The 71392-nt window shown below is 33.4% G+C and overlaps 6 protein-coding genes across 13 annotated transcripts; 1 reads left to right on the top strand and 5 right to left on the bottom strand.

Moving 5' to 3' along the window:
• Positions 1-6449: 6449 nt before the first annotated feature.
• On the bottom strand, positions 6450-7404 carry LOC114386795 (receptor-like protein EIX2). Its single transcript, XM_028346842.1, has one exon. The coding sequence runs from the start codon at positions 7127-7129 to the stop codon at positions 6662-6664; it is 468 nt and encodes a 155-aa protein (XP_028202643.1). The 5' UTR covers positions 7130-7404; the 3' UTR covers positions 6450-6661.
• An 11113-nt stretch (positions 7405-18517) lies between these two features.
• On the top strand, positions 18518-23966 carry LOC114388367. Of its 2 annotated transcripts, XM_028348804.1 has the most exons (8): positions 18518-19101; positions 19247-19444; positions 20823-21095; positions 21302-21404; positions 21978-22096; positions 22531-22707; positions 22970-23766; positions 23811-23966. In XM_028348804.1, exons 1-7 carry the CDS (start codon positions 18802-18804, stop codon positions 23720-23722), a joined length of 1923 nt encoding a protein of 640 aa, XP_028204605.1. In that variant the 5' UTR covers positions 18518-18801; the 3' UTR covers positions 23723-23766; positions 23811-23966. The 2 variants fall into 2 exon arrangements, with proteins under 2 accessions (XP_028204605.1, XP_028204604.1); XM_028348803.1 differs by having other exon boundaries at positions 22970-23966.
• Positions 23967-25375: 1409 nt separating this feature from the next.
• Positions 25376-28540, bottom strand: LOC114388498. 2 transcript variants are annotated; one of them, XM_028349009.1, is made up of 8 exons: positions 28235-28539; positions 27914-28044; positions 27661-27738; positions 27305-27349; positions 27154-27198; positions 27023-27074; positions 26358-26454; positions 25381-25792 (listed from the first exon to the last, which is right to left on the bottom strand). In XM_028349009.1, exons 1-8 carry the CDS (start codon positions 28470-28472, stop codon positions 25627-25629), a joined length of 852 nt encoding a protein of 283 aa, XP_028204810.1. In that variant the 5' UTR covers positions 28473-28539; the 3' UTR covers positions 25381-25626. The 2 variants fall into 2 exon arrangements, with proteins under 2 accessions (XP_028204811.1, XP_028204810.1); XM_028349010.1 differs by lacking the exon at positions 27661-27738 and having other exon boundaries at positions 25376-25792; positions 28235-28540.
• Positions 28541-30040: 1500 nt separating this feature from the next.
• LOC114387829 (disease resistance-like protein DSC1) lies at positions 30041-37032 on the bottom strand. The gene is made up of 7 exons (XM_028348034.1): positions 36948-37032; positions 36102-36841; positions 33842-34946; positions 33426-33731; positions 31855-33322; positions 30991-31240; positions 30041-30465 (listed from the first exon to the last, which is right to left on the bottom strand). The coding sequence occupies exons 2-5, from the start codon at positions 36758-36760 to the stop codon at positions 31901-31903; spliced, it is 3492 nt and encodes a 1163-aa protein (XP_028203835.1). The 5' UTR covers positions 36761-36841; positions 36948-37032; the 3' UTR covers positions 30041-30465; positions 30991-31240; positions 31855-31900.
• Positions 37033-38237: 1205 nt separating this feature from the next.
• LOC114387831 (disease resistance-like protein DSC1) lies at positions 38238-46025 on the bottom strand. Of its 5 annotated transcripts, XR_003661417.1 has the most exons (6): positions 44967-46025; positions 42707-43814; positions 42305-42610; positions 40802-42206; positions 39144-40057; positions 38238-39018 (listed from the first exon to the last, which is right to left on the bottom strand). XR_003661417.1 is itself a non-coding variant. In XM_028348035.1 (5 exons), the coding sequence occupies exons 1-4, from the start codon at positions 45677-45679 to the stop codon at positions 40848-40850; spliced, it is 3486 nt and encodes a 1161-aa protein (XP_028203836.1). In that variant the 5' UTR covers positions 45680-46025; the 3' UTR covers positions 38238-40057; positions 40802-40847. The 5 variants fall into 5 exon arrangements, 4 of the variants coding, with proteins under 4 accessions (XP_028203836.1, XP_028203837.1, XP_028203840.1 ...); XM_028348035.1 differs by having other exon boundaries at positions 38238-40057; XM_028348036.1 differs by lacking the exon at positions 38238-39018 and having other exon boundaries at positions 40017-40187.
• A 6106-nt stretch (positions 46026-52131) lies between these two features.
• Positions 52132-65122, bottom strand: LOC114388002 (phospholipase D zeta 1-like). Of its 2 annotated transcripts, XM_028348322.1 has the most exons (20): positions 64661-65122; positions 63935-64036; positions 63661-63785; positions 63426-63567; positions 62415-62585; positions 62111-62284; positions 61423-61665; positions 61168-61284; positions 59970-60109; positions 59691-59840; positions 58360-58516; positions 57728-58261; positions 57249-57359; positions 56816-56962; positions 56530-56727; positions 56354-56455; positions 55423-55554; positions 55277-55342; positions 52604-52665; positions 52132-52508 (listed from the first exon to the last, which is right to left on the bottom strand). In XM_028348322.1, exons 1-20 carry the CDS (start codon positions 64910-64912, stop codon positions 52262-52264), a joined length of 3372 nt encoding a protein of 1123 aa, XP_028204123.1. In that variant the 5' UTR covers positions 64913-65122; the 3' UTR covers positions 52132-52261. The 2 variants fall into 2 exon arrangements, with proteins under 2 accessions (XP_028204123.1, XP_028204124.1); XM_028348323.1 differs by lacking the exon at positions 64661-65122 and having other exon boundaries at positions 63661-63760; positions 63935-64039.
• Between the last annotated feature and the right edge of the window lie 6270 nt (positions 65123-71392).

The following is a 71392-nucleotide window of genomic DNA, read 5'->3' as shown; positions in this document are numbered from 1 at the left end:
ATCTCTGAATGTGTTGATTAACATGTTTCATATTAAATGGAACTGAATCAAACTGGCTAAACTTATATCTCTGATGTGTTGATTAACATGTTTCATATTAAATGAAACTGATTTAAACTGGCTAAACTTGGATCTCTGATGTGTTGATTAACATGTTTAATTTGCTATGCACATAGATATAGTTTACATGGTTTGGAAAATTGATTATGCTCCAAACTAATATTCAATCCTGACTGTGTGGAAACCTCAGAACTGAGAAAAAGGTACCTTATTGATCCATAAACTAATATGATTTTAATGCTAATATGACTCACATCACTAAAGCATTTCCAAATTTCTATAAATAGGACAGTGGAAAGTATGGAGTAACCGACCCAAGGACTCACATCACTAAAGCATTGAATGCTGTAACAATTTCCTGTATTGAATCTGCCACTACATTTTAAGTTATGCCAATATGGATGAGGACTTGGAAATTCCTTTTCTGGACCCATCTCCTCTTTGTTGTGCTCTCAATTGGGTAGGGAAGAAAATACAATGGATTACTTGGATGTATCACATAATCTTTTGACCGGAGTAATTCCTGATTGTTGGCAGAATTGAAGTGGATTAACTTTCCTTAACATTAACAGCAATAAGATATGTGGTGAAATTCCTCCATCAATGGGTTCGTGAAATGAACTTGTTAATATGAATTTGCAGAAGAACAACTTGTCTGGGATGTTTCACTGGACATTTCAAACTTTAAATCATTGGTGCTAATCAACCTTGGAGAAAATCATTTTGCTGGTGTTGTACCAACAAAGATGCCAGAGAGCATGCAAGGGATGATTTTAAGGTGCAATCAATTTACTGGCAATATTCCACCACAAAACAAACTTTCTGGATTTATTCCTCCTTGTCTGTTCAACATCACTTCCATGGATGGTGCAAGAAGAATGAGCCATTATCAGTTCAGTGTTGATTTGTTTTTAAAAGGTTCGGAGATGGAGCATCGGGGTACTTGGCTATTTGGAAGTCTTGATCTTTCAACAAACAACCTGTCTGGAGAAATTTCAACAGAAATTTTTGGCTTCACTCAATTTGTATCTTTGAACTTGTGTAGAAATCGTATCATGGGAATTATATCCAGCAACATTGGTGGCATGAAAAATTTGGAGATCCTTGATCTCTCCTACAATAATCTTTCAGGTGAAGTTCCTGAAGCCCATTAAGGACTCTGCTTCAGACTTTTTATTCATGGAGCTATGCAGGGAATCCCAAACTTTGTGGACCTCCCTTAATAAAGAATAGCTCTGATGAGGAAGCAAATCATGACAAGGCAAAGCAAGGTGGAGCAAACGACTCTTAAAATGAGTCTCTCTATCTTGGGATGGGAGTTGAATACGTTGTTGGTTTTTGCAGAGTTTGGTATTCTTTGCTCGTCAGTAGAGCATGGAGACACAAATATTTTCAGACCCTGGATCATACTCTAGACTGGCTTTATGTATTTGCAGCTCTCAAGTTAAATAAGTTTCGTGAATTAAGAGCAAGTTCTAGATGAAGTAAGGACTGTTTGGATGAGCTTTTTTTAGAAAGTACTACTAATAAGAGAAGAGTTTCTTGGAAAAGTGATAATGTCAGAGACTGCTTTTAAATAACTCATTTTGTGTTTGGATGTACATCTAGTTAAGTCCTTTTTCAAATGATTAAGTGTTGTTTGTCATTTGGTTGGTATTGTATGTTACATGTGTAAGTGCTTTCGTTTAATAGAATTACTAAAATGGACAAACAAAAGGTTACGTAATTTGATATTAAATAAAAATAATTAATATATATATATATATATATATATATATATATATATATATATATATATTTTGAGAGAGTTTTGATGTAATGATAAGGCTGCTACGTATTAACAAATTTAATATCTCAATTAAAGTTGGCCAAGGAGGTTATGGCAATGTCTATAAAGGCGTTTTATCTTATGAAACTTTTATGGCCATTAAAGGAGCTAAGATGGTTCCTTACAAAGAACAAAGAGTTTTCGGCTGAGATTGTGCTTTTATCAGGGTTAAATCATTGAAATCTTGTCTCACTGATTGGATATTATAATGAAGAAGGTGTGCGAGGTATCTAATTTATAGATACACTTTTGTTATCTTGCAACTAGTTTTATCTAAAAATTCAAATGTAAATGAAAAAAGAATTTATTCTGCGTGAATCTGCATTATGTTTAAACACACTGACATTGCAAAAGATAAGATTCATGTAAATGTTAAGTCAGATCCCGTAGTCCCTGAGCTAACATGCGTGATGTTTGTCTTCTTCAGTTTGTTTAAGATTTTTCTTGTGTTGTTCTTTCTGTTGATCTGGTTTGGCATGTCTCTGCCGTTAAGCTCTCATATGAAAGATGAGCTTATCACTAATAAGGGGAAATAAATTGAATGCGGTAACAAATTTATGTATTGAATCTGTTGCTGGATTATAAGTTATGTCAATATGGACTGTAATTCTTTTCTTGATTTTTTTTTTATTTTTTAATATATTCAAGAAAGGTTATCTTTGGAATCAAAATATAATCTGAGTTTATACATAGATTTTGCATATTAGCTGTTATTCTTAGATACTTTTTCTCTTGGTTCTGATGATGGTTTGAGAATCATGCCCAATGGCACCCTAAGAGACTGAATTTCTAGTATAAAATTGTTGGAGTTTTCTGTATTGAAATTATCAATGCTATCTATTACAAATATAAATAGATACCTATTTTATAGTATTGTTTGTGCATATATAATAACTATTTTCTGTTCTCCCGTCTCGGGCTTCATTTATAAATATATTTTTCAAGCTCATGCAATTTAGAATATCTTCTTGGTAAATGTTCAATAGCTTTTCAAATCAGAACTCTGACAAATTGACACACAACTGGAGAGTTTTTAATGGTTGGTATGCTTCTACTGAATTGAGGGAGGAAAAAAATTCATTTCAAATAGTTATAACTTCACCCTACACAAATACTTATAACTATCAATTTTTACTTCCATTAGTGGAGGTAGTCATGTTATTCCAAAGAAATCATGTTCATAGGGGCAGTCTTAACTCTTAATATAATTCATAACTGTCTTGTCATTTCATCCATTTGAGTAGTGAACAAGATAGAAGTTAAAAAGAGTTTGCAGGAATGAAAGGAAAGGCAATGACTCTGGCCCTCAGTTGTTGCCAAGATAATCCAGAAGAGAGACCATGAATGCTAGATGTGGTGAGGGAAGTGGAAGATATCATTGCAATGCTGTCCGAAACTGAAACTATTTTCTCAGATGTTACCTTAGACAGTTCTGGCAACATGGCATCGTCAGTACTCATCAGCATCAGGATCCATGTGACAAGGGAGGAGCAACACATGTCCTCATATATGTGCCAGGAAGTGATCTTGTCAGTGATGTCATTCCTACCATTGTTCCTTGCCGATGCTAATAATGTTTTCTTTCCAAAACAAAATTTACCACGTAATAAAATTAGTCAAAAAATACCCGACCTTGAATGGAAGGGTGGAATAGGGACCCCAAATTAAGTTGTAACTGAAATGCTATAATTCAATGGTAACTCTACTTTTGTTTTGAAAATTGATATACATATCACATGCTTTCTGTACAATTGAAGGAAACTTACAAATCTGTTTTTGAATAGTATGATACCAAGTAGATGGATGGCCTAGCCTATAAATAATGCCAAACATTAAGGAGGGAAACACCACTATTGGCTAGGGGTAATGGTTACAATCACTATTTGCAGGGATTATCAATGTGCATAAACCTCCTGATTCTTTAGCAGTGCCGATCATCTTCCAGGAGGGACTCGGTTGGATAAAGCACAAATTGTTAGTGAAGGTGGCTTGACGACGGGATAAGATTTTGGTCAATGTTTAATGTAAAGAATATCATACAGAATTGAAGAATCAGTCAAAATTATAGTACAACTGTATATTTTTTTTATGGGCAAATATTAATTGATAGTTTGTTAGATTTTGTTAACAGTAGGAATCGAAACCACGACCTTTCCCTCATTCCCTTCTTTCTTAACCACCCAACCAACCTTATATCTCCCTAGTACCACTGTATATTGCATTCTTGATTTGGCCATTTGGTAAGGAAACTAATATTAGCTTAATGATCACGTAAGAAGAGAAAAAAAAGTGTAAGGAAGAGGTAATATGATCACTGGCTTCAGAATCCAAGATCGATGAGCAATTACCAGAGTGAGAAAATGCTATTGATAGGTTATTTGAGCTGGTCAAGTTGGATGAATGGGCATGGCAGTGGGACGAACATTATGAAGTAATGCGAGAAGGCTTTGAACTTGTTCTTTACTCAAACTAGAAAAAAAAAATTGCATCATTGTCAACTGCTGGTGCAGAAAGGTTAGTGGAGACACTGTGAGCAGCCTTCTTGGATTTATAGATGTGTTAACTGTGATTTGTGTGACCAAAATGGATGCATTGCTTAGATGACCCTGGTTTTGCGGGAGCTTGTAATTGGGTTTGCATCGACCTTGAAGGGTGGAGTAATTTCTTTGGACAGCAATGGCAGCAGATTCTGGTAGCATGCCAATATTCAATTGGTGTTCTTTCTAGATAATCACGGAGAAAACATTATTTAAGGATGGCAGAGGGTCTATTAGAAGGATTTTGGATCGACAAGGAGCATAGCTTTCATTGATGACCTGAAGGAAACAAAGCACAAAATCATTATTTTAGTAATGCTAAACTGTTTTGGATGACTTGCAACATCCAGTGGAGGAGGAATCACAAGAAGGGATAGGGCTAAAATTGCACAGTTCGTCCCTTAAGATCTTCATCTTGGTGAAGTAGCTTGGCATGGATAGATCAGTCTGTCCAAGAAAGAAAAATCACTCTGCAGTTGCAGAATTTTGATATAATCACCTTGGCAAAATCTTTCTTAGAGTTTTTGTCCATACCGTTGACACATCATTGAGCCATTAGCAATACCTGGGGAAACTGAATTATTGATCCAAGAGAGAGCAAGAGTGCTGCACCGTTTCCATGCACTATGTAAGGGATCTTGATCATTTGGCTTAGGGATGGTTCCATAAAAATAAAAAATAAATAAAAAATCATCAAACCATGGTCATTACTCTAGCCCAGTTATGATAGTTTGATCCATCAAGAACAAGAGAAACAAACACTTAGAGATGACTTTTATTAGAAATTAATCAAATTATTCTTCTTTTTTTTATGGAGGAATTTAGGAGTGGATGGTGCAAAAATGAATCCAAGGCAGGGAAGCCTTTGGATTCAAAGAGCACTTTGAAGAGTAACTTACATTTTTACCTTCAAACTTCAAAGAAACAAGTGGGGCTCCAACCGACCAATGTAGACTATCTTATTCTACTCAACCGATCTTTTGGATTAAAAATTATGCTAGATAAATATATATGACTTTTAAATACTTATTATAAAAAAATATAAATTTACTGTAATGTTAATATGTAATTAAAAAAATTACATTTAAATTTTACATGATCTTTACATCATCTATATATTTTAATTAAATTTAAATTTAAATATCATTTAACATGAATTTATTTTATCAGTTTGAAATTTTTTCACCATTTTTTCAATCTAAATTATGTATAAAGTTTTTTTTAATTTTCTCTTCATTTATTTATATCTTTTCCGATTCCAATCGAACTATAATCCTTGAATTACATTGATAGACAATATTCTTTCCTGAGCTAGAACAATCTCTAATATTGTGTGTTGGTTACAATTTACAAACTCCCAATTGAATAACACTGCAAGATTTAATAAACTTTTTACTCTTTAAAGTATGTTTGCGAATGAGATTACAGAGGATAAAATAATAATGAAATTACGCAGAAACAAAATAAAGAAGTAGGTATCTCACATGTGAGCTTAATAGCAGAAACACACCAAAACAAACCAGATCAACAGAAAGAACCAACATAAGAAAAGGCTTCAACAGACTAAAGAAGACAAACAACATGCATATTAGCTCAGGGACTAAGGGATTGACTTAACAGTTAGATGAATGCTTATCTCATGCTATGGCATTTTTTAATCGTTGTGCAGATTCATGCAGAACAACTTCTTTTCTCATTTACATTTGAATTCTTAAATAAAAGTAGTTGCAAGATGATATAGAATATAGTGTATCTATAAATCAAATACCTGCTCCTCTTCTTCTTAGCGAGACAATGTCAATGATGTAACCTTGATAACACAGCTCAATCCAAGTGAAAAACTCATTTTGTCGTTGTAAGGAACCTTCTTCTGCTTGCTTAATGGCAAAAGTTTAGTTGAGATATTAAATCTATTGATTGTAAGATAGCAACCTTACCATTACAACAAAGCAGTTTCAAATAATATGTATTATTATTTTTTGTTAATATTCAAATTAATTAAGTAACCTATTATGTTTGTCCATTTTAGTAATTTTTATTAAACAAAAGCACTTATACATGCAAATACAATTTACAACCAAATGACAAACACCATTATCATTTAAATAAGAGGCAGATTTACATCCAAACATTAAATAAGTTATTTAAAAGTAGCTTTTGGCATTACCACTTTTCCAAGAAGCTTTTCTTGTAAGTATCCAATCGGTCTTTCACTTCATCCAGAACTTGCTCTTAATTAACCAACCTTATTTAACTTGAGAGCTACAAACAAATAAAGCCAGTCCAGAATATGATCCAGGATCCGAAAATATTTGTGTCTCCATGCTCTATTGAGGATCAAAGAATACCAAAATCCATTTAAGCCTACAATATATCCTACTCCAATCCCAAGATAGAGCAACTCATTTTGAGAGCCATTTGCTCCACCTTGCTTTGCCTCATCAGGATTTACATCCTTGGAGAAATGCTTTGTTAAAGGACGTCCATAAAGTCTGGGATTCCCACCATAGCTCCATGCATCCAATGTCTCAACCTGAATGCCTAATGGGATTTGTCCGATCAAATCATCGTATGACAAATTGAGGAAACTTAGGAAAGACAGATCAGAGATGGCGGCAGGAATTTCCCCTGAAAGATTATTGTAGGAGAGATCAAGGGACTCCAAATTTTTCATGCTATCAATGTTGCTTGGTATCTTCCCCATCAAATGATTTCTAGACAAGTTCAAGGACCCCAATTGAGTGAGGCCAAAAAGTTCTGGTGCGATTTCTCCGGACAGATTGTTCGTTGAACGGTCAAGATTTTTTAACAGCCAGGTGTCGTGATACTCCACCTCTTGGCCTCTCCAAATCCAAAACTAATCGAGACTGAACTGATAATGATAGCTCATTCTTCTTGAACCAACCATGGGAGCAATGTTGAAGACACAAGGAGGAATAGAACCAGAAAGTTTATTTTGTGAAAGATCTAGTAGTCTTAGAGAAGGGAGACTACAAAGTTGTGGTGGAATATTGCCTGTGGATTGATTGCATTGGTACAACTCCAAAAAAATGGTTTTCTCCGAGGTTAATGAATATTAATGATTTACCTTGTGTCTGGATCAAGAATTTCAAAATTTCAAGGAATTTAAAATGCTTAGAATTTGAATTAATTTGATTTTAATTTCCTTCATTTTTCAAATACTTTGTTTGGATAAATCAATTCAAATTTCTTCCATTTTAAATTCTTTGTTTGGATAGGGCAATTCAATTTCCTTCCTATGCAAAATTTTAATTTTATATTTTAAATAGATGAAATTTCAATATTAAACTTTATAGAAAATAAACACAATCTAATTTTAAATATTAATTAAAAAATATTTTCAATTTTTAATAATTTACAAATATAAAATATTGATAATTCTAACCAGAGTTGTTTTGTCTTATCACAATCAGTGATGTTTTAAAACCAACATCAACTAAGACTATTTTTCGATCGACATCAAATAAGATTTTTGTTGTCAAAGTATGCTGAAAATATTTGTTAGTTGACGTCAGTCGAAGTTATTTTTTGCTAACGTTGGTTGAGTCTATTTTTCAGTTGATGTTGGCTAGATTTTTTTTACCAACGTCGACTACGGTTTGTTTGGCTGACACCGACTAGGGTCTTTTTGAATGACATTGACCAAGACTATTTTTAGCCAATGTCGGTCTAAAAAATCCTGGTAGGCGTTAACAAAAAAATCTACCCAATATTGGCTAAAAAATAGCTTGGTTGATGTCGATCAATAGAACCTACCCGATGTCGACTGAAAAAAGTCAACGTTGGCCGAAAAATCCCTAGTTGAAGTTGGCTAAAAAAATAGCCTTGACCAATGTCGGACAAAAAACTCTACCCAACATCGGTTATAAAATAGTCTTGACTGATGTTGGTTAAAAAATAGCTCTGACCGATGTCGACAGAAAAAACTCTAGTGGATGTCTACTGTAAGAACCTAGTCGATGTAGACTAAAAATAGTTATGCCCAATGCGGTCAAAAATACCTAGCTGGTGTTAGCAGAAAAAACCCTAGTCAGCTTCAACCAAAAAACCTAGCTAATGTGGTTAAGAAATAGCTTTGGTTGATGTTAGCCAGAAAACCCTAGTCGATGTCAGAAAAAAAATTCTAACCGGCGTCGACTATGAAAATCTAGTTGACATCAGGCAAAACACCCTAACTAACATCGACTAAAAAATAACCTTAGCCGATATTGGCTAAAAAATAGTTTTGGCCGATGTTAGCTGGAAAAACCTAACTGACGTCGGTTGAAAAATCCTAACAGATGTTTACTCAAAAGTTAGCCATGACGATGTCAGTAGAAAAAATCTAGCCAACGTTGGCAAAAAAAATCATTGGTCAACATCAACTGAAAAAACCTGGATGACAACAGTCAAAATAATCCTTGGCTGATATTAGCAAAAATTTCCTATGACTGACGTCAGTGAAAAAATAATCCTAACCAACATCATCTAAAAAAAATCTTAGCCGATATCGGCAAAAAATAGCTTTGGTTGACATCATACAAAAAAAATTTGACCAAAAAAACCTTGGCCAACGTTAGTAAAAAATAACTTATGTCGATATCGACCATAAAAACTTTGGTCACCTGTAGCTGTGAGTGTTGAGCGAGAAAGAGTCACGAGCAAGAACATGAGTTAGAGTGAACATCTCCGAAAAAAGAATTTCAAATTTTATATTTTTTTAGAGAATTTGAAATCTCACTGTTTTAGTCAATCAAAATGATTCATAAAAATATCAAAAATTAAATCTCCTTTCAAATACTCTATCAAAATAAGTTATTTTATTGCGAATCATTTTAAATTCCTTGAAAAAATGAATTCTCCTGTTAAATCTGGAATAGGTCCAGTAATTCGTTGTTATCCTATCGTAAATATATAAGATTTTGAACATTTAAGAAACTCTTGGGTATTTGTTAACTCGTTGACAAGTGTACCAAATTGTCACAAGTAGTAAAGTTCTCGAAAGTCCGAGTGTCGAATCCACAGGGACTTTGTTTGTACTTAGATTAATGCAAACCCAATTTAAAAGCAATAGATAAATAATTTAAAATAAAGATAAGAAAATATAGGAGATAAGATAAAGATTTAAAAGAAAAAGATAAAAGATTGAAAGATCAAAATAGAAGATAAAATATTTAAATTGTGATATGATAAAGATAAGAATAACTACTTTTAAGAAAACTCAATAATATAATAAGAAACTTCAAACGATAAAATAGGGAATAAAATCTATATAATAAAATTGCTAAAACCTAACAAGTCTAATCAGCTTAGATATATGGATTCAGGATTTGTCTGTTATCAATACCAGTGAACTGATTCTGCCCCACATCTATCCATCTACTTGCCCCTGATGCCTCATGATGACAAGCCTACCTTAATTACCTATCTTCCAAATGTCCTTTGTGAAGACTCAATAACTAAGATGCATTAAGATTAAATTCCAGATGTTTGCTAAAGCATGGGCATCGGGTCAATGCGAACCCTATGATTTCTTTCTTTTATTGTTCTATTAAGCGTTACCCTCTTCCGAGTGGACTAACCCTCAAAACAAATTCATGCATTCATTCCTTACCTCTAATTAGGCTTTACCCTCTCCCGAGTGGACTAAAGACTAACAGAAAATAAAGACTGAGATGCAGAATAAATAAGAAATAAAAGCGGATAAAAGAACCTGGAAGAAAAACCCTCTAATGATAACCCGATAATTTCTTCCTTTTATTGTTCTATTAAGCGTTACCCTCTCCCGAGTGGACTAACCCTTAAAATAGATTCAAATATTCATTCCTTATTCCTAATTAGGCTTTACCCTTTCCCGAGTGGACTAACAGAAAATAAGGTTTGAAATACAGGATAAATAAGAAAGAACGGTAAATAAAAGAACCTGGAAGAAAATCCTCTTTTTATTGATAACTCTTGAAATGCTCCATACATCATTGGCTTTTTAGGCCTGCCAGACCCTAGCTAGGGGATTAGCCACTCATGGTCACGAGGACTTTACAATGAGAAGGGGGTAAAAGAAAGAAAGGGAGTAAATGAAACCCCTAGGAGAGGGGATTCTGTGGTGGTGTGTTTTGTCCCTTGGACTGACTCTCTATTTATAGCTGCTGAAGTGGGCTTTGGGCCTTCGTAGGCGCGCTTAGCGCAACACCCCGCGCTTAGCGCGTGTACTTCTTGGCCCGCTTAGCTCGTGACGCGCGCTGATCGCACGTATTGGGTCGGATAGAATCACCTAAATTGATGAAGAAAAATCATAAACTCATACATCCTAGACAAACAAGGCAGACCAGGTCCCAACCTAATCAAATTATGGTTTTATTTTATTTTTATCTTTTACTTTTCTTATCTTATCTTTTATCTTCTATTTTCTTTTATCTTTATCATATCTTAATTTAAATATTTTATCTTCTCTATCTTCTATTTTTATCTTTAAAACTTTTATCCTTTCTTTTAAATCTCTATCTTATCTACTATATTTTTCTCTTTATTTTAAATTCTTTATCTATTGCTTTTAAATTGGATTTGTTTTAATCTAAGTACAAACAAAGTCCCTGTGGATTCGACACTCGGACTTCCGAGTACTTTACTACTTGTGACAAATTTGGTACACTTGCCAACGAGTTAACATTTATCCTAGGTGCGACAATGATTTCAGACAACTTATCAATTCTACTTCGGCTGAAACTAAATCGTGAACAAAGTTAAATGGATATCTGAACTTTTTGATTTATACCTTGTCCCCCCAAGAGCCAAGATTATCTTATTTGGCAAAAGTCTTAAAAATTCGAGCAACTTTGTCAATCCCATTATAATAGATAGGATTATGAGTACCTATCCGGTCTCACAAGATACCAAAGTAACATATTGGATAGATATTAGACCAAGGTAGTCTAAGCACTTATTTGCACCCACACAACACAATGATCACATTTATTAATAATTACAAGATTAAGCCTGTGACACCCTCTACCCTTACAATTATAACTAACTAATTAAATAAATCATACAAAATTTATTTAAAAGATTATAAACACATAATAATAAAAGAAGAAAAAAAAACATGCAAAATTAATTAATAATTTTTCTTTTTAAACACATTTAATTTAAATCAATTCAAAAGGATAAAGGTCCACATCTGCTTAGTGAAAACATAATAGAATTTTTTTTATATAAATAAAAGGTAAAATTATTCCGGCTCAAAACAAAGTCGTTCACTCTAAATAAATAATAAAAAGAAATTAAAGTAGAAAAGTATAACGCAATTGTATCATTCAGTAAATCATAACATGTGAAAATCATAATATGCAAAGTAAAATCCTATGCCCCAATGTCACACTTATCAGAGCATACCCCTATCACAGACTAATTCTCTCCATCTCTAGCATGTGACTCATCATTTGAAGGCTCACCTGAAACAAAGTGGCAATCAGCCCAAACACAAACATACACCGGGAGTGAGTTATCACATTCGTATATAATAAAACATTAGAGCATGTGAAACATATAATACTTAAAGCTGAATTTATATAAATAACATTACTGCACAAAATCGCACACATTATTCACACTCATTCAAGTTTACACACTCCATAAAATAACATCAACCACAATTGTTAACTCAATGAAATTCAAACACAAGCGTTATGCAATAATTATACTAAGACTCAAGCCTATATGCAATGTGGTACCATGTCAGTGAAAAACAACACTGGGGCACTTAGGAGTACATAACAAGACACACCACACCATGGGTTTGTCAGGTCACTCTCACTAAGTAAGATCATAGGGAGACCAGTCAGGGTCACAATGTTTTGCGAGAATACTCCAACCATATGGGATCAACATAGACTTAAAGGAGCACTCAAACCCGGTGACCCCCAAGGCCTACACTCCGAAGAGTCCGTCAGGGCCTCTCCCTCCTGATTCAGGTCCAACCCCTAAAATAATTTTTGCATGCAGACATTGCTCATGAATTATACAATACCCACGACCTTACACTTGTGTTTTAAACACGTTCAACACAATTGCGCTATGATTTAACACTGGTTCCTAAATAGGGAACCTACATTTTCTCTTTAACATTGCGCATCAACGCTTTTCTCAAGATAACGCTGGTCGGATTATTGTACAATTCATAGCTTATAACACAAGTAATTTCACATCAAGTGTCAACTACACACTTATCCACAACTAGAACTCGTTCACAATTTCACATCTCATAGTGTCACAATCCACAATCACATGTTTACACGTATCTCACAAATTAACACATGTTCAACTTTACACTTATACTCAATCTCAATAACAATATTATAATCTCAAAGTAACATGTTATTCTACAATTCATCACATACTCACAATTTGAATCATCATTTCATATCCTCGATATAACAATTTATATAAAAGACTATCACAACATGATGACTAAAACCCCTCAAATAATATTACACAATTATATCAAAATCATAGGTCGAAATATACAAATATCAAGAGCACAATTTATCAAGCAATCTTCATTAGGACATCAATATTTTATTTATAATCATAAAGGAAAAATTGCAATTTAACAAACATCCCAAAATAAAACCTCAATTTAATCCTCTAAGGATCCCTACACATGTTCTCACTAATCCTCAACTGTGAATAACTCATCCCTTACCTCTAAGCGGACTCACGTGTCTTCCCACAGCGATAGCGTCATCTCTAACGGTTCCCTAAGATTCCTCCAGTTTTTCCTCTGACTGCGCCGATAGAATTCCCAAACGTCAGAGAAACGGAGAAAGGATTAAAGCCTCCATTTGAACTATCTTCATGCGATTCCTTTTTCTCCCTCCAAGAACATTATGTCACAATTCCCAACGGTAAAAGAGTGTGAAACTTAATTTCGAACAACATATCCAAATTTTACGATAATCCAACGGTTAATGAAACCGGGATCGTAGTTTTACCAAGACAGCTCTGGGTTTCTGCGGGAAAGAAAAATGCTACAATGAGAGGGGTATTTCTCTTATCTCAGACGTGATATCGAAATTCCCAACGGTGATAATGCTCGGAAATAGGTTGCGAACATGCTGTTTAAATTTCACGACGATCGGACGGTGAATGAGTCCGAGATCGTCATTTTTTTTAGACAAGTTTGGTGACCTGCGGGAAAAAGAGAGAGTTTTGGGAGAGGAAGAGAGAAGAAACGAAATTGGTAGGCAGAGGAGACTGAGAAGTCAATCGGAAAACTGACCTAACATGTCGCTATTTATAACTAGGGGTATTCACGACCTATTATTTACTTTATTTATTTATTTTTATTATTTTATAAAAAAAACTCTATTTTATTCTCCATCAAATGAATAATAAAATACCCTTCTTATTTTCTCTCAAACCATTATTTTATTATAACTATTTTTCTTTATTTATTTAATTATAAAACATCATTATTCTCTAAAATTTTATATACGAAAAAAATGGGATGTTACAAAGCCACCTAATCCTGCTTAGAGGATAGATTATCAATGCAAACAAGTTAAGGTCCAAGGCCCAAGGTCCAATAAGGTTGGTATAAAAAGGGCAGGACCCCTAAGTAAAAATCATTGTTCATTGAATGCACATCTATTATCCGTATATATTGTTTTAGGCAGAACCCTTACTCGAGTTACTCGAGTGTTGAAGTACCTTTTGCATGTATCTTTTTTCGATTACACTACTCAAACAAAGTGAAGAAGGGAGAGGAACAACAAGGATCCTTTGGCACAAGGAGTAATATTTGGTATATGGTGGCAGAAACATTTTGGCACTCATTAAGTCAATTTTTTATCAACCGACATAAAATCAACGTCATAAAAAATGATTTTTTAATAGTGACTGTGGGACTTGTAATATAGTTCCCAGTCCCAAGAATTATGACAATTACACGAACAGGAACAAACACAACAGCAATAGAACAACTTGGGAATCAACAATATGAAGAAGCGCACGTGGATGACTAGATTGACTTATCCTCAATGATAAAGAGATTACAGGCACAAGTGTCAGATATGTGCTACCACCATGCAGAAGAAGTTATGGCCCTTTCGGTAGGAGAATGCACAACTACTACAAGAGGATAGTCAATCCTGACGACTTGAAAATGAAACACCCATTGAAACAGAGGTAGAGTCGACCACGTTTGAGATGCCAAAGGCGAAGATCATCTTATCTGGCAAAAGTCTTAAAAATTGGAGCAATCCTATAATTCCTAATAACATCTTACATGAATCCACACATTGCCTTGAAAAATGAAAACATGATATTTGGAATAGAACAAACATGCAAAGAATTGAAGATGAATCAATATTGCTTGTAAAAACTAAAAATTAAGTAAAAGGACCAAATGAGGCATTGAAAACTAAAGCATTAACTAGATATCATATTATTGATCAGAAAATTTTATATGAGCAAGCAAAGGAGCAGTCTTATCTCCATCGAAGTTTGAACAAGACAACTACCTCAATCAGCTCAAACAAAATAATAAGATCAAATTTCCAGGATTTTGGGTCATAAATTAATTACTTAAGGCCACACGTGTCATCATTTCCATGATATCTTCAAAGGTTCGAAGTGAGCAAATGAACTGTTTAATCAAATTAATAACAATCCAGGTTTAGAGAATAGTAGGATAAGCACTAGTGCACTAGAATGGGACCCAAACAAGGTTAAAGTCCACAAAAATTGTACAACAGTAATCAGTTAACCCTTTGATAAAAAGTGGAAGCTACCATCCTACCTATTATCTTGAATATTATTCTTGCGTGAGATAGCTATGATAGGTAAGATGCTTCATCCTCCTCAAAACATTTCACAAACTTCTGTAGGAACATCTTCTCCTAAATTATAAACAGTGTAAATAAGCAGCCTTGTCTATCAAACCAAGCATGTAATACTGGAGAACAAATTAAAAGCCCTTGGAATGATCTTTTTATCCAAAGCTTAATTGCATATTTAATCACTAAACTATTATTATTTCACGAATGTTATCCATCAAGTTTTCAATTTTTGTATATTTTATCACCTAAATTTGTTTTTGACGAATTTTAATTTTTACACATTTTATCATCACCTTAGTAACAAAATCATGTTGTTTAGCAAAAACTGATAACTTTTTTTTAGTGTGACATACCAACATTGATAAAATGAATAAAAATTGAAAGTTTGAGTGATAAAATTCAGAAAAAATAAACTTAGGTACTAAAATTCATAAAATAATAAAAAATTTAGTAATAAAATATGCAATTAAGTCCTTTATTTAAACTAATTCCAAAAAAAAATTGTTCCTTTCAGAAGAGCCAGAGCATCCCAACCCAACTCATTGACCCATTAACCCCATCATAACATTAATTTTATTCCTGTTGCAAACATGCACGGTCACCAATAGTAGCAGTGGCAGTGTACGTAGCTTTCCTTTTATACAGGTTAGTAAGGCACTGTCTTTAGACCTATGCTCTCGTACAAAGAAGAGTATGAAAACACAAGTTAGACCTTGGCCAAAATAACGGTTGAACTAACACAAAGCTATAGTCATTTACCTATAATGGTGGGGACTTCATATTCCATTTCTCCAAGAATGATTTTACATTGGATGTAGCCACCCATCCAATCCAATTAAGGAGGTATGGTAATGCCCCCCTCTCAGCCTTCCTCAAGTTGGTTTCTCTAATTATATATTTTCCCGGGGTCAAATTAAAATGATCCTTAATTATTCAGTTAAAAATGAATTCTGATGTTAACAAATTTGCAAACAACATCATATATGTAGTCTTTCTTCATACTTCTTCATGCGGAGGAGATTGTGATGTGATATATGAACAGGTGATATATGATTTGTTCCAACGTTTGATTGCATATTATATTTGGACATGTTTAACTTTGATAAGATACAAGTTGATTTCTCACTACTGCTGATTGGATTATATTAGGACATGTTTAGAAGAGTTAAGCTTTGATATAATCTCACGTAAGTCAAACCATTAAAAATTATTTTATATATATAGTTTAAATTAATTATGAGAAACAGGACTATGCATGTGCACTAACAGGGGAATTAATTAAAAGGTTGTATACTATAAATGAATTTATTTATTAACTTTTAAAATAATTATCTTAAATTAATTTAAATAATAATTTATAATTAAATAATAGTATAAAACTATTTTATACTATAAATATATATTCATTAAACTTATTAATTATTACAAAATTCAATAATATTATCACACATAATAATCTATAATTTGATAATAACGTGAAAGAGTATTCTAATTAATTCAACTAACATTTATTTTTGAAAATCTAAAAAATTAAATTAGTGTATGTTCATATTAAATATATTGAGATACGTCATTTTAAGCACCTAATGGACGTATACACAAGTAAATATCTGTGGACAAATTATTTATGGACAGACACATCAACACAAACACAGCACTCGGGTTTTCCGTGGGACTATTTCCAACCACATAATAATGAGACACCCCCACCTTCTAATTTCTTTAATGTTATCCGAATAGCCACATGATATTATTATGAGAGACAGAAAACCATACATTAAGCAGCAAAACAAAACTGCACATATATATCTACTATGCATGCATCCAATATTTTATTTCCTAGAAAGTACCATTAATGAACAAAATGTACCCCCACTGAAAAATTATACATTAATTGATTATACATCAACTATCGATCCCACGGTAAATGTTGGGTTGGATCCAGCCACCAACCATTCTTATTGCACCGCATCTCATTGTCATAGTCTTTGTCTTACACTTACACATTCTAAAATATTAGTACTATAATCCAAGTTTTGTGAAGTTAACAAATTATTATGGATTAAAATTTATTTTAAGAGAAATAATTAAGAGTGTATTTAATATTTATATTTATTTAATAAATAATACTCATCTTACATTTATTGAAACTAACAACATTTAATAAATTATGATCTGTTACTTTATAAAAATAAAAATAAACATGTTTTACACTTACCCATTATTGGAATTAATCTATAACTGTCGAATTCATTTTTTTATTTGCAAAAATTAAAGATATATATATTTGAAGATTTACAAAAATTGATGTATTTTGTTTAACCAATTAAATTAGACCTTCTAGTAAGTGTCTAATTGGTTTATCTAATAACAACATTTTTTTATAAGTAAAACTAATTTAAAAGACAATTTTTAAATATTCTTTTGAGTTATTTTTATGGGTTTTTTGAGTTATTATATAATATAGATATTATAAAATAGTTTTATTTTGTATCTCTTTAAGTACCCCCGAGGTTTGTGTTGGAAAAATATTGAGCAATACAATAACCCATGTGTTTCAACTTCAACAAAAACCATATCATTTTGGTAAGTTAATGTTTTCAAAATTAATTTTGTAGTCAACATATCTGATTTGGAAAAAAATGTTAATATTTTTAGATTTTATGATGAATAAAATCAAGATATTAATTAGAATACATTAATTACGTAAAATAATCATAGTTATTTAATTATAGATTATTTTTATAATTAGATTATTAACTTTTATAATAATAAATTTAAAATTATATCTAGAGAATTACACTGTATTGTTCACACTTCCCTAATGTGATTTCTAATAAATTTAGTCTAAAAAAAATATGACCATAAGGAATTAGGTTGAGTCCCATGACAATGATTATATATTAAAATTAATTAAATTCATGAATTTCTTAAAAATACTCATTTTCATAATAAAAAATAATTTTATTTTCTTATTTTATACAGCAGTTTTAAAACATTATTCTAAACATAAAATCACATGTTAAATCTTTCAGATCGAATTCTTCCTAGCTTTAATTCTTTCAAAATAGACTTTGACAAAAGTCCAAAACCTAACGGTTTTAAAGTCTTTTCCAATTAAACAAAATGTCACCAAAATAGTAATACTTTATGTTTTTGTTATTCCATTTTCATCCACAACGTGTCCGCTCTCCCACTCATCATAATATGCCTCACCCTACCCAATCTACCCTTTCATTATCCCCAAATATCCCAAATAACCAAGGGCACTATAGTAATCACAGCAAAACAGTACACCAAGCTTCTTGTTTCAGATGATGTGTTTCCAAGTGGGTAACCTTCCCCACAAAGAGAAAGAACGCCCCATTCTCTGTTCCTCTCTGTTCTCTGTTACGTTTCGGATTTCACTTCTAAAGCCCCAAATTTATCATCTTTTTCCAAACCCCATTATTATTCCCCCTCCAAAACCTCGTTCCCATTTTCTTCATTCGTCGCGTTTTATTTTCGATTCTTGAGGCGCGTCGCCGATCTCCAGCGGCGCATGGCGGCGGGGACAATGGCGACTGCGGCCGGTGCGGCGGTGATGCTCTACTACGTGCTGAGCAGGCGGATGGCGCGGAAGGAGGAGGACGATGGCGAGGATCACGGCGGTGAGGTGCCGAAATTGAGCAGATCGGTTCGCCGGAGAAGGCTTTCACGGCGGCCGGCGCAGGCTCCGGCAACGCTGCTGGAGTCGATCGTGACGCTGTCGGAGACTATAAGGTTCACGTATTCCGAGACTCTCGGGAAGTGGCCCATCGGCGATTTGGCCTTCGGCATCAACTACTTCATGCGCAAGCAGGTGAATTTTCTCAAATTCTTGAATAAATTGAAAGTTTTTAGTGAATTTCAGTGTTTTTCTGTTTCTGGGTATGTGGAAAGATGCAAGCTTTGGAATGATTGTTACATTTGGAGTAATGGGTGTGTGTTGGTTTTGCACTTTGCAGGGTAATTTGGCAGTTGCAAGTGTGTATGCTGGGAGTGATTGTGTGCAGCTCAAAGGAGATGAGATAATTGTGGAGCTCTATGAGTTGTTGAGGCTTTTGACTTTGTGTATGCTTTTCTCCAAGAAGCCATTTCCCGTGTTTTTAGATTCTGCTGGGTTTTCCCTTGATGATGTGCTCATTCAGAAGCCAAAAGCTGGGGTATGCTTATTGCTTTGTCCTTATCCACACTCTCTTTCTATGCTCTTTTACCTTTTTTTTTATTTGTGTATTTTATATTTTGGGGGTGAGTGGTGGAGAGAGGTAGGACAAATCATACGCTCTCACTGAGAGTCTGACTCAGCCACCCAGATGGGTTTAGAGATTTGGCATCATTCTCACCAATGTTTAGAAGGAAATGCCAATGAATTGAATCCAAAGGTCATTGTGTTTGTCTTGATCCTCTCTGTATGAATATTTTATATACTGAAAGAAAAGCATTACCACATAAACACAAGTTTTTTTTTCAGGTCCTTGTGTGTGACATGAAGTGCTGTTACTTTTCTCACTTCATCTTTGTCCCCAGATTTGGTTATATATGGAAAAGCTTTGTGGACTCTTTGAGATAAGGGGGAGCTATGGTTTGTACTACCTGGGTGTATTAGGCATTTTGAAAGTGACTCCTATTTTCTTTTCCTATTCTAAATTTGTTAACATTAAGAGACCCCTTGTGGTTTTAGTAAGGAGAGAGATAAACACAATATTTACACCACTTATTGTGTCACATTAGGGAATCCTCTCCCCCTTGCGGTATTGTATTTGTATGTAGAACTTATGCTTTGTAGTGGAAGTGTGTATGCTCTGATATAACACAAGGGGTCTGAGTTTTAAATGAGATAAAACAAGGTGTATTTTAAGAAATTTAAATCCACAGGAGATTAAAGACAAAATGAGTATATAAAGCAAGGCTACATGTAATTTTAGAAAAATTCTGCCAGTTTTACTTCTATCTTACCCTAGCAAATAGCTTTACTGCAACTAATTTTTTTCGTCAGCTACCCTGTTTTGAACCATCAGTATCCAGAGAAGTCTGGAATGTTGGCTTACATATAGACTACTCTGTTCAAGCAATCAAAGGCTTGTTATTAATGACCAAAATATAACCCATAAGGGAGAGTTATGTTGTACAAAACTGAGATGCTATAAATTCCCTATAAGATTATAATTTGGGTTGTTCATTTTATTTTATCACCATTTGAGGATTCTATGACTTTATGAAAAATGCTCTTGAATGAAGGAATGGGAAAAATAGAAGAGTGAGGTAGGTATGATTGTTTATGTTAGTATGAGATGTTGGCAATTGGTTACTACACGTGCATTGTGCACGCACACATACACCTGTGTTGACTTTTGTTTTAATTCCGAAAGTATTTGCTACTCTATCAGGTTAGTCATTTGCAAAATAGGTTCTACTTTGTCATGGAAAAGTATGCATCTGCTACTTTTCTCTCTCTTTTTTCTATCTTTCATCGTCTGAAGTATTTCCACACGTTTTCCTATTTTTTCCTCAATTTGATTCTATGGCATGATATATTTGCAGCTTCTGAAGCCTGCATTTACAATTATACGTGATACACAATCAAAATGTTTACTTCTATTGATCCGGGGTACTCATAGCATAAAAGACACGCTGACAGCCGCAACTGGTGCTGTTGTCCCATTCCACCATTCAGTTTTAAATGACGGTGGGATAAGCAACTTGGTTTTGGGGTATGCACACTGTGGTATGGTTGCTGCAGCTCGTTGGATTGCAAAGCTCTGCACTCCTACCCTACTCAAGGCTCTTGGTGAATGTCCAGACTTCAAAGTCAAGGTATTGTTCTATTATTTCTAGTATCATAAATTCTCTTTCATTTCTTTGTTTCTTACATTATGCCTTATTGCTCTAGATTCCCTTTTTTAGAATTTATTTCTGCATTTTAAAATTGTATTTCAATTTTTATTCTATCCTGTGACTGTTGTCTACATGCTTGTATAAGTATGTTTACTAAACAGTTATCCTATTTCATCTTTCTATAGATTGTTGGGCACTCACTTGGTGGTGGTACTGCTGCACTGTTAACATATATTCTTAGAGAGCAGAATGAATTCTCTTCAAGTACATGCGTCACATTTGCCCCAGGCATGTAGTTTTGCTACTTATGAAGTTTTTATTCAATCAAGCAATTAGGTTATTTATTAGTTTTTGCATTTTTATAACTCCATCTCATTATCTTGGATTGATTGTGTGAATGTGCATGCAAATTTACTGAACTTTCTTGGTGGCAATATGAGATTTCCAATTACTTTGGCACATTATTATCGTCAAGGATGTACTATATCAATGTAGTTTGTACCTTTCTTAGTATTTGTTTGATGGCAAAAGTAATGATTTTCTGTTACAGTTTTAACACTCAATTGCAAGCATGCCTAATTGCCTATTTTTGCCTATAATGTAAAATTTAAATAGTGTCTAGTTACTTTTTCAAATAAACACTAAAGGAGAGATGAGTGAAGAATGCAACACATTTAATGATATATTTATTTGTTTTGAAATTCTTGTTTACTATGATTGTTGTCCTTGATTGTTTGATTATTTTTCTCACACAATTTGCTTTATGACATTGGATTTTCTTTAAAATTAAAATAGGGTCCTTTCCAGTCTTATCATTACAAACATTGCTAATTTTTTATATCATAATTGTTTCTTTTGCAGCTGCTTGCATGACATGGGAGTTGGCAGAATCAGGAAAACACTTTATCACTACTATCATCAATGGTTCTGACTTGGTGCCAACATTCTCAACTTCATCTATTGATGATCTCCGTTCTGAGGTGCGCTGGCTAGGACTTTAGATGGTTTTGGCAAACATTAATGTTTCATTACATAATTCGTGGAGCCAGTCCTGTTAGACTAGTTTTAATCTAAACTGCTTTTTTTCTTTGTTAATAAGACCCATAATTTAGAAAACCTATAAAAAACTCCGTACCCCATTGCCCAGAGGCTCTTCGCTATGCGAAGGTATGGGGGAGGGATGTTGTACGCAACCTTACCCTTGCATATGCAAAGAGGCTGTTTCCGGATTCGAACCCATGACCAACAAGTCACCAAGGCACAACTTTACCGCTGCACCAGGGCTCGCCCTCAATTTAGAAAACCTATGTAAAAATTAATTAAATAGGAGTGACAATGGACCACATTGGACTTGCAATAGAGTGATAGACTCAGTCTGTGATGTAATCTTCTTACTCAAGTTGGTTTTTATCAGGTCACTGCATCCTCCTGGTTGAATGATCTACGGGATCAGGTTGAACATACAAAGGTCCTGAATGTTGTCTACCGCTCTGCAACTGCACTTGGATCACGCTTACCATCTATATCTAGTGCAAAAGCTAGAGTAGCTGGTGCTGGTGCTATTCTGTGGCCAGTAACCAGTAGCACTCAGGTAACTTCAAGCTCCTTGATCTCCAATTGGCATTATTTTGCAGCATGCAGTAAGTACATAGTGCTCTTTGGAATGTAGTTTTCGTTAGGAGTTCATCAGAAATTGTCTAAGTTGTAGTTATTATATGTGCTTAACATGAAGGGATGTTCTGTTGTATCTGTGGATCTTGACACTTGTATGACTAGATATTCATTTTGTTCAGGGATTTCTCATATATATAATGCATCCTTAATCTTATGGAGATCCCATTTTATACTTGCAGGTTGTGATGAAGCGTGCACAAAGTGTTGCTGAAGCTGTTGTCAGAACTCGCTCATCATTGTCATCATGGTCTTGCATGAGTGCACGGCGCCGAAATGTGGGTTCATCAGTAAACTCTAAAACTGACGACTTAACTGAAACCTCTCTAATATCCGAGAGAAGCACTGAATCTCGTATGACTGAAGAGGTGGTAAGAGAACCTATGCTTAAGGATGAAAATACTTCCTCTAGTGGAGGATCTGGTCACGATGACACAGATGAAGAGGAACAACTCATTCCTGCTAATCAAGACATTACTGCATCTGCTGTTGACGACTTCACAGAAGGGCAGTTATGGTATGAACTGGAGAAGGAACTTCAAAAACAGGATAATACTATGAACATTGATGCTCAAGAAGAAGAGGCTGCAGCAGCAAAAGAGATCACAGAAGAAGAGAATCAACTCGTTGATGCTGCTGCAGAATGCAGTAGCAGTTCAATCACAACAGCAGACAACGTGGACAGCCATCGATTTTATCCTCCTGGCAGGATCATGCATATTGTCTCTGTACCTTCCTTGGATGAGTCAAATTCAAATTCTGATGACCCTTTAGAAGAACATGTCGGCTTATATGAAACACCTAGAGAGCTGTACAGCAAGCTCAGACTTTCAAGAACCATGATCAATGATCATTACATGCCAATGTATAAGAAGATGATGGAACTATTAATCCGAGAACTAGAGAAAGATAGCAGCTGTAATATTTTGGATTAACTAAAAACAAAATAGCAATTGCAGAGTTGTTAGTGAATACAGATTTCAGTTCTCTTCTTTTTCCCTCTGCTGTCATCCTGTAGAAAATTTTGATTGTACGGATTTGATTCTTTTAAGGTAGGTAAATGTATAGAATGAGAAAGTAATGATGTATTTACTATTGATTTTAAAAAGGTTAAGATTACAAGGTGTACTACAAGGTACTTTATTTCAAATCAACGGGAAATGCAATTGTTTTTTCCAACACATTTTCTCATTTAGAGGAGTCAAATATTACTATATTAGTTTAATTGTGCTGTACTGTTGTTCATGAATGGTTCATAAGCAATCTACACTGCTAAATCACTTGGGGATGGGGATCGGGTTCAGCAATGTATTTTTTTCCCACCCCTTGAAGAACTTGCAGTGCGATGTTGAAATTAAGACACCTCTAGTGCATGTTTGGATGAGTGATGATGATTTATTTTGAATAAAATTGATTTTGTAAAAGTTGAAATTAAGACACCTTTTAGTGTATGTTTGGATGAGTGTTGATAATTTATTTTGAATTTATTTTGAATGAAATTAATTTTGTAAAAATTAAAATTAAGACACCTTTAGTACATGTTTGAATGGGTGCTGATAATTTTGAATAAAATTGATTTTGTAAAATTGATTTTAAAGTATATGTTTGGATGATTTTTAATAATTTCTTTTGGATCCAATGTAAAAGTTATTTAAAATTGTTTCTAACTCAGAATTAATTCTAGATCCATAATTAATTCTAAACTCTTCAACATTAAACTAAACATGTCCAAAACACAAACTTAATTCATAAGTTAACAAAATCAGCAACCAGTTACATTTGCCCTGTAGCAGTTAGTGCATTCATAAATGTGAGAGATTCATATATTATTATTGGTAAAACTCGTTTATATTCCTTGTGAATTCTTCTATCAGACCTCAAGACCACAGAGCTCATAAGTACCAGAGTTCTGAATACGATGAGCTGATAATTACTATTACACCCATTATGTAGTCACATCGTATTGAAGGCTTAAAAGCTTGATAATCTCTTATCATGAAAAATACTTGATGCACTATTTTTTTCATTGGGCAGTGAAGGGATCATTATCTTTTCTTTTTCTTTTTCTTTTTGAGGAGCATCATCTTTACTTGAATATAACATTTTTATAATATTTTGATAACCATTTTGCCTTTTCAATTAATTTTCAAGAGATCAAGGATTAATATGATCATGATGGGAAACCAATTTGTCAATATATCTATATTAAGAAAAATAAAGAAACCAATAATATTAATATATAAGCAATTCATAAATGACTTAAATAACATTTTATTCCTTACTTTTCCCTCCCATTTTTAGCCCCTGTTCACTGCTTTTAGTCCTATATTGCTCCAGAATATTGCACCTTCGGCCCCACAGTAAACTAATGATTGCTATTTGACACTTGACTAATGATGTGCCATGTCATCCGTGCCATGAGTTCAGAGTTCTTAAGCCACCCAGTGTACCATGCTGGAGTAAATTGGTACTTACTAGTTACTATGAATATTGGTACTTAGTACTTACTAATCATATCGAAATAAAAAAAGAAACTGAAGCACATGGTTTCTGACACAAAACACGTTTGAACCTGGGGAGCGAAAGACTAATGTGCTTAAGCAAGGCATGTAACGGTACCCATGCAATATATAATTCGTTTACACCCATGCTCAGGTCAGTTGTGTTGATGCTGTTTTTAGGCTTGATATTAACAACTTACACATCAGAACAATAAATATGAATGTGTTATTAAATAATGTACTGTTTATATATTGAAGAATCAAGCCGTTTAGCCCATCTGCCATCACTTTACATAGTCATAGACATATTCATAGCAGTAAAAATCGTCTGTTGGAAATCAACCGCCATAGCGGTGCTTGAGGGATTCAGGAGGCTGCTCTTCCATGATGCCAGAGCCCGTTGTTGCCAAGTAATCGCGAATGGTTGTTTTACGGTCAGCAAGATAAGTGTGATCCACAAAGTTGTTGTAGGCTGTTTCACCAAGATTCTTTGCTGCTAGTACACTACATAAAAATTTCACTAATTCTGTTAATATACTGGGAGTTCGACAGTAGCTGAAGCTGGTACTATTTGGTTTCCACAAAACTGAGAACCTCTGTTGTTTCCCACATTGAAAGCAAATTGAGAAGGGATATGTGGAAACATTTTAAAGAGGAAAAGTAGATAGAAGCTAGGAAGAGGAACAATGTTTCCCATGAATTTGTGAGCTATGTGAAGAAGAAATCCAATTCACACAATTGGAAATGCCACTACCACTAGAAAGAAAATTGCTGTCAGTTGCATATATGATTCTGTATTCTGCATCTGACAGCAGCGATCATTCAACCAGGAAAACAATAGACAACTAGAAATCTAGATGAAATGTGGTGATTTTATACTTCAGAAAATGCAAAGTGTTCTTATTAGGGCTTTAGTTAAGGAACAAAAAATAGTGTTTCGAGGGAAAGTGTTACAATACACTTCCTCAATTTAAATATTGGCTTATTTAACACAATCCTTATACTATTTCCCCTATTGAACATCAAATCAATAAATGAAAAAATGGTTTTTCACCCAAAAAGTGCTTACCAGTGTCGAAGATAAACCCGACAAGGTAACACATCATCTCTCCAAATTTTATCTATATTCCATCGCCCATATTGCTGAAAATAGATTTCCTTGTTTCCTGATGGAAATGTAATGTAAGAATGCATAAATGATGACAAAAGACATGAAATAAGACAAACAATCTAGGACAAAGGGCATGCATAAACAATCAGATTAATTTTTTTATGTAAAATACAGAAATCACCTACACTACTATGATTGGAGAAAATTTCTATTATTTAGTGAATTATTGTACCCTTCTGCCTAATGAGAAAGTTATGAAATATTGAAGAATACCTAGTAATATTTTGATTACTGTAAGCATCCCATTCCCACCAAGCAGAGACATAAAACTGATACAAGAAGATAAATTGATGTCTCTAATTAGAACTTTATAACTTGTGATTACTTATTGCAGAGTCCCCTCTCCTTTTTTTTTCTTCTTTTTCATAAGCTCTATTCAATTTAAAGAAGTCAGAAATTTCCCTAACCAGATTCTGTGGTCACATTGAGGAACAGAAGAAATGAATGCAAACATAAAAATCCACAAACACAAAAAGATTGGAATTGGACAAAACCAGCCTTACCATTTTCAAAAATGATGCAAACTACTTTCCCTTAACAAGCACAACGCTAACGAGACTTACCTTTACATCTATTGTCGAAAAATTCCTCATCACTATAACGAGCACAAAGGACCTGAGAAATTGCCACATTAAATGACCAATTTGCTGATTAATCAACCAATTTAAGCTTTGTCACAACAACAATCACATACCGCTGGAAAATCAAAAGCCTTGCCATCAAGTGTTTCAGGAAGAACCTAATACATGAGCAACCGAACATCTCAAACCACCACATAAAAAAATATCTGAAGCCAATCAAAATATAAAAGGAGCAAGGCTCAAAATCTACATCTACAAGCTTACAGCAAGAAACCGAAACTCAACCTCCCTCTTGATAAAATCTGGAATCTGCAAATTCATCCTCAGAAAACATTAGCTCCAGAACTCAAGTTAACAAAAACCAACACACACTGAACTTGAAATTGGCGAATTCCCTGTTTTTCCCTGTTTTTCCTCGCAATCATGCATGCAGTCAACAAATCAAATCATTAAATAAAAGATCATACAACTCGTTTTTATCTTTGTAGATAAAAGCTAAAACACACACTCGATATCAGAGTCGTTTGATCTTCATCCAATGGTTACAATTCTCTGATTACGTGTATGCATGGAAAGTCAGACTCCACCGAATCCAGAAATCGAACTACTCAGGACTATACCTCCGATTTTCTAATCTCAAAGACTGTCACCACAAGAGTTTCTCCTTCACATGGCTCCACACTCAAGCTGGAAATCTCCTAATAAAATTTCCATCAACACACAGCATAAACATCACATTATTAACATTCCTTCCAAATTTTCCTTTTCTTGTTTTCAATTTCACAATAAAATAAATAAAAATTGATACAGTTATCGCTTCCACACTACGAAGAAGTAACCGTTATTAACAGTTAAAGAGTTGTTAGGACGAACCATGGTTTCTGGCTTGGCAATGCCGCGCTCGAAGAAAACCGGAGCGACGTGCGCGAAGACGCGGCGGAACCGGTTCAACCGTGCGGTCCGGAAGTTGGCCAAGTCGGGGAAAGTGCTTCGGGCGCTTCTCTCTGCGGTGCGGAAAGAAAGTATCGGTTACGACTACGTTGATTATGAGGAATTGTAGGGAAAGATTTACAAGTAATAAAGTTGATTTGATGGTAAAAGGAGAAGAAAGGTCGTAGATTTACCCTCTAACAAATAACATTTGTAGATAAAAAAGCAAGTAGGGAAAGCGAAGGTAGTAGTTGAGTTAGTTACCGGAGAGGAGAGAGCCGAAGCCGCAGATGGAGATGTGGCCGTCGGGAGAGAGGAGAGATTCGAAGTCGGACTCGTCGCTGAGTTCGGTGACCGGAGCGGCGGAGGACATGGCGGGTTTGGAGAGAGGAAGAGGAGGGAAAGAGAGGGAGAGAGTGGCGCGTTGGTGGCACGCGCGAGATGCGAGTGGTGAGAGTTGGAAGGGGAAGTTTATGAAGGTTGTGTTGGTGGCTATGTTCATCGTCCAGGAGCTGCTGCTCGTTGCGGACTCGAGACGCAGCGATGAGGATTACTAAATATATTATTCCCCCTTCCCATAATAATCCTCTTAAGAACAAATTTATTATCAAATAATTGTCATTTTTGTTTATTAATATAATATTAGTTTTTTATTTATTTATATGTCTTATAATATTATTAATATAGGCTAAAAAATTAATAATTATTAGATTAATTTTATAAAATTATTATTTTCTTTTATTTATTTTTTTTACAACCCAAAGGGAGTAGTAAAATTTATCCCATTAATTAGTAATATTTTTCAAAACATAATTTTTTATTAATTAGTACAATTTATTATTTCTGATCTTAAATATAAAAAGACAAATAAAATAAAATTAATTTTAAGTTATACTAGAACAACAAGAAAGCCTTATCCTATCAAAATAATTAATTTTAAGTTATAATAGAACAACAACAACAACAGAATTTTATCCCATTAAAATAATTAATTTTAATTTATAATAGAACATAAGAACAACAAGAGAGTCATATCTTTTTTAATGTCCTTTTTGGTCTTCCTCTCTTTTTTTATAGGACTAAAATATCATGTGGTCTACTCTTCAAATTGGTCTTGATATCCTTATATGTAGGTATCCAAATCATCTTAATCAGTTTTGTATTATCTTTTTGCTTACACTAATTTTTTTTTATATGTAATCATTTGTATTTTATTTTTTTCTATTATAAAACTCACTTTCATGTGATTTTTATCATGTATATGACTTTTTTTTAATATTAGTTAACTTTTATAATTTTTTCGTAGGCAAATTTAATCGGACAAGTTTGATATCATAAGTTAGTAAAAAAATATAAAATCACTACTTTAAAATGAAAAAAAATATCATTATTTTAGAAGCACAACATAAACTAAAATTTGAGAGTTAAATGACCAAAATTAATTTCTAAAAGATAAAGGAAAAAAATAAATTTTAGTAAAATATTGAAAAATAAAAAATATATTTTATTCTAATTTTACATTCACAATCCATTAAAAATTACTTTAGGTATCACTTTTAAAATAATTATTATAAAAATTAATACTTTTAATAGAAATATTTTGCATCAGTACAAATTTTTGTATGCAATTTAGATTTCCTGCTATGAAGCAGACCAACTTGTTTATTTCATTGAATTCGGGTACTAAATTTTTAGAGTTTCACCAAACTATTACACGCGGATAGGGGTTGTGCGAAAAATCCAGCTCGAACTGAACCAATTTGTAATCAAACCAAAATCAAACAGGTTTTCACCCAAATTGGTTTGAAGAAAAAATAACTGCTCTGTTGTACTAAAGATGTTAAGTTTTTTTTTCCAAACCGGTTTTTGCACACTCCTAGGGGGGCATGGTGGAATATTTTTCATATAAATAGGGGATTAGTGTAATTTATAAAAGATGTCGAGGTAATATGTTTCAAACAATTAAGGGGATTAGTGTAAGTGTAGAAAAAAATAGAGGTTCTGCAACTCACGAAAGGATAACTGTAATTTACTAAAAATTCTTTATGCTGTCAATATATTGAAAGGGTATGAATATTAAACTCAGTTGCATTCTTGGTCAAATCAGAAAAAGCCTGTAGTTTCGTTGGAAACAAATTCATACTGCAAAATGTTTCAACAAACAACATGCAAATACAGTCCAAGACTAAAGCACAGAGAATCCCAAGTGTACATGCAAATAAATATTGCCCGAGTATTTTTGTGTCATAAGGAAGCATAATTGAGCAGTTGAATCGCCCACCATTCTTATTGGACAATTTTAGTGGGGAGGAGTTGATGAGAGGGGTGAGAGTGAAAGAAGAGGCAAATAGCTGATATATCATCAATAGCAATGCCTCTTCTCTTACGTTTCCATTTATGCATGGCACATTTCACCAGCCTTTGAGCTGCTTTTTCCTTATGTGACGCTGAATCAACAATTTTCATTGCTTCTGGTTGGAAATAACATTCCGTACCTGAGATGAAAAACAGAAGCAATTACACAAACTCCACACTTATATCATAGTCATAATTCCATTTTATCACATGAACAAGCGACATGCTCACTATAATATCATTTAGATTTGACTCCTCTTAAGTGAGGAAAAAATAAAGTAATCTAAGTTGTTGATGAGAAAAAACACCAATTGAGATTTTAATACATTCAAGATTTGTTATGCATATGCATCACTATTTGATGTTTATGTTTTCATCAACTTAGATTATTTACTTTACTCTCTAAAGTGAGTTTCTCACTTCAGAAATGCTGGATCAACATATTATTGCTATTTAAACAATCAAGCATGATCTACATTCAATAAGTTGGTCTTTACATGAAACAATTACATATTTTTTATACGCTTTTGCATTTTGGCTTTGTCAGAAAACTGACAATAAAAGGAGCTATTGTATGATTAAAAAGACATGTGGAAAAGAAATAATGTTCATACCCCATCTCTGTGTCACCAAATTTCTAGATATTGCTAGTCCTGGGGTCTTACCATTTGGCATCCAAACCCTGTACACTCCTGGTTCATCTTCCAAACAAAATACTCGCCCTCTACTTTGCATTATATGCTCTGCCTCCATGAGACTAACAAAAACAACATTCAAATTTCTGCAATAAAGACAATGGTTGGCTTCAAGTCAGTGGTAAGCTGAAGAGGAGTCAAGGTGCCATCTTCTGAAGTGGTTGGCAAAATAACCCCTAGAGTCCCTAATATCTGCTTTAGTGAGATGTTCACCCTGAAACTTTAGTGACAAGAATTTTAATTAGGCTACTTCTGATCAATACATCTGGCTAATATCTAGTATATCTCTTAAAATTTAGAGCTTGATCAACAATTTTTTTGGCTCATTCCAAATTATGTCATCGACAAATATGTAACTGTTTCTAGTGTAAATACCTTTTTAGTCATTACAATTTAATGCTTCTTTTTGAAAATTGCTATAATCATCACTTGGACTATGGTCATATTCCTTACTAATAGTAATAACAGTACATGTATACAAGAATCTTCGTTGGTAGTTGTGGGTACGCTTGCATACTATTCTCTTTTGAGTAGTCATTACTCAGCTGTTTGATTAAGAACTTAGTTGGTCCATCTGATAAAGCAAATGCAGGAAGAATTTATAAAACAAACCAAAGTATAATTTGTTTTATTTCAATTTTACATAAATATTTTCATACTACAAATCCAAATTCACATAATCCTTGTGACATCTCCTTTTTGTCACAAGCACATTAAATTATAAGAACTCATGTTAATAACTTGAATGTTGTAACAAACTAGGTTTTTATAGCATGAAATAATACACATTCTACTAATCTAAAGATTTTGTTGTAAACAACGCGAAGGGAATACCTGGGATGATACGAAGCACAACCTAATTCCATTTGTTTAATGAAATTTAAACATGGAGCGAGTCATGCAATTCCATTTGTTGTTTGAAACTGCTAAATCCCAAGGTGTCTATTAGGCTGATCCCGAATCCTTTAAACATCTGCTGCGGCAGTGTCAAAATTTCTTTGGATGAGGATCGTAACACCATTGAAACCTCGATTTTAAACTCTTTTTGATTTTTGGCTCTGCTATATAGGAAGGCAGAACATCTTTGGTCGTACATCACACATAGGTGATCTGATTCAATTGTGCCATTCCGAAGACCTATGTACATTCCAACACTGTCCTTCTTACCTTCACCCTCACGATCACTTATAGTAATGTTAGCTTCAATTCTTTCCAGGGATGTGTCTCCATACATACCAAGGGCGAAGCAGAAAATGAAGCCCACTGGGAGAGAAGGTGGAGCTGAAGACATATCAATAATTATATAATTATTTCTTGTCTTATACTCCAACCACTCTAGAACACTACTTCCTGGATACACGTAAACAACTTGATAAAAATGATATTTTTTATCATAATCATTGTAATTTTCAACATCATCGTGATTTGATACAGAGAGGCGTCGGTTTGCAAATTTCATCACATTGATCTGTGCATTCAATGCAATGGCCTCAAGAGATTGTTGATTCAACTTCAAGCAATTCCAGAACAGAACCTCTTTCCTGTACTCCTTTAGTTGTTCAGTAGCAGTTGAAGGAAACACTACAGTCTTCAATGATGTGCAGTCTTGGGCTGTTAGAGATTTAAGGAAACGGGGAAGCATTTGTAGTGTCTGAAGTGATTTGCAGTATCCCACTTTTAGAATTTTAAGGGAAGAAGGAAGCTCCTCTAGAGTCTGAAGTGAAGAGCAATATCTGGTATCTAGAATTTTAAGGGATGGGGGAAGCTCCTCTAGAGCCTGAAGTGAAGAGCAATATCTGGCATCTAGAATTTTAAGGGATGGGGGAAGCTTTGGTATTTCCTGGAGATTCGAGCAATAGCTAACATTTAGATGTGACAGTTGCATTAGATCCTTTATATATGAAGGTAGTTTCTTGATGACACTTCCTTCGAGAAGTAGCAATTGAAGCTTGCTTTCATGTCCAAATGTAAATGAAAATGCTTTGACTTTCGTCCATCTTAATCTCAGTTCTTTAATATTCTCTGCTATCAGTGAGAGTTTCCTAAGTTTCTCACATTTATCAAGGTTGAGATAACTCAGGCTGCATAAATGGGAATTGCTTGCGAGTGTGGTGAGGGACGTGCAGTCTTGAAGGTTCAATTTCTCAAGTTTTCCCAGAGAGAAAATAGATGGGTGCACCCTAGTTAACATAGAACAACCCTGGAGAACCAGTACTTCAAGATTTGTGGCATTCGATAAATCTGGCAGCTCCTCTAACATCTTGGAGTCAGTGAGGTGAAGTTCTTTTAAATTCATCAGATTCTGTAACAAAATGAAGTAGAATGAATATATCACACGAGCTAAACTAGCTAATTTCATATGTCTTGAATTAACAGAATATTATAACAGTGAGAGACATATTTACCTTCACTCCATGCCAAAGGTATTTTATTTCGCCCTTTGGCAATTTCAATATAACAAGTTTTTCAGCAGAAAAATCCTCTGGCAAGGATTTTAGAGGGTAACGATACCAACAAAGAAATCTGAGTTCATTTGCCGAAAATTGAAGCCATTTTGCAAGAATATTATGTTCATCAAAGATATCTTTTTCACATTTCCCAGAAATTTCCAGAAATTGTAGTCTGTTCATCTTTCCAAATATGTGAGGGTCTAACTCTTGCTTCATGAATGTTGGCAAGTGAATCAATATGCTTCTAATGGCCTTAGTACTCTGCCATCAATGAAGAAGAAAAAAAATTAAAACTCATCAAAATTCACATTTCTCACACAAAAAAGAAATAAATGTTATTCAAAAGATGTTATATCTAGTTAGGCTTTAACCTTGACATTTTTCAATGCCTCAAAAATGTCATTTGGATCCCACAACCGACTGCGGCTTCCAGGGTCTTCACTAGACTCTCGACGAACAATCTCCAAAGCCATTTCTTGTAAACTATCATGCATAGCTATAACATTATCGTCGGAATAAGTTATAAGAGCTTTGTCTTTCAACCTTCCTAACCTAAAAGTCACTGTTTCCTGGCTTTCATTGCCTTTCAGTAAAGATTTTAGATTGCTCACATTTACCGTTGTATGCGTTCTAAGAAAGAAACATGCCAAATCTAGAAAAATCTGTTGCTCTTTGCGATCTAGTTCATCGTAACTCAGTTTCATTACTTTATAAGCATCTGCAGGAGGCATTCTTTTAAGTGTGTCTAGCATACCTTCCCATTCTTCCTTATTTTTTCCACAAAGAAGTTGAGCCAAGACTTTAAGAACTAATGGATTGCCTTTGGCATAATCGACCACCTTTTTTGATAGTTCATTGTACTCCCATTGATGATCACTTTGCTTAAAGGCAATCAAATTGAAAAGTTCAAGGGCTTTATCTAAACTGAACTCTCCAAGCTGGTATATCTCATTAGCTTTGTTAGCGTTAAGTACTTGCACGTATCTGGTTGTTATAATTATTCTACTACCTGATCCAAAATTATCAGGAGTTCCCAGTAATTTTTCTAGGTGATCTGGATCATTAACATCATCGAGAACAATAAGAACTTTCATACGACCAATTCTTCTATCAATATCAAGAGACACATTTGGATTGTCTATTGTCACAACATTTTCTAAAAGTCCAGAAAAAATTTCTTTCTTCAAAGAATCTATTCCATGTCTACTTGATTGTTCTCTTTCGTTGGGTAGAAAATAACAACCATCATATTCAGATTGTAGTTTCTTAAATACTTCTTCTGCAAGGGTTGTCTTGCCATTACCAGCCATGCCCCAAATTCCAATAAGACAAGTGGCTTCTGGCTCTTTGCGTATCAATAATTCTACATATGCAATTTTTTCATCAATTCCAATAAGTATTTTTGAGTTAATCGGAGATTTACCCAACCTTTCCAGCACAAGCCTTACAATTTCTTGAAGCAACTCAACCTCGTTTCTATACAGCAGAGAGAGAGAGAGAGAGAGATGTTAAAATCAATGTCATTAATATTATTATTAGCTCACTTATTTCAATGTTTCTTTAAGAGGGAGGGAGTGTAAAAATTCACAATGCAAACTTCCACAATGTTTGGTTCAAAGAAGGGGAGGAAATCTGAAGAGAGAGGAAGAAATGGGAGAGATTTTGACCAGACATTTGGTTAAGAGGAGGGGAGGAGAAATAGATCTTTTGTTTATTAGTTCTCAAGGGGAGGGTGGGAATTTTAAAAATTAATTTACTTTTATACCCTTATAGTATTATATTTTAAAACATAAGTAAAAATATTTTATTCAATAAGGTGTTAGTATCATATTGACAGAAGAATTATTTTGGACAATGTTACAAACTTAAAAGACCAAAAGGAGAATTTTAAAGCCTAAAGGATTAAAATGCAAATGGACTGAAATGAAATTTTAGCCTTTAAAAAATTCCTAAACAAAGAAAGGAGCTTAATTTGTTATACGTATCCAAAAATATTTAAGATAAATATAAATTTAAATGCATTACTTGGTTAAAATTTAACCAATAAATTCAATGCATATGGAAATATGGACAAACAAAGCATGGTTGGTGGCATGAGAATTCATGCAGAGGCATTGACTAATTAAATATATAGAAATAATAACTAATAAACATATATTCTGCTGAAAAAAAATTTAAAAAATAAATAAAGGTGACATCTTTTTTCAATTTAACCAACCACGTCACGATAATATCCATACAACTAAAAACTTAAATATGCATTGTGATTGTATTTTTCTTTTTCAACTTTGGTACCTCTAAGTTTATTTTTTATTTTTAGTCCATGTAAGTTTATACTTTTCAATTTTGATTCTGTGAATTTTTTTTTCTTTATAAATCTGTATTTTTTTTTTCAATTTTAGTCTCTTAAATCACAAACTTCTATGGACTAAAAATGAAAGCAAAAAACATATAGAAACCAAAATTAAAAAAAAAACTTACAAAAGACTAAAAATAAAAAAAAAATATAGGACCAAAATTAAAAAAACTGTGACCTTACATGGACTATATTCATATTTAATCCTATACATAAAATACAAAATATTAACAGCTAGAAAATATTGAATATTTATTGGGGGGAAAAGAGCTTACCGAATCTTTGATGTCTCAATTCCTGAGATGTTAGCAGATTCTTTTAAAGCATGTCTCCAGATTTGCACCTTATTCTTGTTTCTTTTTTGATGCTTCTTAAATGCATTTTTGTAAGTCCCTCTTTGATGTCGTACATCTGCAGGCTCCACATGGTAGAAAACTGGAATTACAATCCGTCCATATTTCTTATTGCATTCAAGTATTGCCTCAAGTTCTTCTAAACACCAAGGGGAAGAAGCATAGCTTTGGGAGAATATGATCAGCAAAATGAATGATTGTTCAATTGCTTCAACAAGTGATGACCATATTTCATCTCCCGGCTTAAGTTTATCATCCACAAAGGCATTTATTTTGTTCCTTTTGAAAATTTCAATCAAATGGCTAAGAAACGTGCCACGAACGTCCTTGCCCCTGAAACTAACAAAAACATCATACTTTGTTTGAGGAGCTTTGTTGTCCTCAGACACGGGTTTTTCAACTACACGATCACTAAGCTTTTGAAGTAACCAACAGGCAAAGAAAAACAACACAAAACAAAATAAACAAAATACAAAAAAATATGCCATATTCAATTTCCATAACATCTTAGAGAAAAACAACACACAACGAAGTAAAAACAACACGCAACGAAATAAGCAATAGACAAAAAAATACAACATATTCAATTTCCAAAATATCTCGGAGAGAGAGTATGGGACCAAGTGCACACTGGATCTTTGTTTGCCTCTACGCCTGAATATCTACAAGCCACAAACAAGGTAACTAGAAAGAGAAAGAAAGTTCGAAATGAACTGAAAGAATCACAAGCTCAAATGAGGGAGGAGGAGGATGTGATATGAGAAATACATTCACAGCTTCTTTCTTTTCTTTGGCAAGAAAAGAATAATTGATGAAGATCACATTAAACCAATCATCGGCCTCCAATATTGAATAGCTCAGAGTCAAGTGATGCTGTCGGTGTTATTAGACTTTTTCTCATGTACGTTGGACTGTCGGTGTTAGACTTTTTCTCATGTACTCTTTTTAGATTCATAAGTAAAATTAATTAACTTTTACGTTAATTAAAAAAGTTAATACTTAATATAAAAAATTTATTAGAAAAAAATCTCAATTAATTGAAGAATATTTTTGAAATTACATCATTGAATAAGGTGATCATAGTTAAAATTTATTTATATTTAAATTATCAAACTTTTAATTTTTTACTTATATATAATTGATTCCGAACGGATTAAGTATGTTTAGTAGAGGTAAATGAGAGAGGAGAAAAAAATGTGTGAGATTCACTAATTATTTTTACTTTACTTTTCACTTATTTACATTCATATATTTATCTCTTTCATATTTCTTCTAAATCAAACACTTTTACTTCCACTTCTGGAGTGAGGTTTTCCTTGACAGCTCAAGCACTAAAAAAACAAATAAAGGAACTTGTTAGATGTATACAAAAATCTAGAATTTTTTTTAGTGGGTTTTCCTTGACAGCTCAAGCACTAAAAAAACAAATAAAGGAACTTGTTAGATGTATACAAAAATCTAGAATTTTTTTTAGTGGGTTTTCCTTGACAGCTCAAGCACTAAAAAAACAAATAAAGGAACTTGTTAGATGTATACAAAAATCTAGAATTTTTTTTTAGTGGGTTTTCCTTGACAGCTCAAGCACTAAAAAAACAAATAAAGGAACTTGTTAGATCTATACAAAAATCTAGAATTTTTTTTTAAAAAAAGCTCAAATATGTTTTTGTCCTTGATAAATTAGCAAATTGCGTTTTTGGTCCCTAATAAATTTTGTTCATTTTGTATTAGCCCCTTTGAAATGATTAATAATAAATAAACAAAATTTATTAGGAGCCCAAAAGAAAATTTACTAATTTAGTAGGAACTAAAATAAAATATTAAAGATAAAAAAATAAAATTATTATTTTATTAGGAACTCAATACAAAGAAAAAAAATCATTAATGAACCAAAATAAAATTTACTAATTTATCGGGGACTAAAAATATATTTTAACCTTTAAAAATCTATCATTTAAAAATTGAAATACATTTATATGTATTACTTAGGTTGCTAAATTCTATGAACCAACAAAGCAGGATTGTGACTAAAATTATATATACGGAAATAATACGCATATATTCTGCTAAAAACAATTTTAGAAAACAAAATAAAGGTTACATCTTTTTGCAATTTAACCAACTACATTGTGACGATATGCATACAATACAATGATATAACTAAATAACAGCTACAGAATGTTGAATATTTATTGGAAAAAAAGAGCTTAGTGAAATGTTGATGGTTCAATTCCTGATAAATCAACAGATTTTTTCAAAGCCTATCTCCAATTGTCCACCTTGGTCTTATATTCTTTTTCATGCTCAGCAAATGCATTTTCATAACTCCCCATTTGATGTCGTACATCTGTGGGCTTCACATAGTAGAAAACAGGAATTATAATCTGTCCATATTTCTCTCTGCACTCAAGTATTGTCACAAGTTCATCTAAACACCATCGTGAAGAAGCATAGTCTTGGGTTCAATTGCTTCAACAAGTGATGGCCGTATTTCATCTCCTTTCTCAAGTTGGTCAGCCGCGAAAGCATTTATTTTGTTCCTTTGCAAAGCACCAACAAATGGCTAAGAAACCCGCCACAACCTCACCCCTGAAGCTACAAAAACATCATACTTTATTGGAGGAGTGTTGTTGTTAGACATGGGTTTTTCTTCTACACCCTTCAGCTTTTGAAATAACCCAGAGACAAAGAAAAATAACACAAAAAGAAAAACAAGGGACAAAAAAATACAACATATTCAATTTCCAGAATAACTCAGACAGAGTATGGTGTTGGATTGGAACAAGTGCAGACTACATCTTTGTTTGTCTCTACACCCGAATATGTTTGAGCCACAAGGTAACTAGAGAGAAAAAGAAAGTTAGAAATGAATTGGAAGAATTAGAGATTATAAAACAGAAACTTGATATCTACAACAAGTTCGAATGAGGAATGAGGAGGATGTCACATGAAAAATTAATACAATACCAGCTTCTTCCTTTTCTTTGGCCAAAAATGAATAATGGATGCAGATCATGGTAAACAAGACATTGGCCTCCAATATTATATAGATCAGGGATGCTTTGGGTGTTAGCCTTCGAACTCAACTTTCCAGGAAAAAAAAAAGAAGGTTTCAAAGTCAACTTTTGCTCATGTATGTTGGAACGTCATCCAGCCAACTTTGCAATTTTTAGTTTCTCACTAACAAGCAATTTCATTGAAAGTACTCTCATATGACCAAGGTTATGTTTGTATTCCCGTCGTAATCTTGGCAGCGTGTATTTCAATTAAAGCAGAATTAACAATGGGGATAATTTTGCAAAAATACGTTGGAGGCAATCCAACACTAACATAACCATGTACTAACTACTAGGGCTTTGTATGAATATACATTAAAGGACGTTGAACATCAATAATCATCAATGAGAATTGGATTGACATTCAAATTGGTCCCTTGGAAAGTGCAAACTGCAAAAACCAAACACACTGTAAAAAACTTGGATGGATACTCAACCTAAATGTGATACGATAAACACAACTTGTGGAAACTTACTTGAGCACAACTAGCACATTAAAAATTAGAAGAAGAAAAAACAAAAACAAAATAAGTTGGTCTTTACATGAAACAATTACATATTTTTTATACGCTTTTGCATTTTGGCTTTGTCAGAAAACTGACAATAAAAGGAGCTATTGTATGATTAAAAAGACATGTGGAAAAGAAATAATGTTCATACCCCATCTCTGTCACAAAATTTCTAGATATTGCTAGTCCTGGGGTCTTACCATTTGGCATCCAAACCCTGTACACTCCTGGTTCATCTTCCAAACAAAATACTCGCCCTCTACATTGCATTATATGCTCTGCCTCCATGAGACTAACAAAAACAACATTCAAATTTCTGCAATAAAATGGTTGGCTTCAAGTCAGTGGTAAGCTGAAGAGGAGTCAAGGTGCCATCTTCTGAAGTGGTTTGCAAAATAACCCCTAGAGTCCCTAATATCTGCTTTAGTAAGATGTTCACCCTGAAACTTTAGTGACAAGAATTTTAATTAGGCTACTTCTGATCAATACATCTGGCTAATATCTAGTATATCTCTTAAAATTTAGAGCTTGATCAACAATTTTTTTGGCTCATTCCAAATTATGTCATCGACAAATATGTAACTGTTTCTAGTGTAAATACCTTTTTAGTCATTACAATTTAATGCTTCTTTTTGAAAATTACTATAATCATCACTTGGACTATGGTCATATTCCTTACTAATAGTAATAACAGTACATGTATACAAGAATCTTCGTTGGTAGTTGTGGGTACGCTTGCATACTATTCTCTTTTGAGTAGTCATTACTCAGCTGTTTGATTAAGAACTTAGTTGGTCCATCTGATAAAGCAAATGCAGGAAGAATTTATAAAACAAACCAAAGTATAATTTGCTTTATTTCAATTTTACATAAATATTTTCATACTACAAATCCAAATTCACATAATCCTTGTGACATCTCCTTTTTGTCACAAGCACATTAAATTATAAGAACTCATGTTAATAACTTGAATGTTGTAACAAACTAAGTTTTTATAGCATGAAATAATACACATTCTACTAATCTAAAGATTTTGTTGTAAACAACGCGAAGGGAATACCTGGGATGATACGAAGCACAACCTAATTCCATTTGTTTAATGAAATTTAAACATGGAGCGAGTCATGCAATTCCATTTGTTGTTTGAAACTGCTAAATCCCAAGGTGTCTATTAGGCTGATCCCGAATCCTTTAAACATCTGCTGCGGCAGTGTCAAAATTTCTTTGGATGAGGATCGTAACACCATTGAAACCTCGATTTTAAACTCTTTTTGATTTTTGGCTCTGCTATATAGGAAGGCAGAACATCTTTGGTCGTACATCACACATAGGTGATCTGATTCAATTGTGCCATTCCGAAGACCTATGTACATTCCAACACTGTCCTTCTTACCTTCACCCTCACGATCACTTATAGTAATGTTAGCTTCAATTCTTTCCAGGGATGTGTCTCCATACATACCAAGGGCGAAGCAGAAAATGAAGCCCACTGGGAGAGAAGGTGGAGCTGAAGACATATCAATAATTATATAATTATTTCTTGTCTTATACTCCAACCACTCTAGAACACTACTTCCTGGATACACGTAAACAACTTGATAAAAATGATATTTTTTATCATAATCATTGTAATTTTCAACGTCATCGTGATTTGGTGCAGAGAGGCATCGGTTTGCAAATTTGATCACATTGATCTGCGCATTCAATGCAATGGCCTCAAGAGATTGTTGATTCAACTTCAAGCAATTCCAGAACAGAACCTCTTTCCTGTTTTCCTTTAGTTGTTCAGTAGCCGTTGAAGGAAACACTACAGTCTTCAATGATGTGCAGTCTTGGGCTATTAGAGATTTGAGGAAACGGGGAGGCTTTTGTAGTATCTGAAGTGATTTGCAGTTTCCCACTTTTAGAATTTTAAGGGAAGAAGGAAGCTCCTCTAGAGTCTGAAGTGAAGAGCAATATCTGGCATCTAGAATTTTAAGGGATGGGGGAAGCTTTGGTATTTCCTGGAGCTTCGAGCAATAGCTAACATTTAGATGTGACAGTTGCATTAGATCCTTTATAGATGAAGGTAGTTTCTTAATGACACTTCCTTCGAGAAGTAGCAATTGAAGCTTGCTTTCATCTCCAAATGTAAATGAAAATGCTTTGACTTTCGTCCATCTTAATCTCAGTTCTTTAATATTCTCTGTTATCAGTGAGAGTTTCCTAAGTTTCTCACATTTATCAAGGTTGAGATAACTCAGGCTGCATAAATGGGAATTGCTTGCGAGTGTGGTGAGGGACGTGCAGTCTTGAAGGTTCAATTTCTCAAGTTTTCCCAGAGAGAAAATAGATGGATGCACCGTAGTTAACATAGAACAACCCTCGAGAACCAGTACTTCAAGATTTGTGGCATTCGATAAATCTGGCAGCTCCTCTAACATCTTGGAGTCAGTGAGGTGAAGTTCTTTTAAATTCACCAGATTCTGTAACAAAATGAAGTAGAATGAATATATCACACGAGCTAAACTAGTTAATATGTCTTGAATTAACATAATATTATAACAGTGAGAGACATATTTACCTTCACTCCATGCCAAAGGTATTTTATTTCGCCCTTTGGCAATTTCAAGATGACAAGTTTTTCAGCAGAAAAATTCTCTGGCAAGGATTTTAGAGGGTAATGATACCAACAAAGAAATCTGAGTTCATTTGCCGAAAATTGAAGCCATTTTGCAAGAATATTTTGTTCATCAAAGCTATCTTCTTCACATTTCCCAGAAATTTCCAGAAATTGTAGTCTGTTCATCTTTCCAAATATGTGAGGGCCTAACTCTTGCTTCATGAATGTTGGCAAGTGAATCAATATGCTTCTAATGGCCTTAGTACTCTGCCATCAATGAAGAAGAAAAAAATTTAAACCTCACCAAAATTCACATTTCTCACACAAAAAAGAAATAAATGTTATATCTAGTTAGGCTTTAACCTTGTCATTTTTTGATGCCTCAAAAATGTCATTTGGATCCCACAACCGACTGCGGCTTCCAGGGTCTTCACTAGACTCTCGACGAACAATCTCCATAGCCATTTCTTGTAAACTATCATGCATAGCTATAACATTATCATCGGAATAAGTTATAAGAGCTTGGTCTTTCAACCTTCCTAACCTAAAAGTCACTGTTTCCTGGCTTTCATTGCCTTTCAGTAAAGATTTTAGATTGCTCACATTTACCATTGTATTCGTTCTAAGAAAGAAACATGCCAAATCTAGAAAAATCTGTTGCTCTTTGCGATCTAGTACATCGTAACTCAGTTTCATTACTTTATAAACATCTGCAGGAGGCATTCTTTTAAGTGAGTCTAGCATACCTTCCCATTCTTCCTTATCTTTTCCACAAAGAAGTTGAGCCAAGACTTTAAGAACTAATGGATTGCCTTTGGCATAATCGACCACCTTTTTTGATAGTTCATTGTACTCCCATTGATGATCACTTTGCTTAAAGGCAATCAAATTGAAAAGTTCAAGGGCTTTATCTAAACTGAACTCTCCAAGCTGGTATATCTCATTAGCTTTGTTAGCGTTAAGTACTTGCACATATCTGGTTGTTATAATTATTCTACTACCTGATCCAAAATTATCAGGAGTTCCCAGTAATTTTTCTAGGTGATCTGGATCATTAACATCATCGAGAACAATAAGAACTTTCATACGACCAATTCTTCTATCAATATCAATAAGAGACACATTTGGATCGTCTATTGTCACAACATTTTCTAAAAGTCCAGAAAAAATTTCTTTCTTCAAAGAATCTATTCCATGTCTACTTGATTGTTCTCTTTCATTGGCTAGAAAATAACAACCATCATATTCAGATTGTAGTTTCTTAAATACTTCTTCTGCAAGGGTTGTCTTGCCATTACCGGCCATGCCCCAAATTCCAATAAGACAAGTGACTTTTGGCTCTTTGCGTATCAATGATTCTACATATGCAATTTTTTCATCAATTCCAATAAGTATTTTTGAGTTAATCGGAGATTTACCCAACCTTTTCAGCACAAGCCTTACAATTTCTTGAAGCAACTCAACCTCGTTTCTATACAGCAGAGAGAGAGATATTAAAATCAATGTCATTAATATTATGATTAACTCACTTATTTGAATGTTTGTTTAAGAGGGAGGGGGTGTCAACATTCACAATGCAAACTTCCACAATGTTTGGTTCAAAGAAGGGGAGGAAATCTGAAGGGAGGGGAAGAAATGGGAGAGATTTGACTAGACATTTGGTTAAGAGGAGGGGAGGAGAAATAGATCTTTTCTTTATTAGTTCACAAGGGGAGGGTGGGAATTTTAAAAATTAATGTACTTTTATGCCCTTATAGTATTATATTTTAAAACAAGTAAAAATATTTTAGTCAATATATCTAATTACATTAACGGTGTTAGTATCATATTGGCAGAAGAACTATTTTGGACAATGTTACAAACTTAAAAGACCAAAAGGAGAATTTTAAAGCCTAAATGATTAAAATGCAAATGGACCGAAATGATATTTTAGCCTTAAAAAAATCCCTAAACAAAGAAAGGAGCTTAATTTGTTATATGTATCCAAAAATATTTAAGAAAAGTATAAATTTAAATGCATTACTTGGTTAAAATTTAACCAATAAATTCAATGCATATGGACAAACAAAGCATGGTTGGTCGCATGAGAATTCAAGCAGAGGCATTGACTAATTAAGTATATAGAAATAATAACTAATAAACATATATTTTGCTGAAAAAAATAAATAAAAAAAAATAAAGGTGACATCTTTATTCAATTTAACCAACCATGTCACGATAATATCCATACAACTAAAAACTTAAATATGCATTGTGATTGTATTTTTCTTTTTCAATTTTGGTCCCTCTAGGTTTTTTTTTTAGTCCAGGAAAGTTTATACTTTTCAATTTTGATTCTGTGAATTCTTTTGTTCATTTTTTATCTTTATAAATTTGTATTTTTTTTAATTTTAGTCCCTTAAATCACGAACTTCTATAAACTAAAAATAAGGAAAAAACTTATAGAAACCAAAACAAAAAAAAAACTTACAAAAGACTAAAAATAAAAAAATATATATATAGGACCAAAATTAAAAAAACTGTGACCTTACATGGACTATATTCATATTTAATCCTATATATAAAATACTAAATATTAACAGCTAGAAAATATTGAATATTTATTGGGGGATAAAGAGCTTACCGAATCTTTGATGTCTCAATTCCTACAATGTTAGCAGATTTTTTTAAAGCATGTCTCCAGATTTGCACCTTAGTCTTGTTTCTTTTTTCATGCTTCTTAAATGCATTTTTGTAACTCCCTCTTTGATGTCGTACATCTGCAGGCTCCACATGGTAGAAAACTGGAATTACAATCCGTCCATATTTCTTATTGCATTCAAGTATTGCCTCAAGTTCTTTTAAACACCAACGGGAAGAAGCATAGCTTTGGGAGAATATGATCAGCAAAATGAATGATTGTTCAATTGCTTCAACAAGTGATGACCATATTTCATCTCCCTTCTTAAGTTTATCATCCACAAAGGCATATATTTTGTTCCTTTTGAAAATTTCATCCAAATGGCTAAGAAAGTTGCCACGAACGTCCTTGCCCCTGAAACTAACAAAAACATCATACTTTGTTTGAGGAGCTTTGTTGTCCTCAGACACGGGTTTTTCAACTACAGGATCACTAAGCTTTTGAAGTAACCAACAGACAAAGAAAAACAACCCAAAACACAATAAACAAAAGACAAAAAAATATGCCATATTCAATTTCCATAACATCTTAGAGAAAAACAACACACAACGAAGTAAACAGGAGACAAGAAAATACAACAACACACTGAATTTCCAGAATATCTTAGAGAAAAACAACACACAACGAAATAAGCAAGAGACAAAAAAATACAACATATTCAATTTCCAAAATATCTCAGAGAGAGAGTATGGTGTTGGATTGGAACAAGTGCACACTGGATCTTTGTTTGTCTCTACGCCTGAATATCTACAAGCCACAAGGTAACTAGAAAGAGAAAGAAAGTTCGAAATGAACTGAATAAAAGAGAAATTTGATATCTAGAACAAGCTCAAATGAGGGAGGAGGAGGATGTGATATGAGAAATACAATCACAGCTTCTTTCTTTCTTTGGCAAAAAATGAATAATTGATGAAGATCACAGTAAAGCAATCATTGGCCTCCAATATTGAATAGCTCAGTGTCAAGTGATGCTGTCGGTGTTAGACTTTTTCTCATGCACGTTGGATTGTTGGGGTCAGCCTTTCAGTATTACCCCATGTGACTAAGGCTGTGTTTGAGTACATGTTAAAACAAGATGAATGTCAATTAACAGTGAGAGCCGAATTGGCGTTTAAAGTGCCTCCAAAAGTGTAAACCAAACACGTAAAACATTGGGGGACACTTTTCCTAAAGGCTGAATTAAAGCAGGTGATCCTGAAAAGATAAGCACAAAATTAGGGCATTAAAATTTTAAAATATAAAAGAAACAAAATAATTCTGCTTCCACTTCTTTTCCACAGGTATAAGTAGTTAAGGGTAAAACACTATTTTGTTCCCTCACTTTTTGGTTTGATAAAAGTTAAATAAATTGAGCGGAAAAGAACTAAGAAAAAAAAACAAAAAGTACTCTTTTTAGATTCATAAGTAAAATTAATTAACTTTTACGTTAATAAAAAAATTAATATTATTTAAGTATCTTTCATTGGAACTTAATATAAAAAATTTATTAGAAAAAAAATCTCAATTAATTGAAGAATATTTTTGAAATTATATTGAATAAGGTGATCATAGTTGAAATTTATTTATTTTAAATTATCAAACTGTTATTTTTTACTTATATATAATTGAGTCGGAACGGAGTATGTTTGGTAGAAGGTAAATGAGAGAGGAGAAAAAAAAAAGTGTGAGATTCACTAATTATTTTTACTTTACTTTTCACCTATTTACATTCATATATTTATCTCTTTCTTATTTCTTTTATATTTCTTCTAAATCAAACACTTTTACTTCCACTTCTGGAGTGAGGTAGATAAGAGAGCTTCTATAAATTCCCGTATTGTTTTGTATTTTCCCAGGAAAATCTTATTTTATAAATGCTATTGAGTGAGTCTTGTGAACCTTTTGGTGAGAAATGATGATAATCTGCTTTCGAGCTATCATTAATTACCCATTGGTGACTAGTGCAAAGTGGCAGCCTCACACAATAGGCTGCAACATACAGTTACTTTGACTAATTGACATTAATGGGTGGTCTATTTGGTAGATATGCAGATACGATAATGTTTACTAGGACTTATCTTTTGAATGTGAATATTGCCATGCTAATGTACATTTCAGTTGTACATTGGACTTGAATATGCTGTAATTTTTCAATTGATTCCTTGCAGGAAGGAGTGAGGAAGAGAGTGGAAAATGAAGCTGCTTAAGTTTTGAGGTCTTCCTTGGATTTAGGCTCCTTAGATGAAATTATGGGCACTGATAAACGATTTGGGAACAGAATATGAGCACCAAAATTGCACAATTTATGTGAAAATGTGAATAATGTACCATCAATATTTTTAATGAGTAATAATATGGATTATAAGATAGGGCCATGTATGGTCCTTGTGCTCGATTGAACTATCCTGAGAATGATGTGGAATGCATCACCAAGCCTGCAGCTTCACTGAATAGTGGTGAGCCTGGTCAAACAGAGCAATTTCCAAAATAATGTACCATCAATATTTTTTATCAGTCACTCGAAGATAAACTCAAGTGTTCTGAGGTTGGAGTGTTGCATGATACAAAGGAAAAACAGGATCTTTTTGAGGATTATGTTGTTGACAATGCTAAGGAGGAGTCCAAGGCAGTTTGCAAAATTACCCAAACCAGAAAGGCCAGGCAGGAATTCATGACTGGCCTTTCAAGGAGGACATTGAAGCAGACATACCTGGAGAATGTGAACATAACAGAGAGAATCATAAGTTTGAAATTTTATGGCCATGAAATCTGGAGCTGGCTTTAGAACTTGACGAATCAGAGGGAACTTCCACATCATGTGAGTTGAGCTGTATCAACATTTGTGCTAGATGCATGCATAGTACTCTACTGGTTGAGAGTTGCAATCCAAGAGCTCATTGTGATACTTATAGTGACACCAAAACTGAATGCATGTTACTTGAAGAAATAGATGGAGGGAGTAATTGCTGACATTCCGAGACTTTGTAGTGACAAATTGTGGGTCAAGCCATAGACTTTGATGCACCAAAGATGCATGAATTTAAACGTGCAAATTCACTTTCAAAGGCACATGATTTTCAGTGCAGCAGAGTGTGTCTTGGCAATTCCTCTATAAACAGAGGAGGTGAAGTGCAACACAAACACAAGCAAGAAGCATTTGAGATCCTCACTTTTAGAGAGAAATTGTGAGAGAAAAATAGAGAGATCCTTAGAAAGAGTTTTTCCTAAGAGAGAAAATTTGTTGTTGTGAGAGAGATGTTTCCACAAATTGAAGATACATTGTTGTTGTATTTTGTATTCCCATTATTAGTATAGTGGAGATTTAAGAGGCCTACGGGTTCCGTGATTTTTCTTTACTCACATTAAGAAGGTTTTTCATGCTAAAAATTTATGATGTTATTACTTTACGCTTCCGCATTAGTGCCTATTTTGAGTTCACAGAGGAGGGAAATTATGATGGCATTTCTCAACACAAATGCCTACAAATCACATCACTAGCAAATTGAGCAGTATAGATACAAGCTTTCTGCTCGTGCTAGAGTTGAGAAGTCAGCAATGCAAGTAGAGTAAAAAGGGTGCAACTTTGTGACTGCTTTGGTAGACATTATATTTTTATGAGATAATGAAGTTAAAGGTATTGAATGCAAGATAAGAGTTCAGTGTACATCTTCCAGTGATTGCCAGATAGGAGCATCTACCAATAGTGAATCTATGCAGGGAGTTCATCTGGTTCCAGGGGAAAATGTTGGACTACTTGAAAGAACATCTGAAGTTGAGGCTTTGAGCATCAAAACGAAATAGAAGCTAGAAATAAAAAAAAAAAAAAAAGAGGAAATGATGGAAATGATCTATTGATATTTAGTTCCGGACAAGGTAGAAGCTGTTAGATTTTTCTCAACAGTTGCAGAAACTAGGCAGTAAGAAGCCTGAACCTTTGAATAATGTGCAGGTTGCGGAACTAGTTGTGGGTCATGATTGTAGTTTCTTGAGACCTGATCATGAAATTGACATATTGGAAGGACAAAAGTTGCTTGATTCATGTTTGTTTTTCACATGTAGGATCTTACAGTTTCCAAAAAGTTACAAATTTGTTTTTCATGTTGTCGTATCTAGTCAGGATTTCTAACCTTGGTTTTTTAGTGTGGCTTATAACCTCATAAATGTAAGACACATCAAATTGCAATAGATGTTTCTATTTCCTTTATTGATAATTCAAAATTAACATTTTCGTGTCTTCCACAAATTTTGGATTCTTCTTAAATAACAGAATCCTCCATCTAAGACTCGTGTTAAAGGTGGGAAGTACATAACAATATGCAAAGACATATACATGTCTTAGACACTTACTTTTAAAAGATTCAAGGAGAAAAATTTGATTGTGGCTGCAGGCTGGCCATCAAATAGAATTATTGCCCATTTATTTTTCTATGGACTAGTACCTGCAAGAATTTGGAACAGGTCTCTGCAGCAAGTGATAAAGCCATATTCTAAATTTACTGTTCGTTTGATTGATCCTTTGGAAGGGATCTGGACTCTGACAACTAGGATCTAGTGCGTAATCTTTATGATTTAGAGCTCCCTGAAAAGGACATTTTGACCTGATAAGAAAAAATGGGAGCTGTTGAATACATGAGTTTGAATTCCTTAAATAAGTCTTCTCCTAAATCTTTTATACTAGACCATATCAAGTGATCTATTTTGACAGCCAACCTTAAAAATAACAAAATGAAAGATGAACAAATAAAATTTACTTTTATATAATAAGAAAATATATCATGACACTTTTACAACTTAAAAGAGTTTATGACAGGAATACACATGAACAATACCAGGTAATGTATGGATCAATATTCAAAAGAATGCCAGAGCCAGGGAAAGTGTCACAGCTTAAGCAATACTGTGTTTCAGTAAGAGGTAAAGGTGATGCTGAAGGTAAGAGCTTATTGCTTTGCTATTTCCCTACAAAAATCTAGATAACACCAACATAAGACCAAAACTTCCTGTTTCATAATATATATCTAACCCAGTACATGTAAAACCATGCAAACTGGCAATAGTAATGTGCATTACTTCTTTTTTGAAAAAAAAAAAAATTCTAATCATCTCTTGGACTACCTAGGATCATATTCATTACCAATAACAATACATGCATACTAGTATCTTCCTTGGTAGTTTTGAGAACACATGTATACTATTGTCTTTTGAGTAATCCTCACTTATAGTTGCTTGTTTAAGAACTTAGCAGGTCCATATTATAACTTCAAATTATAAGAGCTCACGTTAATAACTTGAATGTTGTAACCAATTAAGTTCTTATAGCATGAAATAATATGCATTCTTCTAAATCAAATATTTCGTTGAAAACCACAGGAAGAAAATACCTGGGATGTTACCAGGCACAGCCCAATTCCATTCGGTTAATGAAATTGATGCATGGAGTCGCGCAATTCCATTTGTTGAATGAAACTGTTATATGCTGAGGTGCTTATTGGGCTGACCCCGAATCCTTTAAAGACCTGCTGCGGTAGTAAAAACCTTTCTTCGTATAAGGGTTGAATCATCATTGCAACTTCAATTTTGAACCTTGTTTGATTTTTTCCTCTGCTATTTAAAAAAGGCATATCATCTTAGGTCGTACATCACACACGTGATCTGATTCAATTTTGACATGCCAATGATCTATGTTCATTTTGACACTGTCATTTTTACCTTCACCGTCATCGTCACTTATAGTGATGTTAGCTTCAATTGTTTCAAACCATTCACGTCCATACTTACCAAGGATGAAGCAGAAAATGAAGCCTGCCAGAGGAGAAGGTGGAGCAGAAGAGATATCAATAATTATATAATTCTTTGTTGTCATATACTCCAACTACTCTGGAACACTACTTCCTGGATACACGTAAAGAACTTGATAAGAATGAAGTTTTTTATCATAATCTTTGTAATTTTCAATATCATCGTGATTCGCTGTAGAGAGGTGCTGGTTTGCAAATTTCATCACATTGATTTGTGCATTCAACGCAATGGACTCAAGAGATTGTTGATCCAACTTCAAGCAATTCAAGAACAGAACCTTTTTCCTGTTTTCCGCTAGTTGTTCAACAGCCGCTGAAGGAAACAATACAGTCTTAAGGAAATGGGGAAGCTTTGGTAGAGTTTGAAGTGATTTGCAGTTTCCCACTCCTAGAGTTTTAAGGGAAGAACTGATATTGAACTGTTTGCAATAAAAACTAAACTGAACTGTTGTATGATTCAGTTTTTTCAAATTGAACTGTTTCTATTAAAAATTGCTAACCGAAGAGTTAACCAAAAAGAACTGCACACGGGATAAGCATCAGAAAGTGCAAGATAGCCTTTCTAAACCACTGTGACCAAGACTTTAATATTCATAAATCACAATCTCTACTATAAAATCATTATTTTGATAAATAAAATATATTTAACTTTTGACATTCGTAGTATAAGAAACGTATTCTAACATAAATCATTGTAAAAATGAGAAGCAAAATTAAAATAATGTGGTGCTTTTGTAATTAAAAGTGAAAATAAAATAAAAAATATTTTCTGAGTAAATGACATTTGATATACCTGGTCCATGGTGCATTTGACATACTTTATCTTTTTACTCAATAAATGGCCCTTAAAAACTAATCGGATGTGACATATATAAAGATATTTTTTTATCTTTTTACTCAATAATATGCAGTCAAATCATTTTTAAAAGTGAAAATAAAAAATTATTTTTTTTCAAAATAAATGGCCCTTAAAAACAGATCAAACCAGTTTAGATCAGTTCAGATCAATTCAAAGCAGTTTGGACCGGTTCAAAGGACAGTTCAGAGAAGTTTAATTGGAACCGCCTCAAACAATTTGATTCAGTATGCCCGAATTGTAAATGCAAGTTGGAACAATTCGCCACAGATTAATTTGGTTCGAATTGAACAACCCTAGTGGGGGAAAAGAAAAATATCTGATAACAAATATCGGCGTTATATTATTGAACTGATTTTTTTTCCTATAAAAATTAAACTGATGTTCTTTTTACAGTGAGCAGTTACAGATACATTCTTTATACAAGAACATCGTGATTATACCCTGTCTGCCCCCCCCCCCCCCCCCCCCCCCCCACCCCCCCTTTTCTTTTTCTCACTTGCAGAATTGTAATAAAAAGGAATTCTGCAAGTATTACATTACAAATTCCCTGTAAAAATTGAAAAAGAAAAAACCCAAGATGTGTTATATACTCGCAGACATCCTCAATGGAAAACTTGAGTGGCGTAGTATTCGCTTTCATTAAAAGCGGGTCTTAGACTTTCCTGACACATGAACTCCAAGGGAAAGGAGACGAGATGACCCTTCAATGATGCTAATCTCTCCAAGGGATCGGTGTTCTTAATGCCTCCATCATGATAGGACTCTAATTTTTCTGGGGCTATTCCTAAATCAATGGTTGTGTGACCAATTCTTTCTTTCCAAAACGCCACACTTTGTCTGAAAGAAAATCTGCAGAAACATAAGGTTTAAAATAGATGTTAGTGCAAGACAATGGGGAAGTTTCACCAAAAGATGTAAGATGGGCGATAATTATTACAACATACCTGGTATGTATCAGATCATTAGGTACGCAAGAAAAGACATCCTGGTAAATTGTAGTATTTGTCTGTAAAACGTATCCAAGGACAATAATCAGTATTATTATTATTATTATTATTGAAGTCTCATTTCATGTTCAGTTATTCAGAAACAGCATAAGATCTAGGGTATTCAATCACCTAGAAAATATTTGGAAACATAAACAGAAAGAAAAGATGATCTATCTGAATCATTTACATGACTAACCGCTTAAAACGTAGAACATCCAATCATAAATCTCTTGTACAACTAAATAGTAATGCGACCTAAATAAGTCCCAAGGTGATTGAGCTAAAGTGTAATCTGACAACAATGTCAGACTCCTGAAGCAAGCATTGCCCCCTAAAAGGGCTTTGGGAGAGAATGGGTAACTGTAAAATTTCCATGCCATCAAGTTCAAGCACATACTATCGACCTGGGTCTTTTAGCAGATCAGAGATGTCATTTCCAATTGTCTTTCATTCCCCACACTAAGGACTGACAGTTAGATTTGTTGGAAAATCATTAGCAAGTTAATTTAGATCTTAAGTCTGTCCTTTTAATGATTTCGACAAGAATTTTTCTCAATTTCCCTTTACTTTTAACTTAGAAGACTATCCTCCATTTGATCCAACTCTCCTTAGTCCTTCAACTTACAAGGGCTTCTATCAGTCTACTCATGCAGAGAAACAACTTAAGGGTCTACCATATTTTCTTCAATTGCTTCCTCTATTTTTACTATATGCTTTATTACTTAATCCTATCATGTCTTGTATGTCCACAAGCCACTAACCCATAACAGCCTCCTCATCTCTTCAACACTGAGCTTATGCTCTTGAGGACATTTTACCACCCGACATTTAATGCCAGATAGCATTCTCACAGTGGGAAAATTTTCTTCGCAAGATATTTCTATCACAAATAACATCAGTGGACTCTGACATTTCTCCATTTTACCTCACCTAACTTGAATTACAACTCCCTCAATATCTTTATTTGCCTGTATAATACATTCAAAATACTCCAAACTAGTAACTTGGAATAGTAAGATCCTCAATTTTTAAGTCTAAGCTAGTTGTCAGTGTGCGCCTTTTTACTTTTCAAATGCTCCATTCCACTTCTATTTAATCAAAAACCATGTGCTTCCCAAGCTTTTCTCAACAACTCTAGTTTACATTTATTCCCCTCTCTTGACTTTCCCATTAGCATTATACATCTGCAGAAAGCATGTTTGTTGAATTGGCTCTTTGATATGCTTAGCAAGCACATCCAAAACTAAGGTAAAAAGATAAGACAAAGTAGACTTTCGATGTGATCTAGGCAATTTTAAGTGACCCCAACACTAGCTGTAACCCTATCATACAAACACTTTTGTTCTCTAGAGCCTTCCATAAGACTTCTCTTGGCACCCTACCATACACCTCTCCCACGTCAAAACATTAGTAGATCTTTCTGTTTCCTTCAGTGCCTCTCCATCAATCTTCATAAATATTGCTTCCATTGTTAATCTGGCTATAGCATAGAACAAAAGTGGTTCTTTGAAATGTGAGTTTCTTGTCTTAAAATCCATTTAGCTACCATTTCTCATAATTTCATGGTATGACGGTATGGCTCATGAGTTTAATCCTTAGGAAGAACAACAAAAGCGGGGGGTGACCCTGCAAAAATATTTTCAATTTTGGAACTAATCACTCAAATGATAATGAGTAGTGAAGTGATTAGTATTTCCTAAACAATGAATATTTTACAAGGAATTCGTTTCCTGAAACTTCTCTAATCTTCCCTGCCCCTTTTTCAAAACGATTCACTGCACTGCCTTGCACTAATGAACACATACCTTTTGCCGATAAATCAGTAATTGAGAGGGCAGAAAATATATTTGAACATTTTCTAATACAATCTATGAAAATACAAATTAGAAGACTAGATGATATCCTCCTAAAATAACAAAAATGTTTTAGAAAAGGTTAAATTGCAAATACCCATGTTAATGTTAACCTTAAATTTTTCCTGAATTGCTACCTCAAGTCTTAATTTTTTGTGGTTTACTCATTCAAACTTTTAACATTTGACAATATACAATTTTTTCTTTGTAGTTACATTATTTTTTTTTCCAAACATATCATTGTATTTATTTCATATTTTCCTAACCAAATACTTTCTAGCATTAAGAAATTCGAAGTGAAGTTGTACGAGACTGTGTTGTATGAGACTTAAAATTTTAGAAATGGTTTTCAGTTACTAAAAGTGTAAAGTTGAAGTGGGAAAATTGCCAAAGCAAAAACATCAGGGGCAATTTGCCAAAAGTTGAAGTAGGTAATTTACTACTTGGCCAAAATAACAAAAATGAAACGAAAAGAAACCTCAAAAAAAACACATACAAATTGAAAAGGCAAATCTGTATCACAGCTACAATCAACTCTGGTCTTCAATCCTAAACTTGATGGAAGGGCAATGATATAATCAAAAGGGCAAAGGCCACTTTTAAAAGATAATTATTTATGTAAAAATTAATTTTAGAAGAATGAATTTCACGAATCAAAATGTTCATGTAAAAGTAATTTTATAAGAATATATCCCTTAAAAGTTAAAACACCATTTATTCATATAAAAACAGGTCAAAATAGCAATGAATATTAACATTCTATTTTCTTAATTACCTTTGCTGTTGCCATCCAAATATCCCTGTAAGTAGATTCAACAACTGGGTCCATTATTTGATTGACCTAAGGAAAATATATTAAATTAGCCATTACAAATCAGGCACATGAAACAACTACTCACTAAAGAATGAAAAGTCACTAACCTCTCCTATAGGGAGACCCAAGTGTTCAGACCATAATGACAATCGGAGGGTCAAGGAAAACTTTCCTGCTTTCCAAGGCTTTCCATCCATATAAGAACCAATAAACTCTCTGTCTTCTAAAACTATACCAATCTGAAATCCATATGTGGGATGATAAAAGGAACAGAAAGGGGTACAGTAATTATGCATTAATAAATTACTTTAAAAAGTCAAATATAAGTTAAAAAACTACAGCAAATAGTAATTAACAGACCAATCTATGTATTCAATACACAATTTTAAAAGTGAGAAAAAGGGTGTTGGCAATAAGATATACCTGTCAGTTGAAATTATTCTTTCATTAGTTAATATTTTATTTTAAGGTGTTCCCTCAAATTTGTGAGCATCACATTTATGTCAAACTGATGATATGAAGAAGGAAATTCAAAGTTTATCAACATCGAGGATTAAATTTGCAGTCTAAAATTTTCCAATAAAATATACAGACAAGAAAAGCTAACTAGATATCAGTTGGATTAGGAAATAGTACATTCATGTATCATATGATAAAATGCACTTGGTGTTCGAGGGAATTAGTAATCAGGAAGTTGCACTCAATTAATATAAGTCAAGGAAAATAGTCTCCACTAAGTCTACTAAGAGTCTACGTATATGAATGCTATGTATAATCTCTAATTCTTTATGTACACAAGCACGCTCTTGAACAAGAAAGCAGTCCCGTTCTCAATTCTCTCTAAAACATTTTATTCTATCTTTCTCCTCTCCCCCTCTAAATTCAACAATATCAACTAACTTGTTTCTGTAACATAAAAATTAGCATTGATGAAAATTAATTCAATGAAGATTCATAAAATGAGATAGAGAATGTAGTAATCTAAACCCCTAATCAAACTCGTGCAGCATATGAGCAGAAAAGGGTATGGAACTGTACCTCAGAATCTCTGGAGCCAAGTAAGCTCCTATCATTAATATTAGCAGATCCAATCAAAGTAATACAATCATCAACAATCATGATTTTACTGTGAACATACACCTGCAAAAAGTGCATATCATTAAGCTGACTGAAACTACCTCTGTATATGACCATAGACAGATGCGAAAGAATACCTGGCTGGTTGCCACAGGGCCACCATTAGAGAGTCTACCGTAAGACCTTAGGCCATAAAAAGAGATGTAGTCATGTATTTTAGAACCAAGAAGTTCATAAAGATTATGCAAGATAGAATTCTGCCCCCGGCAAATGGTTCGATACTGCCAATGCATTATGGCCCTCACGGATGCTGCACCGCTATCATCAAGACCACCCTAGATAACTGAGAAATCAGTCTAACATTCATGCAAAAGCAATATTTACAGTGTTGAAACAGAATAAAAGAATAAAATTAATCGGAACCTGGAAGCCAGGCAGGAGAGGTATGACAACTATAACCCTGAAAGATTTTTTGTCATTGTAAGCTCGCATAATCCGTCGATATAAAGCTTCTAACACACGATTCCGTATCATCTCATCTCCAGAAAGACCCGAGATAAAAAATTGATTCTGGAATATGCTCCCAGAGATGAAATGGAACAGTCAGAAAAAGGTCCAGAACAGATTAAGGATGTGACAAGTATCATTTTAGTTACTTTAGACAATAACTACATGGTATCTCAGGTAATAAGTATCCATGCTCTTTCATACTTAATTTCAATCTATTAGCAGGCTTTTTAAATGGATTTATTATTATAACAATGTAAAACCACTTTTGGTATAATCATCTGCAAAACCATCAATCTTCAAAAAGTTGTAATTCAACAGAGATATACGGAGGAAGTTTATTTAATACCTCAATGTAGATGAAGTATTCAGCTTTCTCAATAAGAGAGCAATAGGCATTGTGGATGCTCTCTTCAGTTTGACTTGTTCCAGCAGACCATTGACTTACGCTCCTAATAACCTATCAATTTGGTTATTTTAATGAGAGAAAATACAACAACCTATGTTGAAAAATTGGCAGCATAAAAGTGACGAGAACAAAAGAAATAAGATAATGTAATGCACTGTCGTGGAATTTAATAATTCCAGCAAGATAAAATATCACTAATTTCACATGGATTTTAGTCTTTATGTTTTAAAAAAATGGATCAAAGCCAGGGGTTACCAAAAAATATCAGGCTTCTCTCAATAACTAATATTTAACGACAAAAATAGCATTATTACATTTTAACGAACCTTTGATGAGATGAACATATAAAAGGTATATGACAGAAAAAATCGTACAGGTCAATGACAATTATATTTAAGTAGGTCATGAGAGCAACACACTTGGCAACGACAGGAAGCAAGAGGACCAACTTGTCCTGATTCTTCAGCAAAACCTCCTTGGTCACCCCGTTCTTGTGTTTCCCACCATTCTGGATTTGTACTTTGTAAATCAATATGAGCCACTCTATCAAGAGACATTTTCTCACGATCATGCTCAGAATCTAGATCATCTACAAAGCCCTTCATTGGTGTATCTGGGCCAACTGCTACAATTTTGGCCTTCCGGAACGAGAATGGAAGACCACTGCTGATCCTTCTTGGCTTGTCAAGCTGATGTGAAAAGGAGATTACCCCATTCAATTTTTGGTCTCCTTCATGAGTATCCAACCCATCAGACTCCTGAGGCAAAAGTAGAGGAATATCTTGGTCTTGGGAAGATGAGGAAAATGAATCTTCTCTCTTGAGAACTCTATGATTGTCAATGTTCCTACTTGCAATCTGTATCTCTCTGCTTCTTCCCAAGTAATGTGGAATAACCATATGATGCTGAGGCATAAGTAATGGAATTGCTTGCTCATATGGAGCTTTGTTCCTCTGATGTTAATAAAAAAAATATTATTTCCTATTTTGGGAATATAGGAATAGGACCAGAATGCTTCAAGACTTCAATGCAACTGCAAAATAAGACTAACCTTGGCATAATTCCATCGCTGAACAAAGTGCCTAGCAATGTCACGGCAAGGTGGTCCCCAAAGGGCACAATGAACATCATGCCAAGGCATACGAGGATATTTTTCACGTTCTAATTCATCTTTCATTGTATCTTCCCATGAATTAGGTTCAGATTCTCTGTCAAAATTGAAAATGAATATATTACTAACGTTCAGCAGGAAAGAGCTGTCTATGATTAATTAATGATGAATGACATCTTAACACATTCAAAGTGCAAGCTTGCCAATTGTTTTCTTTGGAATTTCATAGATATTTATTGTAGCATATCATATCTATGTGTAAAATGTTAGGACCAATCTTAGGAACTAATATAGAATTGTATACCTGTATAATTAGGATCAAATCATTGTAATTAATACTAACACTAATGTATATAGAGATCATATGTCGACTGTCTACATACACTATTTTATCCCTAATCAGATTGTTCTTGGGATTCTTAAGTGTTTTCCATGTCAAATATTGCCTCTGCTAGAATAAAACTGAAAAGTGAATTAAATGAAGCATTGAGGTTAATTTGAATACAAATGGGAAATGCACTATATGAAACATCAACAATATTATTTCAGCACCTACACACATACATATAAACAACTACCACTTTTGGGGGGAAAATCATATCAAACTCCTGTCTCTTCCTCTCTTTTTGACCAAAAAATTGCTAGGTGTAAAGATAAGCATAAGATTTTGGGTGTAGAGGAACATTTTCCATGAGACATATATGTTCAATTTTAATAACTGAAATCTTTAGAACTATAAATTTTTCAGAATTACTTATAAAAAAAACATGTCTAAATAAAAATTATAAAACAAGATTGGAAAGAAACAACTTAGTTCAAAAAAGCTTTTTCTTTCTGGTTTCTGATTTTGCTCCTTAACAATGCTTGGTTGGAGGGGAGGAGAAATGAGGGGTCAAAATCCATCCCTCCCAATTGTGTCTCCCTTCCAATATAAGAGGGATATGGGGCGGAGGGGAAATAATTTATAAGTCTTGGACTGTGTATAGACTAAATTGTCCTAAGATTTTATTTTCCATCCTCTACCCTAGTAAACCAAATCAGGAGACCCTCCCCTCCCCTCCTTTAAACCAAAAAAATGCATAATATAAGCAAACATTTTCTTACTACTCTCTAACAACAGATTTTGAGCTACTACTGGCACATATACACTCTTCTATTATTTCTCCAAACAATAGAAGTGTGTATAACAGTCTTTCATCAATTTCACAGCATGGCCAAACAAACTCCTACAAAGCATCTTTGTGATTTTATTTTCTATTCACAAAAATTACCTTGGGTTATAATAGTCTTTTCCAGGCCAGATTAGAGGAGGGAAATCTCCCACTTTATGCTCAGATGTGTCATAACGACCAAAGCATAAATCCAGTCCACCAATAAAGCAAATATGATTATCAATAATGACTAGTTTTTCATGATGCGACCTGTGTATAATAATCACAAACAAATAAGAAACCACAAAAGTGAAGTATAATTGATAATGTTTGATAAAAAAAACATAAGTTTGTTATAAAACCATAAGACTAAATGCAAAGTTTTGGGTAATTGCATACCACAGGTAAACACCAGTAGAAAAGTGGTCAGGATAGCGTAATACCCTCACATTCTCATGAATGCTAAGAAGCTTTTTCTTGCTATAAACACTGTTTATTTTCAAAGCAAGAGCCACCTCTTTGTAGAGAAGAATGTAAATCTGCATTAAAAAATTCATGTAAATCTGCATTAAAAAGTCATGTAAATCTTGACACTTACATGGAAATAAAGCAATTGGAACATGCATTGTCCCAGTGGCATACATCACAGCTGAGTACCTTTGTAACTACTTGATTATCATAAGGACTGTACTGATCAGCTATTAAGTAATAAAATAATTCAATTAATCTACTCTCCATTATGATATCAAAAACATTTATGGAAAACTACAGTTCTATATAGTATGTACCTTCAACCAAGAAAGGGGAGATCAATAACAGAATTTTGTTGATCCATCTTCACAAATGTCAAAGTTTGTACTATGCTATGCAATTCAAAGAATCCAACAAACCGTCATCCCTCCCTACCTAATTACGCAAAATCCATGGATTTTGGCAAGCATATGGTACAAAGTAAAAGCATGGACACTGTGACACAGCAAACTTTTTTACAAGTTTCAATACATAGCTTAAATGGATTTGAAACCTTTGTTGAAGCATCCATGCTTCATGCACTTTGCAATGACTCAAAGTTTAGAAAAGAAAAAAAAATGTTGAAACAAGGTGTGCATACAGAAAACTGGGAGAAGCAAAATACACCAAAAATTTAACTTGTTGTACCTAAAGTGAAATTTAGGCCAATGTCCAAGGGTGAAGACAAAATATTCACTTTGTAAGATTACAAGGGGCAGTCACTCAATGTTCAAACCCTCATGCCACACACACATGCACAAACATATCTACAGGTCCACATCCATTTGCTTCAGCCAAACCAGGGTTCAAGTCAGGTCACATATTGGGCAACACCCCAAACTAAACACAATACACTTTGCAATGAAAAACAAATTCAGGAACAGACAACAAGTAGTCGTCTGGTAAAAGACACAACATTAATACATTAGAAAGCAAATGCAGATAAGATGACTGAAAGCCATCATCATACTAAAATCCTTGGAATGGTTGTAATTATCTCTTTAAACAACTCAAAAACAAAAGTAATTAAAAAAATGAGTCTCTTAAAATGGCAAAGCGTTGTGTAAGAGCTCATATTAAAGGTTACCTGAACCCCTTGCTTAGCTTTTGCTTCCAACAAATTATCAAGCCTTGACGAAGCATGAGTGTGGAAAGGTCGCCGTAGGTACAGTTCTGGGCACAGCCACCACCCACAGATAAATATCTGCATGAATCTCTCAATCATTGAACAGAAACTTGAAAATAATCATTATTCTCTCTCGCTCACTATCTATCTATCTATAGGTGTGCATGTATGTATGTCATGAGTGAGCTTGAATGTTATGGCACTGGAAAAACAAACCTCTGATTTTGCAGCCTCAATTGAAGAAGCAATGGCCTCAAATGCTGCTCGTCCATCAATGAACCACTGGGCTTGACTTCCATCTTCGACTAGGCCTCTTGGAGGAGCAAATGAACCATAACGGTGAGGATGACACCAGCCTTCAGGAGGCCTGAGTCCAGCATCATTGATTGCAGCAACCCAATCTTTAACTTTACTACTACTTTTCACTCTAATTCTGATGCTCCGGATTCCACAAGTCACCTATAATACTCAGTTAAGTGTTACAATTTAAAAAGGCATCTTTCTCTGTATAGTATCATCATACATCTAATAACAACCACAAATGGCTAGTAATTACATAAGAATAAAACTCAATTCGGTCCTTGAAAGAATTTTGGAACATCAATTTGGTCTTCAAAAGATTATTTACATCAATTTGGTCCTCAAAAGAAAGCTTTTAAATTCCAAAAGTTACTAATTACAGGGATCAAATTGATATCATTGACCAAATATTATAATTTGAGCATCAATTTGATGTCACTGATCTTTCAAAGACCGAATTGATGTTCTGAAAAATTTTGAAGGACCAAATTGAGGATTTAATCAAGATATGATATAAAACCAACAGAAAGACCATATGAATTGGTGTTATTTTAAAGCACATTACTACGAAGCAACAATGGAGAAAAAAGAGCACCCATCTCACCTTGAATGAATGGCGTAAAGGATTTCGTTCCTTCATCTCACTCGCCAGTGATAATCGACCATCCCCATTCCCATCTGAGGCAGGCAGTACATCAAAAACAATGATATCCAGAGGCTGTGTATCGAAAGGATCTGCCAGCAATGCCAAGAATCCAGGTTTCAGTACAGCCCATACCTGCACATATAAAGACAGGAAAGTTCTAATAGAAAGTTCAACAAAATATAATAAAAGTTACCAAAAAAGGATTGAACAACACCAAGATAAGTGAAGCATATTAACCAACTTCAAAAGCAGGATTCTATACCTTTTGCCAATTGTCATTACAGCAACTAAAACAGTCAGACAAACAACACTTTCTGGAATCATCATCCTTCTGGATTTTGGGTAGATGCTTCACCATCACATATTCTTCCTTCAGCTTAGGACCATATTCAGGTGAAAAAGATAACTTTGATACCTCCAAAAACTTGCAAACCTAGAACATAAAATTTCTTATAGTAAAAACAAGCGTTTAGTGACCATAAAATAAAAAAACCACAGTTTCAACTAGAAATCAAATGGAGAAGATCAAACATCCAACAAAACAGCTAATAAAGAAAACATAAATAGGCATGCATGGACTTCAACTGAAAATAAAATGTTTTACAAATGTGGTAGCCAAAAAAAGTGGCAACAATTTGTTAAACTTCAAGCCTAACAGAACCAATAGGCAGCCCAGTGCACAAGCTCCCACCATTGTGGGGTCTTGGAAGGTCTTATACATGCAACCTTAGCCCTAAGAATGGAGAGGCTATTTCCAGACTAGAACCACAACAAGAACCATGTCAGCCTTATTTGAAACAGATTCATGATGTTAGCCTTCCCTGCCAAATCTGGTAATCAGATGCATGGATTTCACATGCAAAGGTGCAGTGTCTTGGCAAACTTGCATGATTGATATTTATCAATAACACTAATATCCCAGAGCGAGTTTTGATGCAATAGTAAGTCACTAGCTTGCAATCTAGTACTAATTAATTCTACTCATGAGGAGTTTGGGTGTGTACATTTGACCCACGCCACCCTCACTATGGTGAAATCATCATGCATCTAGCTTCCTTTTAATGAAACTAATATCCAAAATCAAGTTATTACATTGCCAGTGTAGTAAAGAAACACAACTACACTTTTACTTAATAAATAACCCTACCCATACCATCAAAATATAACATTCTATGTATATCAGAAATATCTGACACATGAACTGACAATGAATCGATGAATGTTTTCTATAACATGATAAACATATTTTTAAAAGCTCGTGCACAAAGCATACCTCATGAGAGTTCACAATACTGATATTTCCCAGAAAGTGATTCAGATATCCTTGCATTGCTCTCTTTGCCCTGTCTGCAATAGAATGCTGTCTTCCCAAGGCTGGCCGTATAATTGGCAGAGCAGCACTAGATGGAACATCTCTGCACAAAAAATCAACTTATAGGATATTAAGACCACAGAGTAACATGTTGCAATCATTGAGTGCGCCACAGAAGTTGCACATTGGGGATCACCTGTCCTTGGCACTTTCATGAGTTTCTTCAGTATGCAACGGGACAGTTTCATCATCACCTTCATCGTCATCTTGCACCATAGCAGTGTGTTCTCCAATTCCTAGATTTTGAAGCCATTCTTTAACCTTTAATATAATGTTTCAGTGAACATTACATCAAAATCCAAACTTAGCTAGATAGAAATGATATCACCAAAAAATAATATAATAAATGCACAAAATCCATTCATATATAAGGCAATCAACCAAAAATCAATATAAACAACATTGCTCACCTGCTCTTGCTTCTCGTGGATTTCCTCAATAAAGGCACGTTTCTTTAGCGAGAAATGCAAAATAAATACTTGATGGGCTTTCTTTGTTAGCTCCCACTTGAACTGGAATGCAAAGGAGACATATAAGTACCCTCCTGTAGGAAGGAAGACTAAAAGAAATAAATACTCAACAACCAATGTTGTTCTCCCATCCAACCATCCAAGCCACAGGCCCACAGCGAAACAGGCAAGGCCAATACACGTATAAAAATATTATTCACACCACAATTTATTTGTTGTTGTTCAAGAAAAGAATTCTTACACACACTTCAACTCTAAACAACTACAAAGCTGGTGAACGCCAAAAGTGAATGCGCAAAAGCAGAAACTTTTGTTTGGGGAAACTAAAATTAAAAGGAAAAGTCAAAAGCTAACTAAGTTGAAGTCTTTTGTAGAATACAAACAAACTGCGGAAACGTTGCATCATGCAGTTCTGGCGTCTTCAAATTAAACCTTCTACGATAAATTCGCCAAATACATACGTAAGTACGTACAAATATACGCACACATAAAAACGCAGCGTATAAAGAAGCAATCGGATTCAAATATGGGATGATTAGGATCCATTTCCTCTGGATTTCCCTCGCTTTTTGTTCACACAATTGGCTTCAGTGGTTGCGATCAGAAAATTTTCTTTTTTTTTTTGTTGAGAATTCCAAATTTACGAAGAGAGAGATGGCACGTTACCTGTTTGTACTGAACCTGAATTGTGTAAGAGAGTTGCATGGGGCTGATGTCGCTGGCGTCGGGGCGGGAGACGGAGACTATGGAGGCTTTCGGCAATTCCTCGAAAATCCGATTGGCCTCGGCGCCGCTGTGCCGGAACGACGGGACCGAGGACATCTCCTCGGCCGCCGCGGCTGGCGGAGACGACGGCGGAGACGATTTCATTTGGACGTAGCGGGAGCCGCCGCCGGACATTAACTGCTCCGTCGCCATTGGAATTGAATCGTCGTCGGCAATAGAGAACTATGCGGAAATCGAATGCGACAAGGAAGAGGTGATGCAACGACGTCGTTGGTGGTTTCGGATCCAAAATCAGAATTCAGAGAGAGAGAATAGAAGAGAAGAGAACGCTAGTTTTCGTGAGAAGAGGAAAATAATACGGAATAAGAGTTTAACTGTGAACAAGGCCAAACGAGTCCGCAAGTTTGATTTCTTCTTCACTCGCCTTCTAGTGCTTACCATTTTCTTTTTTAAGAAAATTATTATTTGTATATATAATACATTTAACTACTAGTCATAAAAAAATAATTAAAATACGCTATTATTCTTAAATATATTTTTATCCCTAATCCATATTCGATTATTGTATTTTCTTTTTAACAAATTTTTGTTTTGCGATAAATCTCTAATAAAATAATAATTTTATTTTTTGTCATGTGTATTTATTTTTGTTCGTGATAAATTAATAAAGTTTATATTTGTTCTATGATAAATATTTTTCATTTTTTATTAATTGAAACTAAAATAAAAATTTTTAACTTATTAGAAAGCATATTCAAAATATATTAATTTATTAGAGATTAAAAAAAATACCAATAACAAAAAATAAAAATATTTTTTATTAGAAACTCAACACAAAGTATAAATAAATAAATAAATAATCAAATATTTACTAAAAATAAAAATATATTTAAGCCATAAAAATATGATGATGCAATGTTATCTATATCTCATTATATTATTCTAAAAATAAAAATGTCCAATTATTCATCCTCGTGTTGATTTTCAATGTAATTCAGACTCACTTTTTTTACTCTATTTATGTCTATTGGTGTTGAAGTTACACAAGTTTAGACTCTCTTACAAAATTCAGGCAGTGATTCGAATTATGGAAGATCTCTTGTTATCGTAAATCTTATCTTCTTAATTAACAAATTTTTATATAACAACACATTTCTTCACTCATAAGTTGAGGTTCTGAGAGACATTTTGAAAGTGAGTTTGGTATTTGGTGATTAGTCGGTTTAGATCATTGGTAACTTTAAGATTCACATAGTTCAATCTAAAAATGAGAAGATACACAATTCTTCAATCTTAAAAAAAAAGATAAATAAGACTTAAAAGACTGAATAAAAAAGACATATAACATATAGTTTGACCTAAAATTTAAAGAATAATGATTCAATAAAAAAAATGATAAAATTTAGATGTAACTCTTATAATATTTTTAGTATTACTTTTTAAATAAAATTTAGATGAAACTCACAAAGAAAATTTGCTGAATATCGGTTATTAAGGTTGTAATCCAATAATTGTATCAAAATCATCTAAAAGATTGTATCCATGTTTCATAAAAAAGAATGTATTTTTTAAAATTATGGTGATTTAGAGGGAGACTATTATTTTTATGTTGTTTGGATACAATCTAGAAGTTTTGAAAAGGTGTAGAAATAGTTAAGCTGTGGTTTTAGGAGTGCTAATATGTGTTTTAACTGTAGAATAGTTGTTTGATTTAGCGTTCACTGATTTGAATGGTAGGTAGTTGATAGGTCAGAAGACGGCTAAAATGAAAGAGTGTTGCAAATTGGACCTCTTGCCTCTATGATGGCGCATTAATTGGGATTAAGTACGTTCTTTTGTTTGTAGTGTTGAATGGTGGAGCATTTGACCAAAACACCAATACTTTACTTCAACAAAATATTTGCCCATCTTGTGCCATTTATCATCAAGAGTTACCAAACACTTGGCGCAAATTTAATTTAGTAGTATGAACAAGGCATCAAAGAAAAAACAAATACAACATTAAATTATTAAAATATATTTTTGTCTTCATCAAAATATTCAAAATTCTTCCTCAAAAATTTATAGTATATTTATTGTGTTCACAAAATTAAAATATATCTATTTTTTTATTCGAAGTAAGATTTGGAAATCCAAACTTATGTACATTATTTTTTATATCGATCATATACATAAGTATGTAAAAAAAGTATAAAAATATCATATATATATATATATATATATATAACTAATATAAAAAAATCATTATTATTTATTTAAATTTATTTAAATCTATGTCTGAGTTTAAAAAATAACACATTTCAATTTTATAATAATAAATTCTAAATATATTTTTATTTATGAGAAAAAATATATTTTATTCACATTAAATTTACTAGCAAGATTTGGTGTTATTTCATAAATACAATATTTTTATGTTATTTTCAATGAAAACACAAGTGTACTAGTTCATCCATGAAATATAATACTAATATCTCATCCAATCTAGATAAATAATATTTCTTGTATTTTTATTATAATTAACGTATAAGAAAAAATATATATCTATAATTATCATTTTAATTTTTTAATATAATATTAATTATTTTAGCACGATGGAATAGTAAATATTTTTTTCCAGAAAATAATAGTAACTCTAAAAATGATAGTCTATAATACTTTAAATCAACGACATTTCTTTTTGGACAAGTAATTTTCCCTCTTTCGTTGCACACGTACTTTTCCATTCTCCATGCCTTCATCAACCAGACAGGAAAACGGTCCTATTAAATTGATCTCCACGGATCCAAACTCCAATGGTCATCTTTCTTCAAGATCGTTACATCCTTTTCACAAAATGTCGTTATGATTAAGGAATTAAAAGAATAAATTTTTTTATTAAAATGCATAAATTCTATTATTTATAAAAAAAATTATGTTTTTCTAACATTTTTATAATAAATATTTTCTTTTTTTTAATTAGTTTCTTAAACAATATTCTAATGATTAGGATTGTTAGTTTAATTATTTAGCAGGTCTCTAAATTATTTATAAGCTGATGAATCTAACTAGCTATAAACTATAAACGTATCAGATTTTTCTTAAACAAAAATCTTAAATAATTCAGTGACAAACAGATTAATTTAACCAATAAAAATGTTATATGACAAAATTGTTAAACATTACGAATTCGTATTAGAAAAAAAACTGTCATCAAAGTCATCATAACTGATTTCTGTCTAGTATCCTTATCTCTTTTTTATTTTTTTTAAATTATTATTTAACCAATAATATTAACACAAGTTAGAAAAAAATTTCATAATACGCATACATAAATAATACTAACTCAATAGACAATTGTTTGCAATATTTTAAATCAATGAGGCATGGACAAGTAAATTGTCCGATTTGCACATGTACATCCCCCTTCTACATAGTTCATCAACCTGACAAGAAAAGCAGTACTAATAAATTGATGTCCTTGGATCCATACTACAAAGAAGAAAAGAACATCTTTCTTGTTACCAAAAAAAACAGAACATCTTTCTTGATCATCATTACACCCTTTTCAGTTTTCACAAATTGTGTGACCATCATCAATCGTTTTAATGGCATGTCGATATGTGCAACAAATAGAGGAATTTAAGCTTAAGTTCTTGAATAAGTTAAAATTCCTATGATGGGTAACATATTTTTCATCATTCTTATAAAACATTTTTTTTTTTGTTTTAGATCTTTGTTTTTATTTTGTAGCTCTTTTATTCTTACAAGTCTGAAATATATCACTTTTAATCTAAGTCAATAATTTCACTAATTTAGTACTAACTCGCTATAATATGTTACAGAATAGCACTGTGTACTGTGTAGGCAGATATTTAAGGAGACGTGAAAGGTAATATTAATATACATGGTTTTCCTGTCGATTAAAGTATAAATGTATAATAATGAGAAAGTTACACATCTTATTTAAAATATATGTCAAATTTTGCAGGCAGAGATATATATGTTGAAGGGGGGCACTTGGCACTTCTCTTCATGATATGGTATCGGTGTTTATGAATGACAATGTTGTCGAATTTCTCTTAACTTTTCAAAAATGTTAATGGTATATATGTATCTTCTAGAACTTTAAGGTTTCTTTGTTTAAAACATTAACAAATTGATATCGCATATGACATTATACGTATATTTTTTTTGTATTTTTACTTTTTTATTTTTATTTTTCCATATTTACGTATTTTGAAATTATGAAATACATCTCCAAAATCAAAGAGGATGACAGAGTTATCCAATTTTTTTTTCAAAAAATAATTTTCAAAAGTCTACAATTATTATTTATTTAAAAGATACTTTCACCATAACATTTAGCTATTAAGTGAAGAGATATGTAAACTAACTTTAATTTAGAAGAATTAAACGATCCGTAAGTAAAAGATACATAGACCCTTAAAAGATACTCAAAATAGCAAGTTGCATAATCTATGAAGTGTTTATATTAATTATTTTATAATTGAGTCCTATTATTATTTAGTTTTAAGTTTAATTCTTGTAGCTCCATTAAATTCTTGTTTGAATGACTTTTTCAAGGAAATTTGGCAAACAATCCTAGCTAGACACTTAGACATTTCGGCAGTTATATTGAGAAAAGAAATAAGATGGGTTGAGGGTTTGATGTTAGATTAAGACGAATCCATCATGAGACAAAAACCAATGAGTATTGTGAGAGTAAGAAATAGAATGAGCATATATAGCCATGAGTGTGTAGTGTGAGAGTGGAATTATAATTCATCTGTCATCGTTGGAAACTAGGTGAATGTGTTGAATGTTGATCTGCGAAGATGATACTCAATACTTCAACAAAAGAAAAAGAAAAGTTTGTAAACAACATTTGATTACCATTATCTATGGATCAGGTTTTAGTAAGGCTCTTGGTACCATTGATCTGTGTTTGAAACATATTGTACAGCTACACATCAAAGTACCCTTTTATCAAATAGCTACATACAATGGAAGTGTAAGCACCTACCTCACTTTCAGCAACTATCCAGTGTCTGAAGACACCATCTGGAGGGAAAAGTTATCCATAAGAAAATGTCTCTGATTGAAAAGTTTACCTATTATAGCATGTCCTGAAAATATAATGTCACGTTCTCTTAATCCTTGTTTTTATTTTTCAAACAAGAAGATAAACACAATGCGTTTTCATTAAGGAATGAAAGCAAAAGAACCACTCAGATCGAGTTTCCCTTCACTCAGGGTATCTTTCAAAACAAAATACTAATACTAAATCAAATTGAAGTGTTTAGATAGCAATCATATTGTTACTCCTCCCTGTACTCATTTTCAATAGTATTTTATATAGATAAATCATAAATAAATGTCCTTCCATACTGTAATAGGTCACAATCCCCTTGAACTTGATGGTGCCACAAGGTTGAAATTGTCATTAATTACTGTTCTTCACTTGGTAGGGATGGGCTGACCCAAATGTCTAATAAAAAGCCAACACGGGACTAGGGCCTCTTGGAAGGTACTTGCTACTTACAGCCCCTTTTCACTAAGTACATCCACAATTCCCATGTTTATATTTTAATTGTCCATTATACCCTTTTCTTAAAGAAATACACCCCTTAATCGTTTTTCGCTGCTACAATGACTAGGGGTGGATCCAAGAGTGTATCAAAGGAAGGATCAAATTTTTTCTTTACGTAATTTTTTAAATATTTAAGTTTTAATAAATAATAAGTTTTAAAAAAATATTTATTATTAATTTTATGAATAAAATTAGAGATATAATCTACTAATAGAAAAAATTTAAGTAAATATTAACTCAAAAACATATTTTTCTTATATATTTTTTTATTCTAATTTTTTCTCTCATATATACATAAATGGTCCAAAAGGAAGGGGGAGGGATTGGATTCATCCTAGATGATGATGGTAGTGACAATCATGGTGGTGTTAACAATGACAATCATGATGATAAATGTGACAACAATCATGATAGTAGTGTATCTAATAACCATAGCAATGATGATGACAATGATCATGGGAGTGGTGAATATGTACAAGATGATAGTAGTGATGAGTTAATAATAATTTTAAATATGAGTAACATCATAATTGAGATCTTTTAAAAATTTGATGATCACATGATTTTAATAAATTCTTAAATTAATATCTTAATATCTAAGTCTTTCATTTTAATTTAATATTAGTAATTGTCATTCATACTTAAGAATATATATATATATATATATATATATATATTGCATGTGTATGAAGCCTATCTTATCTAATTAGCTAGTTTGTTTTTCTAACCCAGGACATGGAATACAAATCATGCTAATTAACCCAACATGATAAAAAAAAGGTAATAAGATAATGTAATAATATATTATTTTGGTACATTAAATAAATGATTAAAACAGACCAAAATAATTTATCTTATCAGATCATATATTACATATTTTGTCTATCAAATATGTCCTTAATATCTTATTAAAATATTTACTAGCTCTTCAAAAGGAGGTGATAAATAAGTAAATCAGTTTTATAAATAACAAATTCTCAATTGAAACTCATAATGTTACATATAAAATATAATTTATACTTGAAAGCATAATTCATTTCGCCTGCCACTAATATGTAGTGCATATTTTTGTCTTATTTTCTTCTCTTTTGCTTATAGCA

The sequence above is a fragment of the Glycine soja genome, chromosome 15 (genome assembly GCF_004193775.1).
Source record: "Glycine soja cultivar W05 chromosome 15, ASM419377v2, whole genome shotgun sequence".
NCBI classification, from domain to species: domain Eukaryota; kingdom Viridiplantae; phylum Streptophyta; class Magnoliopsida; order Fabales; family Fabaceae; genus Glycine; species Glycine soja.
This window is presented reverse-complemented; position numbering and strand designations above follow the sequence as displayed.

What these genes read in the sequence shown, in the direction of transcription:
- LOC114386795 (XM_028346842.1), bottom strand. Translation starts at nt 7,129, where the DNA reads ATGGGGAAGATACCAAGCAACATTGATAGCATGAAAAATTTGGAGTCC.
- LOC114388367 (XM_028348804.1), top strand. Translation starts at nt 18,802, where the DNA reads ATGGCGGCGGGGACAATGGCGACTGCGGCCGGTGCGGCGGTGATGCTC. An exon ending in TTCAGAAGCCAAAAGCTGGG is followed by an intron (nt 19,445 to 20,822) that starts GTATGCTTATTG and finishes ATATATTTGCAG; the next exon opens with CTTCTGAAGCCTGCATTTAC. An exon ending in CAGTAACCAGTAGCACTCAG is followed by an intron (nt 22,708 to 22,969) that starts GTAACTTCAAGC and finishes TTATACTTGCAG; the next exon opens with GTTGTGATGAAGCGTGCACA.
- LOC114388498 (XM_028349009.1), bottom strand. Translation starts at nt 28,472, where the DNA reads ATGAACATAGCCACCAACACAACCTTCATAAACTTCCCCTTCCAACTC. An exon ending in CTTCGGCTCTCTCCTCTCCG is followed by an intron (nt 28,045 to 28,234) that starts GTAACTAACTCA and finishes TCCGCACCGCAG; the next exon opens with AGAGAAGCGCCCGAAGCACT. An exon ending in TTTCGACAATAGATGTAAAG is followed by an intron (nt 26,455 to 27,022) that starts GTAAGTCTCGTT and finishes CATTTCCATCAG; the next exon opens with GAAACAAGGAAATCTATTTT.
- LOC114387829 (XM_028348034.1), bottom strand. Translation starts at nt 36,760, where the DNA reads ATGTTGTATTTTTTTGTCTATTGCTTATTTCGTTGCGTGTTGTTTTTA. An exon ending in ATTGAGACATCAAAGATTCG is followed by an intron (nt 34,947 to 36,101) that starts GTAAGCTCTTTT and finishes TCTGCTGTATAG; the next exon opens with AAACGAGGTTGAGTTGCTTC. An exon ending in ACCTTTGGCATGGAGTGAAG is followed by an intron (nt 33,323 to 33,425) that starts GTAAATATGTCT and finishes ATTTTGTTACAG; the next exon opens with AATCTGATGAATTTAAAAGA.
- LOC114387831 (XM_028348035.1), bottom strand. Translation starts at nt 45,679, where the DNA reads ATGTTGTATTTTTTTGTCTCTTGCTTATTTCGTTGTGTGTTGTTTTTC. An exon ending in ATTGAGACATCAAAGATTCG is followed by an intron (nt 43,815 to 44,966) that starts GTAAGCTCTTTA and finishes TCTGCTGTATAG; the next exon opens with AAACGAGGTTGAGTTGCTTC. An exon ending in ACCTTTGGCATGGAGTGAAG is followed by an intron (nt 42,207 to 42,304) that starts GTAAATATGTCT and finishes ATTTTGTTACAG; the next exon opens with AATCTGGTGAATTTAAAAGA.
- LOC114388002 (XM_028348322.1), bottom strand. Translation starts at nt 64,912, where the DNA reads ATGGCGACGGAGCAGTTAATGTCCGGCGGCGGCTCCCGCTACGTCCAA. An exon ending in CTTTACGCCATTCATTCAAG is followed by an intron (nt 61,666 to 62,110) that starts GTGAGATGGGTG and finishes TGAGTATTATAG; the next exon opens with GTGACTTGTGGAATCCGGAG. An exon ending in AAGCTAAGCAAGGGGTTCAG is followed by an intron (nt 60,110 to 61,167) that starts GTAACCTTTAAT and finishes TTTTTAATGCAG; the next exon opens with ATTTACATTCTTCTCTACAA.